Consider the following 63,881-nt stretch of genomic DNA (forward strand, 5'->3'; position numbering starts at 1 on the left):
CAAATGTACACATCATGACCTTTCATTTGATATACAACAACCCTATCTTAACGAAAATTTATTTTTTGCACTCAATGACCCCATCCAACCCATTTTTGGGAGACGTCAATTTGAAATTTCAAATGTACGCTTTATGTTCTTTCATTTGTTATGCGACAACCTTACCATCTTGAGAAATTTGAATGTTTGCACTAAATGACCCCACCTGTTCCCCTGGGATGAAAAGGGGGTTTAAATTTTTCAGTTTTAAGTAGAGTTTATTAAGACCTTCAATTTGATATATCAGATGACCCCATTTGACAAAGTGCAAATAATGATGCAATATCAACTATATAAATAGAAGTTATAAAACTTACTAAGTCAATGCAAAACTTGAAAATTTCAAATTGATATTTTTGTGTTATTTTTCCATGGAATGTTTTTGGTATTTGGTCAAACATATAAATATGTTAACCTCTTCAATTTCTTAAACATTTTAAGTGGTAAGCTGTTGTTGATTCAGAAATACATGCCGCCGCTCGCAAAATTTCAAACTGCATTATCTCTAAAACGACAATAGATATCTCAAATCTGTTAAATGGTAAATGATCTACAGTTTAAGGACAACATTATAGAAAAAAAATTGGGACAATTTCAAAGTTCACCAAGGTCACAATTAATTATCAAATATATAATGCAATATCAAACTTGAGAACCGGAAGTCGTGGAGACATGGGACTATCACCATTCAACTCAGGACCACTTGACCTTTCAAATATCACAAGGTCAAGGTCATAGTATAATGTAAAGGTCAAGGTGAACTTTCATTGAAGGTCTTGAATTACTGATCATCTTTGCAGTTTATAGTAGGTTGATATCTGTTACCTTTAAAAAGATATACACACAATACTATACTTTTAAGAATCATCCCGTCGTAACTCTTGAACAGACAGTCGGACACTTTTGAGCTCAGTGTATAACATGTAGAGCTCATCGAGAGGAACATTTTATAAGCTGTAAGTTTGCAGCAAACTCTTATCGTTTTCTTAATATGCAAGCTTGAAATTGCAGTGTAATTTTTTTTTTGCACTTGGTGACCTTTGACTTTGGGTGCAAATTAAAGGTCACATGAACTTAAGATTATTGGTGTAGGTCCCAAGTCTTTACGACTTCCGGTTCTCGAGATACAATTTTAAAAAATTGTATATATTTTTTCAAGGGAAATAACTCCTTATAAGGGTTAACAACAAAATGATTATATATGTTTATTAACATTGCCATCTGGTCTTGTACATGTTGCCGTTTTCAAATCGATTCTATCTTGAATACTTTTTGAGAAAAATGTAAAAGAAAGAAATTGCTTCAAGGGGACATAACTCTCATAGGGAATGATGAAATCCTTAGCAGCCTCATATGGTAATACATCATGATCTAACTATTGTCCAAATAAGGTTATGATATCTTCAAAAACAACGAGGGGGGCATGTCTAAAAAAAAACAATAAAAGGGAGATAACTTCTAAAGGGGATGATGAAATCCTACACAGCCTCATCCGGTAATACTTCATGATGAGGTCTACCGATGGTCCATATTTGGTCTTGATAACTCCAATAGAAACGAGGGAAGGCCATGTCAAACAAATGCTGGATGAAAAAAAAAAAAAAACACATGAGAAAAACAATAAGTCTTTCCTCGCGGAGAGGAAAGACCTTAAATATGAACCAGAAATGATGTTACAGAGGTTTAAGTGAATCTTAATTAAATCATACTTTCGGGATTGTTTTCTCTGAATATTTGAACCTCAGTTACCACTAATGAGAAATAGCAGGTGCCTCATCATATACCAGTATATCGTTTCAACATTTTCGATGGCAACCAATGCATTCAAAAGCCAGTGTCTGTTTTGATTGACCATTTTTCATATTTCCCTTTCTAAGAAAAGTAGCAGCTTGCTTTTTTATTTTTACTGTTTGTAGGAATGCTAATTGGAGACTTCCGTTTGAAAAATGAATATACATTTTGATCGTAATTTGCAATTTTCGTGAGGGTATACTTTGTTTTGTTATTTCCAGATTTAAATGAGAATGAGAAAACATTCTTTCATGCAATCGTATATCTTATTTTATTTTAAAATATTACACATGAAATTAAACCCAGAGGACATGTTTGGAATATCAAATAGCGAAATAATAAGTACATTACGTAGTTCTAATTTCACTTCAAATGATTCAAATTTCGACAAATAGTATATACAATGATGATCAAGGCCAACTATACTTGTAAATCTAGCACATACTATATACAATGTAAAGATATGAAATAAAACCTCAAAACCAAATAATAGCTTAAACTGGAAGAAGGATTCAAAACGAAGTATTTATATATATTTTCAAAAGAGGGAAGACAAGTAAAGTGTTGCTTTTAAACATTATAAAATGAAGAACTGTGTACAAATGTATTAGCATCTAGATAGAATAAGAGGAGTTACAAGTCAATCTCAAGGGATCATGTATAACACATATGACTCACCTAAATTACAGACAAGCTTACATCTTCGAAATGAGTACCTGTAAAATATATTGACTAACAAAAACACATGAACAGTTAAGATGGAAATAGTTTGTTTTTAAACAGACTGATGGACAGAAATTATATGGAATCACAGGATGGCCAGTTTGAATGAGATGAGTTAAACAATGACTTAAGTTATACATGTTATAATTAGATGATATAAAAACAAATACATGAATAGACGAGTACGGCCCTATACACTTATTCTAATTTAAAATTCTACAACGCTACATTCGTGTTAATAATTTGGAAGATTTTAATACAAATTATATGTCAATTAACACGAAATAGAAAAACAAAGAATATGGGCTATCCATCCACGACACAAAATCAGTACATGCACAGCAAAAAATCACACACAAAGCAAAATGACTTTTATTGGTGTTTTTCATCTTTTTTTTTCATCTCAAAGTCAGAGTGAGGCATTTCAAAACAAAATTGCAATAATTTCATCGACATTTGAAACTAAAATCATTATATAAGATGTACCAATATTGCGACTCTTTTAAGTTATTTGAAACCAACTTGAAATACAAAAAATATAAAAATCTTACTTGTAATTTAATTTTATCAAGTACTTTTCAAAATGCCTTGTAATCCTGATTACTTTTTGATTACGTTCTGATTACAATGAAAAAAAATCCTAAATTGTAATCTTAAATGAACAATAATCAAATATAATGATGATCAATTGCCAATGTACTCATTGATTTAATCAGCTACTTTTAGAAATGATGTAATCATTAATTTAATTTAATCGTACAATTGAGAAAGTAATTGTAATTTAATAAAATACATTGAAAGTAATTTGACTCATTTCTGATATTCCATAATAAACATATCTCTACACTACAATCATTTTTACAAAATCATTCATTTTGCAGGACAAATGTTAAAGTACTTGTTTTTATCAAAACGTCGCATACCAGTTAAACAACAGATAATTGGAATAACAAAAAAGTGCTATGCCCCATACTAGGGCATTTTAGACCAAACAATCAATATTTGGGAGGTTGACATATTACGCTGATATACACGCAGTTTTAGAAAAACTTATAAATCCATACAAAGGTGATTTAAAGCAACGAATCAATGATTTGTTGTAGACGTGACTTACTGCCAAAATATAACCATGATAACAGATTAGTCAATAGAATTTTTTTTTCTTTTTTTATATCAAGATTTTCCACTTTTTTCCATGCAAAAATTTACAGCACAACAATATGTTTGCCTAATATTTCATATAATAATATTATTAATATTCCATTTTATGTATAGTTTTTATTTTCCAGTAACTTTGATCGACACTAAAGGTATCATGTCAAGTTGAAGAAACAGGATTCAATGACTACTGTTCACTATTTTTCAAAGATTGAACACATATTATTGTCCCAAATATATATCCTTTAAATAACTCAACCCTCCACTGTATACACGTTCCACTGCAAGCATCAATCTGTATATTGTAGGCTTTACTTTTCTTGAGGATTTCCATTTTCTCAGGATGTCTTCTATCTGAAGGTACATATCTCTAGGATGTCGTGTCATTGTCTCATCTATAGAAGTGATAGTTATTCCTAGTTCGATCCCCAAAAGTATTGCGCAATTACCAAGGTGCTTGGACAAACCATTTAAAACATCATCATGTGGAATTTCTTGTAGTCGAACATCTGCAATATCTAACAGAACATATGTACATTATTTAGTATAATAAATGTTCTGAATATAGTTGGTAAGAATTTCAAAGATATATGTTTGTTGTTAAAACAAACCTGGGGGTAAAACAAACATTAAAACATTTATCAACAACAACTGTTTCAGCAACACAAACCCAGTAAAAACTCAGATGTTCATAACGGGTAGGCATTTCCACCATAAAATGAAAGCCTTCAATGTTTTAACAATGGGAATAAATATACTCCAATTGCACCTGCTTTGCTTCATAAATGTTGTATGTTATAAAGGAAAAATGAAATTATCGCCTTCATTGTTAAGTGAATAAATAAATATTTCTCATCGTCATTTTAACATGTCAATGAAATGCATATTGCTGTAATGTCTATTATACAATCCATCCTTAGTCAACAAATGTACTGATTTATGATATGGCTATTTAATTTTCATACTAAAGTGCAAATAAGTTCACATTTGGTTGATGCGGTGAAATAATTTGTGTATATGAGCCAGATTGAGGTTTCAATCTTTACAGACTTAGTTGAAATGACTCAAATGTTGAATAAAAAGAGAACATGCTGGTACTCTAAATTGATGCAGACAAAATTTTGTAGTCATTGTGTTCTAATATAGATGGCATTTGTATGATGTAAATACCTGTATGGACATTAAAGCTTTAGTTTAAAGCCTATATTGGTCTCACTGGGTAAAGGTATATTAGAGATTTCCAATAAAATGACTTAACTCGACATAACCGACCTAACTCAACGTATGTCGTCCTATTGCATTGAAGTATGACGGAGGGGAGCATACACTGCATGCATGTTTTGCTGTTTGAACACGCATTGTTTTCTGGAATATACATTAGGTAAAAATCAACCCCAACATTGTTTTTTTTTTTTTTAATCATTAAATATTTTGTCATTAAACTTGAACGATTTTATTGACACAAATATTATAATGGAATAAGTAAGTTAGAAACTTGTAATCAAATACACCCAACATTTCTTTTCATTTTACTTAACCCATATTTTAGATTTTCTCAAATTATGAATTCTAAAAAAAAACTTCCAAGACAAAATTTAGCATGAAAATATTAAAATAATGAATTTCGAAGCGATAAAGTTGCCTTTTCAGTGTTTTTACAAGTGTTAACGTTTAAAATAGATTCCAACACATCCCAATGTAAAAGGTGTACTCGACTATTTTTTTTTATATATATTTGTATAATTTAATTGAAGATAATTTGATGTGGGCAGCAATTCATATAATTGATATATTCATCAAACAGTACTTTTTTGTCTTTACCTGTACTAATGTATGGGACGAGGTTTTTGTCCATGTATACCTAAACATGCATTTGAGGATACAGGGGTAGAGGGCGTACTCCCCCTTTGCGATCGCTAAATGTTGTTTTTTTTAAATATCATGTGTTCCACAATATTTATACAAATTTTTAGTTTTTTAATAGTCCAAAATAATTTTTTTATTTTTTTTATAAAAAAAAAAAGAAAACACAACAAACGATAAGCACTGAATTACAGGCTCCCAACTTGGGACAGGCACATCCATACTAGGTCAATGGTGCAACAGTTCGACATAATTGATCAATATTAAAAACTGGATAATTATTCTTTATTTATTAGTTGTAGTAGTTTTTAAGATAGTGTACAACAGCTGTTGATACTGTCAAATCGGTACATGGAGTTTATTTGGAAATACTAAAAAATGCTGATTTTATGCTTCGTTTCAGTCTCACGAGTCGATCCCTTTCTTACTATTTTAATTGTGACATGATCATTTGATAAACATACTTCTATGATCTCTATTGGCTTTAACTTTGATATTTATAAAAACTACGTTGTATAGAGATGCATGCGTAAAATAAGTTCTCGACATAAATTGGCTAAAATATCAGATTAGAATTAAGCCTCAAGTTATAATACCTACGACGAAAAAGCCTCAAGCTATATATAATACATGTACTTACGAAGGAGATTTAGCCTCAAGCTATAGTTCGTATGATGATGATGAAACTGTTGTATGTCTTATATCCATCGACAAATATAACATACTTGTATATATTAAGGATGATGAAATGATAATGATAAACGCATATACCTTTTTATCATACATGCTTAATACTTAGAGTCATATGCTAGGTAACAAGAGAGCGTAACCATTATAAAGACACACTTGTCTATCTACAAGTAAACCAATACCTGCTCTTTCTCGTGAATGCATCATGCTTGGTGGAGAAGCCGAACAATACAGTCTCAAAGTCATTCGATCAGGGGGTCCAACAAAATAATGGAACCCGTATTGGAGGCTACCCTGCTACCAGTAAATCCCATATACAAGTATATAATTATGAATATAAAATGTTTGTTTTTCCAGTCGTGTAACACCTTCACTGGTGATCCTGTCCATGGATCTGTCGCATAGTTGTCACTTATATATATATACATATATAACCCCAAACTGAGACAAAATTTAGAAATGAAAAATTCCGCTAAATCAATCAAAATATGTGACAGCTTCAGAATCTACTTCTCATCGGATAAGTAAGAGTTAAAAAAAAATCCCGTAAAGACTGAAATGACATTATAGTGGTCTCCAAATGTAACAACTATGTCATGTATGTAAATTGTCATTTGCATTCACTTTTAATAAGAGATACTTGGGTACATAATATTTTTAGCCAATTACTATGTACTATAAATTGTTAGTTTACTATCCACAGTGGTCAATGTTTATATGCAGTTTATAAGTCATCAGTTGCTTATCAAGTACACCTTCCCAATTACAATCTATATAACGAATTATGGTACACATTTATTTACATACATTATTATCAATTACAATGTTCCTTTTTTTAATGTTCGTTGACATTAATTTGAAAGAAAAGTGTATGTCAACTATTAAAGTTAAAAGAAATACAAGTCCCGTATTATTATTTTTTAACATACACTTCCCGTTGACGCACGTTTTCCCTGTTGAAAAAAATCGGAGATTGTAAATTATGCAGACGAAGAGAACGTTTGAAATGATGCTTAATAAAGTATGATACAATCGCAGTTATCAACTTTAAATGTCTGAGACACATTCCGATTAACACTTTGAGTTCATTTTTTCTGGAGTTGCTAAAAAAGATCTATCTAATAAAAAATACCCACGGAAATTAGATATTATAAAACATTAAAAAACGAAAAGAAGAAGAGACATTAATCTGATAACGACAAACAATTTGAAAAGCAATACAAATATCAAATAAACGGTTCATTAAATTTTGCATAAAGTATATCTGAAAACCAAAGTCATGGTCAAAACCACGAAAGAAAACTCAAATGAATCGTGTGCTAGGTAAAGATACGTATTCATATACGTGGTCTTATGACAGTGAAGTTTAAGCGGGAATCGCAATAATCACGTGATATATAAAAATCCTGATTTCTTTCGTTTTTCATCATCTTAGAAATATTTGATATTGATAAAATTTAATATGAATGGGTTTCATAGTTTAGGAATACTTAGTTAAAACTTAAGTAACGCATTTAACAAAATTAAATTGTTAGGGTTAACCGGTCCCGTTACGTGCGTACGTCGAGTTAGGTACGTATGTCATTTTATTGGAAATCTCTATTAAACAATGCATACTGATTACGTTATCATCTTAATTTATTTGGAAAATGTATTCATATTAATTTTCATACCTCGAGTAACTCTGTTTATGATAAACTAATGTGTTTTTGGAAACCTAGATAATGATTAAGACTTTTTTTTAATGATGACAACCTTATGTGTATTAACTTGCAAAACTTGATAATAATAACGTTGGTGTTTGAAAAGCAAATGACCTTTGTTTTATTGTTGATCTCCAATAATTAATATAAAACACAGTTACTTATTATTAAATGAGAGATAACTGATTTGTTTTAATTGACAATAGAAATCATATATTATTCTCGAGGAAATATAAATTAGATTCAATGATTATTGGCATTTTTGTTTGGTCACATTTATATTTTACTTGTACCTTTACATACTAATTGAGATGGAGTTAATAAAAAGGAAAATATCACATTGATTACGACACTAATTTTATGCTTTAATGTAAATGCGTTATACAGTAGGTATATGGGTCAGAACAACCAGATCACAAACATATGAATAACAATCGTGGCAAAAAAGACTTGATGGGATACCTTATTCCCAGTGATAAAGAAAACCAATAAGAACAAAACATTTGGGTGTATTTTTAAGCAGTTACTGTCTTTAAATGAAGTTATGTGAATGAATATAAAAAAGAAGATGCGGTATGAATGTTTTGATTTTGTCAATTATCTCGACAATATATGATAGATTGGTATAAACTGTACACATAAGACATAAATTAGTACAATGTAGTAATGCAAGACCTATACAAAAGTATATAATTGAACACTAAGTTGCTGACTTAAGTTAGTTAAATTACACTATATAACATATTTTCATATTTTTTTCAATAACTTGAAAATTAATTATTGATTGGTCAAAATTATAACAAGGATAATTATGAGCCATGCAACATCTACATCAATGAAACATATGACCAGACAATTGAATGACCCTTCCTTAAATGATCTTTTTTCATCCATTGTTTGCGTCTTAAAAAAATCAAAAGCAGCCAGAGAGAATTTCCAGATAGACTTTTGGAATTATAAAATTGAGAATAAAAATGACGAATGTGTCAAAGAGACGTTAACAACCCGATCAAAGAGCAGAAAACAGCTCAAGGCAACCGATTGGTATTTAACACAGCGAGAAAAATCCGGCACCTTGTAGCGGAATTTTGATGGCCCCTAAACAAAAACGTGAACTAGTTCAGTAACACCATAAGATGTTTATCACTTTAAAATCTTAGAGATCGTCTGCATTCAATTGGGCTTTAAAAAAAATCTATGTTGCTTAGTTTTAAAAAAAAAAATATTGTCTCTATACCGAAATATCGATTGTCGAACGCCTGACCTTTGAAAACTTGTACGCATGGACTAAAGTCACCAAACTATGTGTCATTATATAAATAAGATTACAAAGTAAGTGACTTATGCTTATCATTAAAGCACCAAGTCAGCGAAATGAAAACGCTGTACCTCTTTTATATGTATACAATCTGACTTAAGAGTTCTAACACTTATGGTTAAAATATGTAAAACGTAACCAGTACTGAGTTGTATGTAACTTATAGTAATGTAGGTCTTACCAACTAAACCTGTGTCTTCTCTGAACACCTGTAAGGACATTAATTATTTTGATTTTGATTATACATTATTTTACTAACAAATAAATTATTGCACTAACATTTCATTTTGCATTATTTGGATAAACCATAAGAGGTAAAGCAAGGAAGGTCTATAAGGTGAAACATAATGACCTTCATAATATCATACGTAAACAGTCTTTGCGTCGAACAGTTAAATGATCTACATTTTTGAAATGTTTACATATGTACAGTCTGAGGGACGAAATGAACTTCAAAAGGAGCGATAATGACTGTATTGATAAGGCAATTCCCTCCTGCTCACCATGCTTCAGCAGCCGTGCAAATCCACTCGTAATGTTACAATCGGTAATATGTCACAAACGGTAACAATACTTGTATAAACAGATCTAAGACGGCTGAAACGAGCCAATATTGAGTTTCGGTGGGCATACAACTTTTAACGAAATCAGTATAGTGTGAACATGTACGACCTTTGGTAACGTCAAACAGCGAAGCAGACAGTAATTTACCACTGAGAAATGGGAAGTTGCATTTTGAAAGTTGAAACCCTTATGATTGCCATATAATCTAGTTTGAAGTAGTCCAATTGTGTCAATACCGAGGACAATATTACAAAATAAAAAACACCTTCTATTATATTAGACGAAACCTTGTCACGATATGTTATGTTTGGTTGAAAAAGTTTTTGCCCTATCAAATAAAAAATGGCCAATGCATTTGACCAATGTCGTCACAAACAAAACATGTTGTGCCACAATATAGTAAACAATATTTCAATACTCAGAGTGCAATATTATAAATTCACTCTGGTATCCTTACTAATAACATGAATAGTGTTTCGCTATGTTGATGCTGCATATGTCGGATTTTGTAATTATATTGCTTTTCAGTAAACATGGTAAAGTCAAACGTTACTTCAGACTATTGACGTAGTTTGTTATTAAACTTTAGGGCCAATATTGACCATTTATAAACCTATAGCATAGTTACAAACTTATTATTCTTATCAACTAATTCAGAAAGTTTAATAATTGAGTACAATATGAGATGAAAATAACAGTTGGTAAAAGTAGGGTGTCCAAAATCTTTATCTTGATTTATCGTTATTGAAACGATCAAACTGAAAATAATTATGCTCCGAGCGATTACTGAACGACGTGTGTAAATATGGATTATTTATCACAAATGTAACTAAAGGCTCTAAAGAGCCTGTGTCGCCCACCTTTGTCTATGTGAATAATCAACAAAGAACACAGATGGATTCACATCAAAATTGTGTTTTTGTGATGGTGATGTGTTTGTAGATCTTACTTTAACGAACATTCTTGCTGCTTACAATTATCTTTATCTATAATGATTGGCCCAGTAGTTTCAGTGGAAAATGTAAGTAAACATTTACAAATTTTATGAAAATTGTTAAAAATTGACTACAAACATTGATAAAGGGCAATAACTCCTTAGGGGGTCAATTGACCATTTTGGTCATGTTGACTTATTTTTAGGTCTTACTTTGCTGTAAATAATTGCTGTTTACAGTTTATCTCTATCTATAATAATATTCAAGATAATAACAAAATACGACAAAATTTCCTTAAAATTACCAATTCAGGGCAGCAACCTAACAACCAGTTGTCCAATTCATCTGAAAATTTAAGAGCAGATAGATCTTGACATGAGAAACAATTTCACCTCCCTGTCAGATTTGCTCTAAATGCTTTGGTTTCCAAGTTATAAGCCAAAAACTGCATTTTTACCCCTAAGTTCTATGTTTGACCATGGCAGCCATCTTGGTTGGTTGGCCGGGTCACCGGACAGAAAATTTAAACTATATACCCTAATAATGATTGTGGCCATGTTTGGTTAAATTTGGCTCAGTAGTTTCAGAGGAGACGATTTTTGTAACGACGACGAACGACAGACGACGGACGACGGACGACGACGGACGACGGACGACGGACGACGACGGACGACGGACGACGGACGCCAAGTGATGAGAAAAGCTCTATCCATATATTTTTGTTTTGCTTGAGATATATTGTGTAGTTGCAAGCGTGTTTTCTTTTTATAATTTCTAAATTATCAAGGGATGATAACCTTATATCAGTACCGAACTGATAACATCGGGAACACTTAGAGTCGACCAGCAGTGTTTTCGACTCTACGATTGAATATCAAAATAACGTTTTAAATATTTGGTGCTTCAGAATATATAACTAAATAAAAAAAATTGCAATATAATAAGTGTAAGTTAAAATCATATTTCATCTCTCCGCGTGAAATACTGAAAGTAGGCATTAAGTAACTGCGAGCTTTAAAAACAAAGACAATTATAATATTGCGTACACTGTTTTGTTTTCTCATTTGCAAGTTTTTTGTGTGATTTATCATGCACTTTCTTTAAATTGATATTTGTGTTGACTGCTTTGTCCTGTATATGCTGTAAGCCCAGTGATTGAAACTTAACATGAAAAGTTTAGATCTGGTGTATTACTTTAACCGCGTCATATCTTGATATTTTATATCAAGACAAAAAAAAAACTTGTTTTGTTAAGTACTAGGTTAATGGGTTGTTGTCACTTATAGGATTTTGTTGTTTTGGCAGACGTTTAGATGTTTTTCAAAAGCTATATGTTTCTTCACTTAGGCTAAAGGAGGGCTCGATATACCATACTGTGTTACGCCGGTTTTTTTTGTGTGCAAGCAAATGTCGTTTCGGATAAAGTTCTTAAAACAAAACCTATAAAATCAAACCTTGCAAAGTAAATGCCTTCCATCTTTAATGTCTTCTTGTGCTTTAAGCAAATCATTAAATGATTTGGAAGGCTGTTCCTTCAATGCCATGAATTTCATAATCAGAGGCTGCTTTTGGTAGACATATTCAATTTCTTCCCACTCTGTCTCTTCTATACCAAGATATAACACTAATTCTTTACATTTGATGATACTTAGCTGCTTGGCAAGTCTGGCAAGGTGTTTGTCTGTTGGTGACTTTGTCAAAACAGTTTTATCGAGACCTAAATACATTGAGATACTTAACAATTTGATGATTTATGTGAATACACGTTGCTTAGAAGCAAAGACAAATGATTTATTCATTACATCCTAAAAGGTAATGTTTCAGCAATACGAACATAAACAATATATATCATATATATCATATATTGAGGTTTAGTCTTAATACCATTAAGGGTAAACTCTCCTGCACCAGATGTGCATTTTGACAATTGGTTTTAGTGATGCTCCAGGCCGACATATTTGGAAATAAAAGTCGAACAAAGCAACTTAAACAGTGATGGTAATATCCAATCATATAAATTCATTTTTTCCCCAATGAGGTAGTAAACCTTTTTTACCACATTCGATTTATATCTGCACGTATAAACATATATACAAGTGACAATTTTACGACAGATCCATTCACTGGATCACCAGTGAAGGCGATACATGGCTTAAAACACATATTATATTCGTAAGTACTCTAAATATCAACACAACAGTGTTAAATATGCAAACTTGCGGAAGCGAATTTGTGTTCTTCTCTCGCCTGGATTCGATCATATGCTATTGGGATATCGAGACAACACCGCCTGCACTGTGTCCAACACTCGAGATTACTCGGCCACCTGGACTGAACAAAACATTCAGCTTTCGGAGTCCTAGTGTTACCTTTCCTTGTCATTAGAATCTAGAGTTGTAACACAGTATCTGTAGATGGACTTGATTGCAGATTTTACATTGTTGTGCTGATATTTAGAGCAATTATAAATATAATATGTGTTTTAAGCCGTGTATCACCTTCACTGGTGATCCAATGAACGGATCTGTCGTAAAGTTCAGACGTATTTCTTAGATAACTAATTCTGTGACTGCATCTTACGATCCTTTACGATAGATAAATAGCCAACAGCTTTGATTCGAGTTCAAATGATGAGTTTCATGAAGAGGAAACAGGACCGGGTCACGCGCACTATTCACTTGTAAGTCTTATCTCGCCCAGAATATGCTTAAAATAAACTCTTTACATAGCGAAGTCAGTTAAAACAAGTATATAACACCGCAACAGCTACTAAGTATAGAAATCTGATATCCTTCAGTAGCGCATAAGATTTAATTTCGATTTTATGCACTGTTTCCTCTGTGTAGGCCTCTGATATTTAACATATATTTTTTTTTTGTAACTTATGCATGTTATGGCTACTGTCGTTTTCAACTTATGATGTTTAAGTTGTTGTCGTCTTTCTTGTAACTAATAACAAATTAACAACTTTGCTTCTTAAATGTATGTACGATTTGAAATAACAGTAAGTTCATTTTTCGAATAATGTTCATATATAGTCAAATTTACTCCAGGTGCTTTTAAAGTCTTAAAAGTAGAGATACCTAAATGTTCGTCTGATATGTTCATCAATTAGATTGGAAAATATGTTAACTATGTAGCTAGCGTTGTATTTATTTAAATTATTCACCTGTGCAATTTGATTTACATTCTTTCTGTGCCTGAAAAAAAAATGCACTCAAAATGGTTTGGTATCATATTTCGCATATCATTAACATGTAAATAACCCATCACAGCTCAAACAATATCCTAAAGCGTTACTATCAGTTGCTTCAAGAACATTTTAATTGCTCAAGTTTTTTTTCTTTTCATTCAAGTTTTGTTATGGGGGTTTGTGGTAAAAAGGTAGGACTGTACTATATTCAAGAACTTGTCTTAGGAAATGCACTGTTGCTATTTTAGAAAGGTATCTCAAACTCAATCGTATTCAACCTCCTTCTATTGATTTTTTTTAGCTTTTTGTATTACTACTGATGCTCATATATTCAAATCACCAGCCCGGTATCATATTCAACTCCATAGAAATTATTCTTAAATGTTTAAAAAATATTTTTAGAGAAGGTACACCATTTGTTCTGTATATATACTATTCGCTTAAAAGACGGCTATGTATCGGGAGTAGAGTCCGATAAGGTTAACATTATCAGCACCATTTGTCATAAGAATTTACATTTATTCATATATAAAGGAAGTTACTATTATCAACATATACATATATATCAATAATCTGAACTGGTAGGAAGACGTCTATACAACAGAACCAAACGATATAGTTAGAAATATATTTGTATTAAATTACACCGAAGATGTAACTCACCTTGTCGAAGAACCATAGCCGAGAACATTTGGTATCATGATTAATTCCTTTGTCACAGACCCAGTTCAAAGCTTTAACTGCCTTTGAAATGGACACTACACATGGAGATCGATCACAAATCTCTCCAATTTCAATCTGAAAGAGGTTTGATACATTCATTTTTCGGTAGCTCTTTCCAACACTGCTAAGATAGAATGTTAAAACAGCCTCTAAAGTCAATGTCAAACATTCTTGGATACTCGCGGCAATATTTGGAGAGATGAAATGCTTTGATGATTCGTGTGTTAGGTAGATGATGACTCTCTTATCCTCTACTATTATTCGTAATTCGGTTTGTCCATCAACACATAAGACGGCTGAGCAGTGGTACAATAATGGACAGTCGTTCAATTCCTTGATGGGCCAGATACCACTTATCGCACCAATAAGTTTAAAGGACAATGCTGAGGGTATGGACGACTGCTGTAATCGATAGACCAAAGCTATTGTCCTGTTTGAAAACGATTTGTCATCCAGAAATGACATCTGCATCTTCTCTTTGACTGTGCATGGAACCAAATAATAATCTAAGTGTACATCACTCTTGCCTGTGTATCGTTTTGGAAGAACCAACACATCGAGATGTATGAGAACTTGAATTACGAACTCTTTGAAGTCGTCATCTGGTATGTGAGTATGGAAACTTTTTTGCTGCCACAGTTTCAGGAGATCTTCTTTGTATATCTTTCCAGTATCAGTCATATTTCTAAGGATTTTTCTAAGAGTTTCCTCCTCGGGCCAAAATATTTCATCCGTGACAAATGACCGCAGGATGTTGACCAATGCAGGAGGATAAAGAATGATGAAATTGTTAAGTTCCGGTTGATTAAAATACATGATTTTTCCCAACGCGTGTTGTGTTAAGAGGAAATCGTCAAGTTGTTTGTCAGACAACGCTAGATCTCCATTCATTTTGTTTGCCTCAGCTAAATGTGATTTAAATATAATATTGACATTATCTTTTTTCATATTAGAGATCAAAAGCTCTAGCACTACTGGACGAAAAAACAACTGCCCATACCAGTAACAGTCGTTGTACGACTGTCTTAGTCTGTGAAAGACAAGTAACGACTGTCAAATCTGTCATATTTCGTTGCAACAGTTCATTTATGTCGGTCCCAACTTTTTTACGGGTTGTGAAAGTCAAAAAATGCTACCATCAGTCATTTCAGAACTGTCGCAGTGGTTTACGGTGTTGTCACAGTCAAACTCTATTTATTACAGTCTTTCTAATAGTTGTGACAGTTGCATAATGTCCGTCCCAACCTTTTAATAGTTGGGACAGTTAAAATTTGTTTGTGTCAACTTTTCAGACGTTGATGCAGTCAAAAAATGTTTGTCACAACGATTTTAGAGTTGGGACAATCGTTAAATGTTTGTTACAACTTTCAAAAGGTTGACACAGTCATTAAATGTTCATTACAACTTATTAAAGGTTGACACAGTCGTTAAATGTTTAAAACAAACACTTTGTAGGTTGATACAGTCGGTAAATGTTTTTAATGCAAATATTTTAGCGTAACGGTAGTCGATCAGTGTAAAAAAAAAATCACGTCTCACCCGGCTCTCAAGATTTAATTTTGTTGTGAAATAGTCCATTACTTATACTATTATCGTCTATCGTGCGATTGTAAACTTGTTTTGCTGTTTATTCATTTATTTTGCGATCGTTGTTTGTCTTTTGTCGTTTTCCATTTATTGCCGTAGCATTGTCCGTTCATTTTTGACAGTCATGTGCGTTTGACTTTAAATAATCCTTACTTTTTATTTTATAATTTCTGTTTTATAACATTTTCGTTCATAACTGGTTTTAAAAACCAGAAGCTTTCGTTTAAAATAGAGTTTTAATATTATTGCAGAAGAATGAGAAGATGATAATGGATTCATTCAAATTCATATTTGATAAATTCGCGCAATAGAAAAATGTACAAGGGTGTACCTGAAATAAATTTAAAGATTATGACTAAGTTACCAATATTGTACAGCATAATAAAACAGTTTTAATTCGAATTACACCAAGAGGGACATTTCCGATGATTAAAAAAATAATAAGGAAAATCTGTCAAGTTTCATTAAAAACGGAAAACAATTCTTCACCGTAAACGATTTATCCTCTTTAATTTTTTGTCGGCAAAAAAACAAAAAAACCTGGACCTCAGGTCGGCAAACTTTACACAGGTAAATACAGATGTTAGACCACATGTTCAATAATCTGATCATAATCTGAGCTGGAAAATACAATCGGTGAGTAGAAATTATCAATATTTTAAAGCATGTCTATCGAATAATCATGGATTCATAATTTTGAAGGGAAAATGTGCACATTTGTCGGCTTACAGACCTTACAATGTGTTCTCATTGGCGGATCCAAGGAGGGGGGAGGGGGTCCCAAGGGTTCGAACCTCCTTTGTTTTGGCCGCTCAATGCATTTAAATGGGGACATATAGTTGGACCCCCCCCCTTTTTAGAATGGCTTGATCCGCCACTGATCCTACGGAATCTATATTGAGATACTCCGATAGGCTATATATAGCTATGAATTGACGTTCTATATTACCACACTCGTGCATAGTTGCATGTTCCAGGGAAAATATAAGCTTTGAGCCACCTTTAATTGAGCTTCAATGTTAAAGTTGTGCATCATAATAAATCATTGAAAGTCATTAAGGACACCGTTCCCCTCCCCCTATTATCATGTGTATGTCATTTATTCCCTTAATTATTTTGCATACATCACCCTGAGTGGAATACATAAAAGGTTACTCTATATCTTCCCCTTTAAGACTTTTTTGTGGGAATAATTTGGTCGATTATATAGGGAATCACTCAAGCATGACTGGATCCGTGTCCCTAAGGGCAGTCAGGGGTCCTGTCCCTTATGAAAAGTTCTGGATCTGCCACTGACCTATACATCATGTAGTGTACATATTGTATGTTAATGTATTGCCAACTCGGGTCATAAATTTGCATGAAATACTTGTCACTGGACATTTTATAACCAACAACCAACCGATCTTTACATTCATGTATCCATATAAATGTGTTTCTTATCATGCTTATGCTGGATTACTAGTATTTCCCTGGTTTTGCTTTATCAGCTGATAGTTTTTGTTCTATTAAGAATGCATTGTGACGTCACGATTTCCATAAAAAAAACATGCATAGTACAAACACATATGATCACATATGATTTGATCATAAAATGTTAAGAAAATTATTAACTTTAAGATTAAATAGTGACTTATTTAGCAAGTGTCCACTTTCATTTAGATTTTAAATAATTCTCAAATCATGGACAACAAAACATTAATATATTTGATAATACATGTAATAGCAGGCATTGAAAGTGAATAAATATTTTAAAAATGGTTTAAAATAGCATTAATCATCAAAATAAAACAATATTATTAAATTAATGTTCCTGAAACAAGGCACAGAGTCATAAACAGTTGCCATTTAAACACAGTTGATTAAACAAATTGTGCTAATTCAAATAGTAATTGTTTTATCATGTACTACATTGTTTAAAAAACACATATTAAAAGAGCAAAGCTAGCATCATAATTTTATTCTTTTTAGATTTAACATAGAATTTATATTAAATCACTATAATTTGTTAATACTTTGAACCCAAACTATATATTTTCATGTGAAATTTTTATATAAATTGTGCCCTGTTAGCATTATTTTTCAAAATTCTTTTGTGCCATACATGTTATCTAACTTACAAGTAGTAACATTCAATGGTCATTATATTTATTCTGCAATGATTAAGGACCTTTTAATCATAAGTCATATATATTTTTCGACACGCATTCAATTGTGTTTTCGTTACTTTATTGTTGCCTAACTGTTGGGTTGATGCATCATTGATATATCCCACATCTCCTTTGATCATGTGCATTCACATACGACTGCAGATTTTTTGCATTTTTTACATAATCATGATAATTATTTTATGTTTATAACATTCAATATGTCAGGAAAACATAACAAAAAAATCTATCTGTATGCATATTTTTTTATGTTAACATGGTATAAACTTTTTTAAAGTATTTTATGAAGCTCAAAATATTTTTTTATAGATATAGTATTATCCAGTAAGTTCTCATAAAATTTACTGTGTTAACTGCATTGTATGTGTTGTATCTACTAATTTAGTCTAAAACAAATTTTTTTAATTCAAATTCAAAATTAACAATTAAAATATTTGTATTTACTGAATATGACCATGCAAATGTGACATTAAAATAGGTAATAATCAGGATGTTAACACTGGATATGGGATAGGTAATAATCAGAAATTCTTATATACATGATGTAGCTAATATACAAATTAACACACAATAGTTTATTGCCATGGGGGATGATATTTAATCTGTCATTGGTTTAATGATACGATTTTATAATAATGTTCACAAATTAATATCATGATTAAAATTGTCCTCTTCAAAATTTTGATAACTTTTTTCAAAACAAATTATAATTTAAGAAAAATGTGAAACAGCAGGATATATATTATTTTGGATATTAAAATGCAAATTTTTAAAGTAATCTGAATATTGATTTATTAAAATAAAATTGGGTAAATAACTAAATTAAATAAAAAAAGTGAGCTGCAAAGCATTATTTATTGCAAGCTGTTATAACAAATGAATAAGTAAAAAGTATTCAGGGTAACACAAAAGATGTAAAAATTATTAAACTCAAGGATTTAAAACATTAACTGGGATGGTTAAGTCTTGGACCAATATTTTTACATCAAAAAGGTTTATTCATTGTATGCACTGGACAAAGGTAAAGTCAATATCATCTACATGTACATGTATATAGTAACAGGGCATTTATTTATTTTATTTTTTCGTTCCTTAAACTTTACTTTGTCATGTCATGCATGTTTGTAGTATCAATATATTTCATATTAAATGATAAACATAATTAAAATGAACAAAAGAAATAACCTGTTGTGTTTTAGAGAGGAATAACTATGTCAATGATGTCTGACTTTAAAGAATTGATGAAATAAAGTATGGTGTGAGCCTCAATGAGACAGTAACCCTTTAATGAAAGTACACAATCACACTTAACAAATCATTAATGCAGGAAAAAAGACAACACTATATAGAATTTAGACCCCCTTAAAAGATTTATTTTTCTTGTTAATAGGCACTTGAAAATAGAATTGTATAAGTGCTAGAATTTTTTGGTCAATTAAATGAGAAGTGCTAGTTTTATCTAGGTAAATACAGTTATTGTAATTGACTTTCTCATTATTGCACAATGTATATACATGTAGTATTATATATTTATTATTAGTTAAAAATTTACTGTACTCGAGTCTAAATGTATATTTTATTTTGTAGAATCATACTGAATATGCATTGGTTTGACCATGATTCCCACTTAGAATATATATGACGCCTGCTAGTACATGTGCACTTTAATGCATAGGAAATATAGATGTCACTGAGTCGCTCTTATAGCTGCAAATTGTGAAACAATGGATTAATTCATTATTTTATGCTAGTTATCTATTGTTTTTGGAAATAATGAATACGGTGTGCAACATTATTCCATGATGATGATCTGATGTTCTGATTAAATTGGACAAGAAGAAAATTGTGCCTTGTACAAATAGGAAACTTACAAATTGTATTAAAGGAGGACCACATTACTGGAGGACTAGTGATACCTTGGATTATCATTATAATTATTAATTTGCTATATATATCAATCATGATCAATTGTGAATTTGGAATAACAAAATTTCATAGTTGCAGTGCATATTAATAGTGCAATCATACATGTACATTGTTTCTGTATTCCATGAATACCCAGGATAATTATTCACTTGAAATAGTAATTTGGAATAATGAAAATTCATAGTTTCAGTGAATACTACTAATAATAGTGCATCATATCTGAATTCATGAATACTTTTGATTAGTGGATAATCAGTCATTTTAATATAATAACAATATGGATAATGTGAATTTCTAGTTTCAGTGAAATTTACAAAACAGTACAAGTATATCACATCTGAAGTTTATGTTGGCATTGCAATTGTTAACTACCGCCAGCATGTCCAGGGTGTGTAAAAAGATCTTAACCAACTATGAGGGTCTCGTGCAGTCCGTGTCAATTGTTTAGTGTCAAATGACTGCTTGCTGTACTTAAATTATTAAAGTCTGAATTAGAATTAAATAAAAATCTTAATTAGCATGATTAGTGGCCAAGTATTTGAAACAAATAAATCATGCATGTACTTTAAAGTATAATTTTATTATCCCTCCTGCAACAAAAGTTGAAGTACATGCATGCAAGAAATAGGTATTACAATCTGGCAGTGGCTACAGCGTACCGTTTTGTATTTAAGCTTCACCAGATACATTTTAGAACCTGAAAGGCCTGGATATTTCCTTATGTTATGAAGTTCCTGTTATAAGTAATAGGATAATTATATTTGGTATGTGCGTACCTTGCAAGGTCCTCATGCCTGTCAGACAGTTTTCACTTGACCTCGACCTCATTCATGGATCAGTGAACAAGGTTAAGTTTTGGTGGTCAAGTCCATATCTCCGATACTATAAGCAATAGGACTAGTATATTCGGTATATGGAAGGACTGTAAGGTGTACATGTCCAACTGGCAGATGTCATCTGACATTGACCTCATTTTCATGGTTCAGTGGTTATAGTTAAGTTTTTGTGTTTTCATGGTTTTGGTCTGTTTTTCTCATGTTTCTCATACTTTATGCAATAGATCTACTATATCATGTATATTTGTTGTATGAAATGATTGTAAGGTGTACATGTCTAGCGGGCAGATGTCTTCTGACCTTGACCTCATTTTCATGGTTGAATGGTCAAAGTTAAGTTTTTGAGTTTTGGTCTTTTTATCTAATACTATATATGCTATAGGTCAACTATATTTGGTGTATGGAAATATTTTATGATCTATATGTCAGTCGCGCAGGTTTTATTTGACCTCGACCTCATTTTCACGGTTCATTGCTCAGTGTTAAGTTTTTGTGTTTTGGTCTATTTTTCTGAAACTATAAGTAATAGGTCAACTATATTTGCTGTATGGAAGCATTGTTAGCTGTACATGTCTGCTTGGCATGGTTCATCTGACCTTGACCTCATTGTCATGGTTCATTGGTCTTTGTTTAGTTATCTTGGTTAATGTAAAGTTTATGTGACAGTTTTTAATAAAGATTTATACTTAGACATGTTAGAACTATCAACATAAGACCAATGATAAGCATGATAAGTAAAGAAGGCGAGACATTTCAGTGTATGCACTCTTGTTGTGGTTTGATCTATTTCCAAATGTTTCTCAGATACTACTACAGTATAAATTACATGTACATGCGTGATCACTATTTTTTGTGTCCGCTCCATATCTAGAGAACCATTATGATTTCATACTTTATACTTTACATGTTTATTAACCACCACCAGAGGGCGTGTCATGATGTATGTTCCACTTCCTAGGTCAAAGGTCAAGGTAAAAAAACTTTGGTTTCAGTTGACAACCCTGTGTCCTGTGGTGAAGATCGTGTCCGCTCTATATCTTGAGAACCGTTATGATTTCAAAGTTTATACTTGACATCCATTTTAACCACCACCAGAGGGCGTGTCATGATGTATGTACAACTTCCTAGGTCAAAGGTCAAGGTAAAAAAACTTTGGTTTCAGTTGACAACCCTGTGTCCTGTGGTGAAGATCGTGTCCGCTCTATATCTTGAGAACCGTTATGATTTCAAAGTTTATACTTGACATCCATTTTAACCACCACCAGAGGGCGTGTCATGATGTATGTACAACTTCCTAGGTCAAAGGTCAAGGTAAAAAAAACTGGTTTCAGTTGACAACCCCGTGTCCTGTGGTGAAGATCGTGTTCGCTCTATATCTTGAGAACCGTTATGATTTCAAAGTTTATACTTGACATCCATTTTAACCACCACCAGAGGGCGTGTCATGATGTATGTACAACTTCCTAGGTCAAAGGTCAAGGTAAAAAAAACTGGTTTCAGTTGACAACCCCGTGTCCTGTGGTGAAGATCATGTCCGCTCTATACGTTATTGACAGCGGGGCCCACAGAGATGGCTCCCATATCAATGGTATCTAGTTCATTTGATAATTCTAGGTATTGTAGTCTTGTATAACATGTATACTGTATGATAACCAGAATAAGGAGATGTGGTATGAATTTCAATAAGACGAACATCAACCGTAAACCAAGTGATGTAATTGTTAGTTCATGTAACTGTACATCCTTCAACAATGAGCAAAATCAGTTCCGCATAAGTGTGATAATGAAAAACCTATAACCGGCCTAGCCATATTGGATGATGTAACACAATGTAAGCAAGTTTAGAGGAGAAACCAAAGTTTGATTTTTATACCATGTATACAAAAGCAGCATTGATACATCAGTGATGACAAATATATTGTGGTTAACCAAAGACTTGTACTATAATAGGTGATCATCTGCCCTTATTTGTGTTTTTTCTACAAATCCATTCTATCTGCTTTTGAATAAATGCCTTCTAAAATATATATCCCAAGATGTTAAGCAACATTTTCCCATTGTTTTCCATAAACACAATAAGCATTACAAAGTCAAACATGTATATAAATGGCCTATTAGTGAGCTGTTTGTTATAATTTAATTATAATATTTATGTTTGGAAGCATATTTTTGGGGTTTTAATTTGCCATTGTTTTAAAAACTTCTAGCAAAAGAAAATACTTATCTTGTGAAATTGAGTAAAGTGCAGTGTTATTTGAAAGAGACATCAACACATTGTATATATATACGTCCATTATACCGACACACCGTTAGTCCGACACCCCTATGGACTGACGCCCCATTAGTTCGACACCCCAATAGTCATGATAGTCCGGCACGAAATAATTGAACAATATTTTAAATAAATAGTCTGTATTTCAAGAGGTTAATTAAATTATTTTGAATTGATCTTCATGAGAGTCTCAAAATAACATTCATTAATTACTAACAATATTATAATGTTGCTTATTGTCCAGTAGCAAATATTACATGCACGTTCAGGACAAGAACAATCTAACAATAAATACACTTGGTAGGTTCTTTAATAGTTGTCATCCGGAATGAAACGAGTCACTGAATCTTTGACTGAGAATGGACAATGAAAGTAACTACTATATTGAATACGGTCAGAATTTTGCCATTCAGCAGGCTTAGACAAGAGGTTACAGACGGCCCCGCAAAGAGTTGTTTCAATGGTTCTTAACCTGCAAATAACCAGGATATAATGTCACCACTCTGATATTTGTGAAAAAGTATACATCCCGCGCAACCAGATGCATGTCCAACTTTGGCAAGGGTTTACTGGAAGTCGGAAGAAGACCAAAATGACCACCTTTCTATTAACATTTGCATTTTATATTAAAAACCAAAACTAACTGCATCTTGTCCATCAAATGACTAAAGAACAGGTAATGCAATCGATCAAGGTTGGTTTTCAGTCCATCCTTCTTTTAAAGTGAGTCCAACAATTTTTTATGATTTAATTTTTTTTCTAAGGTGTATATATTCAGAATATCGGACCCATTTGCCTAATTTATAAATGTGACAATTTTTTAAATTTCCAGTACTATACTGTCATAGATATAGGAAGATGGGGTGTGTGTGCCAATGAGACAACTCTCCATTCAAATAACAATTTATAAAAGTAAACCATTATAGGTCAATGTACGGCCTTCAACACGGAGCCTCGCCTCACACCTAACAAAATTTTTTAAAGGGACCCAAAATATTGTCTGTACATCTAGCTATATATATATAGTAAAATTGTTAGTTTTCTTTACTGATTGAATAATATGTCATTATTGTACAAGCATATAAGATTAAATAATTTGAATTTGAACAATTGAAATGGGAAAATATTTTGGATAAACGTTAGTACGACATCTGATCAACTGAAACCACATAAGAGAATCCGATGTCAGTCTTTAGAATTTAATAAGACCGGAGTCTAAAGAATACATCAAGTTCTAAACCGTGATGTGAAAAATATAAAAAAAAGATTTGATTTCCCTGTCTGAAATAATGCGAGTTTTCTTGTTTTGAACATTTGAACTTTCACTGGCGCTAGTTATTTTTGTCGGATCTTGTACATGTACAGTACGTCCATCTACTAGTATTTACAAACTTAATGTACAACATATGTATGGTAAATTGTTTGCGAAAAATCCGGTGAAAATATTAATTTTTCTTGCGAGTGATAATAATTTTTTACCTCAATCATGAATGCTGACGTGCTATTTACATGTATCATGTGTATCAATTACAATTGAACATCTTCAAATAGACCATTCCGTACAATATACAATACAAAGTCGAGTTAATATTGAACTATTCAAAAATAAAATACGGTAAAATAAAATAAATTAAATTTAGATAGATTTAAGATTTGTTTTCCATAGCTGCAAAAGATGTGTTAAATGTCTGATTATTTTTTTTTACATGTATAGAAATCAAAATGGTTAATACGGCAATATTTATAATTTTACAAGAAAAAAATGTAGCCCCAAATAAAAGCTCAGAATAAGTGTGTGAAATAAGCCCTCAAGAAAATATAAAGCAGTTTTATATGGGGATAAGTTTGACAAGTGTGTGTATTAGGAGTTCCCCGCTAGGTTTAGAGTATATCATGTATATTGAGCGCGTTATTATAAAGTAATGTGATTCGTAAAACTACGGATATTGAAAACAACCGTGTATGCATGAATGATTTCACACCTAACTAATTTAATAAAAAATATTTAAATTTGTTATTTAGATAATATTAAAAATTGTCAACTTTTAATTCAGTTATAAAGATACATTTGGTTACAAATATATTGGGTAACGTTTTCGATTTTTCTGTTAGTAGTTATCTTTTATCTAGTGAAATTGCAGGTATCTAGTGCTGGTTCTGATTTTATTTGTTCGAAGAGATAAGGGCGATGAAGTGTTAAATAAAATATATAAATTCATCACATTCACTAAATAAACGAGGAATTAAAAAATGTGTTCAGCGGCAAATATTTCAAAATACTATTTTTTTTAAATCAATATCTATCTGAAAGTAATGTATTAAATGAGAGTGATAGTTGTTTCTCTTTGTCACAAATTATATTTCACACGGTAAAATTGTTTTACAAATAATTGAACCTATATTCCTGACTGTTAGACATTTTGTATCCGTGACTTTTAAATGTACATGAAGATCAATGTTTGGAAGTTGCTACGCTTATAAATTAGCTATGCCTATACAATGGTTGTAGCTATCATATTTTAACTGTTACAACTTTTTCTGCGTTTAAACAGTTTATTTATGACTGTTTCAACGTTTTCCGTGTTGGGACAGTAATTAAAAAACTGTTACAACTTTCAAATGGTTGCATCAGTTTTATTACGACTGTGACAACCCTTTAGGCGTTTAATCAGTTTATTTATGACTGTTGCAACGTTTTTCGAGTTGGGACAGTTGTAAATCAACTGTTACAACTTTGAGATAGTTGTATCAGTCCTTTAATGACTTTGACAGTTATTTCTTGCGTTGTTGCAGTCGATTTATGTTGTAGACAAACACTTTTAAAGTTGGGACAGTTACAAAATAACTGCAGCAGTGAAATTTAACAACTGTTACAACTTTAACAAACATTAACAGTCTTAGAACGACTGTTACTGGTATGGACAGACGTTTTTTCGTCCAGTAGTGTAGAGGAACCCAAATCATAGGCCGTGGTAGTCCCCAAGATGGCTGGTTCTGGGCAATACTGACAAGTTGGTTTTTCAAATTCTGAATTTCCTGGTCGTTTTTGTCTGTACCGTTGATGAAGAAAACTGGATCGAAGACAAAGTGTTTCTTCCTTTCATGGGTACCAAACATGTCTGTGACTTTCTTTACAAACTCTATTTTCATTTTCTCCTGTAAATCCTGGAAGTAATATATAATACTCAAGGGAAACGTGAAGTGATAACGTTAACTTAATTGTACTGAGAAAGATGTTGGCGGATGCATGTTAAGAAGGAATTTATCAATTATCAATTTTCAAATCGTTTATAAGTAATAGAATATAATACAGAAGCTGCGACAGACCAGCCAACATTTACATTCATCTGAGGACTTTCAAAATGCTGCTATAAATAGTAAATGAAGACTGTTTACTTTTCTATTATCAACAAGATTGCATCCAGTGTCGTACATGTACTTAGCATACAAACGATTGCATTTCAAAGTATCGACAAACCAACTTACAGACCTGAATAATTTAAGTAGAATTCATCACTACAAACTTGTGGACTAGATATTAAGTCATTCTGTTAATTAGAAATAGCTGAGAAAATTGTCATGACAAATTTTAAATTAATTCAACAATTTGAAACCTTCCAATATCGGCAAACAGGAATAAGGTGACCTACGAATACAAAATACACTCGCGTTACTTCTCACCACTAAAAAGCAGCTGACTTAATACGAGGTATGATCTATAGTACCTCAGGAAGGCATTATAGAAATATTAGTTGGACGAACGGATGAACAAAAAACTAACAAGGTGAATGTGATATACTTAATTCTAATTTATAAAGAGCACATCGTATAACGTTTGAGCAACGACATGAATAATGCAAAACATGAAACGTAATCATCAGCAGTTTTTTTAACCACCAATTATGTACTGCTTTTATGATGATGCTTTTAGAAAATACATAAAGGTATTTGTGAGTGTATCTTTTTTCTTTGTAAAAAAATATTTCGATAACAACACTGATTACTACATGTTCACAACCAATGCTTACCTCCGGAAGCAGGTCGCTATGGGTTGCAACGAACAAGATCATAGGCATAACATCACTATCATCAACACAGTAGGTGAGTATTGAATTGACCCAATGCCTCACAATAGCTAGAACAAAAACATGAACATTAAAATTAATATAATAGATATAGGAAGATGTGGTATGAGTGCCAATGAGACAACTCTCCATCCAAGTCACAATTTATAAAAATAAACAATTATAAGTCAAGGTACGGTCTTCAACTAGGAGCCTAGGCTCACACCGAAGAGCAAGCTATAATGGGCCCCAAAAATTACTAGTGTAAAACCATTCAAACGGGAAACCCAACGGTCTAATCTGTATAAAAAAACGAGAAACGAGAAACACTTATGAACCACACAACAAACGACAACCACTGAACATCATATTCCTGACTTAGCACAGGTTCAAACATTTGACGCGGGATTAAACGTTCTAATAGTACCAAACCTTCTCGCTTTTTCTGAAACAGTAGTATAACATCACAACATAGAAAGACACACTATAAAATATCAATTAAAATGACTTAACTCAATCAAAAAACGAAGTGACACAAATAAACACGCAATGAACAAATAAATTTGATATGTGATACAATTTAAATACAGAGTTAATAAAAACTAAGGGATGAAATTTTAAGTAAAAGTATAAACCCGATGTGAAATGTTACATAATTTTAGAAAAACATCAAATTCAAAAAACAAATTATGTCATATAATATACAGGTAAATGAAAATAATTTTGTTGTTAAGTATACTTCTTCTTCTGTCTAAATAATCGTCCGTTTAGGAATACCAAGAAATTTCTTGTATGTAAATAAAACTAATCTAAAACTTGGTAAATGTGGGGTGAATATAAACAATAAAACTATATAATTGATGCTCGATAAAACTTGGTGTTCATCATGCACAGGTGTCGGAACATTTTTTAAGGAGAAAGGAAATTTACATTTGTTTTCATTATTAAAACGATATTATGAGGTCAATTACCACGTGTTTTCGTAACATCTTTACGAACAGCAAGGTTATTGCCACATCTTAAAGCATGTATGTACGATTTATGAAACAAAACAACGAAACAACAAGATTGGATTTTTTCTGCATGTTATTATGTCTGGTATTCTTTATAGTTTACTATACGGATTGTTCATCGCATTGTTAAAGTTCGTCCTACATAGTATGACCTATGTTGCTTATATTGACGTCATCTTGAGCGTTGGTGATAATTGGCAAATATACAACACCTTATTATTTTAAATTTTGTATTTTCAATGCCAACTTCATGCGTCATAAATATGACAATGATCTTAAATGAGCCCAGATGAGAAAATACATTATTTTAGCTGTTTGCATTTGTGGAGCCCAACTATCATGAATAACATTCTGTGAACATTTCAAGAAGATAGTATGAGCACTTTCTGAGAAAAAAACCCATGTCATGAATCACAAGTTTGATGTTCATATGATGAAGACATAATCTTTCACACAGTTTAATTGAGGTCTGGAGCTAGCATGTCAGTAAGTGCTTGTAGTCCTTTGTTACTTTATGTATCTGTCATTTTGCTTTACTTATTTTGTACCCTACTCTGACATGGGACTCGAACTTAATTTAAACTAAGTTTGTCTGTGCGTATTGATGTATGTTTGTTTATTCTACATCGGTTAAAGGTAAAGCGAGAGGGTTGATATCCCACAAAATATGTTTAACCCCACCGCATTTGTGCGCCTCTGTTAGTGTTGTATGTTTTCTAATTTTAGTTCATATATATGTTTTGGAGTTTAATGTGATTTTTAATGGACTAGTACATATTTTTGTTTAGGAGCCAGCTGTAGCCCGCATCCAGGTGGGGGATTTTATTGTAGTGGTGAAGACCAATTGATGGCTTCGGCTGTTCTCTGCTCTTTGTTTGGGTTGTTGCCTCTTTGACACAGTTCCCATTTTCATTCTGAATTTTATCTTGGAAATAAATTGACAAATTAAAGATAACGTGTATTCCTCCAACATGTTCATTATACAATTAGACATCTGAAATTTATATGCAATGGCTATCTAGTATTTTCATATTCCATGAAGTAATTTAATTCATTTATATTTTTGCACCTTTTAATCTGTTACCAAAACAACCAATATATATTTTTTTTATTACCAGAGTTTGGTGTGTTGATTTGTAACTCCGGTAAACTTTTAATTGCAATGTATATAAAAGCAGTCTAAATTCTTTTTGGTATATTTTTCAGTCACACATAAATACCGTCTTTCAAAAACATCAAAGAAACGTTTTCAATACATATGAACCAATAGTGGTATTAGTCTGCCCAATCAATTTAGGGTTTATTCCAAGAAAAAGTATAATATCAAGTTTGAGTCATTGATATTTATTACAGGCTTTGCATAAATGGTCAGTATTTGTAAAGATGATACTTTGAAAAGGCACATTTTAGTGAAGAGAAAAAAACAGTTATCGGAATAGTCATACATTGATATACAAGAAGCTCATGTAATGTAATTTTTCTTTAAGAAAATGATAAAAAAAAAAACATGTCTTGCTTCATAACAAAATGGGAAGGCTACACTAATATGATGTATAGTTCTTCAAACAAATGCTTCCAAAAATATGGGGTGGGCTTGGCAATTTTTTTTGTCTTTATTTGTTTTCTTTAAAAAGAGTTTTTTAGTCGAATGTACTACAAGTGAAGTTGTACAATTTATGTATATAGTAACACTACAAACCAGTGAAAGTCTGAAATGGCCTATATGGGTACTCGACTGTAATGATTTTTACTCGACCAGTCTGAATTGATCTGAATATTACTCGACATTACTCGACCCCAGTCTTAACCATACTCGACTGTACTGATTTGTACCCATAACTTTGCCATTGCAAATAGTCTGAACTATCACTCGACCAGTCTGAAATAGTCTTAACCCGTTCTCGACCTGTACTTGACCTATATTTTTCAGTCTTAACCAAAGTCGACCAAAAGTCTGAAAAATAGTCGACCAGTGTGAACCATACTTGACTAAAACAATCTCAACTTTTTTTTAAATTTTAACTGTTTAAATAAATTTCTTTTTAACTGACATGAAAACAGTCACACTACAATAAAGATGCATATATATATATGATAAAGATTTTAACATCCTTACATGAGTCTCAGATTTATCAATTAGAAAAAGTAAAATAAAAATTATCTGATAGAAAAATTTAGTTATATTAGTTTTAAAATTTAAGAGTTCTATTAAAAAAAAACACACCTATACTGAGGGGGGTGAAACCTCAAGGTGCTTCCTGTTTGGCATGTGTGTGATTTTATTTAATTCGATTTTCCTAAATTCCTAAATAAAATTCCTAAAATAAATTCCTAGGTTTCATGGTTACATACAATAGTTATATAATTATCTTTTAATGAGACAACAACAGCAAGCAAAATCACTTAAATTGTTTTACCTTATATTAGAAATATGTCTATTATTATAGTTTGGGATATAGTATATATAATATATATCAAATTGAAAGAAGAATAGAAATTTAAAGAAATTAATAAAATATTCTTCTGATTAGTGGTGAAGTATAAATTAATACCTCCTGTTTGGGGCAAATTCATTAAACAGATCACACCTGATCAAAGAGTATTAAATTCTAAATAAAATTCATCCAAAATTGAAACATCCTGTTAAACTTAAATCGCAAGGCTTTTTGAATACACTTGATAGGTAATACACGAGTTTAAGAAAAATAGGGCTTTATTGTACCTGTAAAACACACTTGTACTGAGGTAATGCCATGTCTTTAATTTTGACAAAAAATATTTAAATTTAATTGAAATAAATAAATTTTAACTGCAATTTTTCAACACATTTCCTTTTTTAAAAGGTTATCAAGGATTGCTATGGAAGTTCTATTATCATAATTATATTAGATTCTTGGTTTTAATAAAGAAAAAAGGTGTCATGTTTTAAATTCATTAAGTTAATTTATATACTATTTTATATATTATATCTTATTAAAAAAAAGTCTACTCCATTATTAACTAAATTCAACTGATAGTATACATCTATACTAGGTTTTCATGGTTTTAAGTTTAAATGATGATAATTGTCCAGTAACCATAAAACATATCTGAAATATTACAAAACACAAAAAAAAATTGAAAATATTAGTTCGATTCACTTTTGAGATAATTTGATCAGCTTGTTTTGATTTTAATAAAAATGTGATTGATATGTAAGTCATGTAAGTGTTGATAAATTTGGTGTTGAAATTATATTTATGTTTACTGTGAAAATTTGGTTTAAATGCTATATTGAATACATTTTTAATTTCAAATTATTGTTAAAATTTCTAAACACGAGGACAAACTGTGAAAACAGTTCCTATATTGATGAAATACAATAGATAGATACAAAATATAGTTCTAGCATGGTTACGACTTTGTCGAGAATGGTTTAGGCTAGGTAGAGTAAGGTTCAGACTTTGTTGAGTAAGGTTCAGACTTTGTTGAGTATGGTTTAGACTAGGTCGAGTATGGTTCAGACTAAGTCGAGTCTGGTTCAGACTAGGTCGAGTATGGTTCAAACTTTGTCGAGTATGGTTTAGACTAGGTCGAGTATGGTTCAGACTAGGTCGAGTATGGTTCAGACTAGGTCGAGTATGGTTTAGACTAGGTCGAGTATGGTTCAGACTAGGTCGAGTATGGTTCAGACTAGGTCGAGCATGGTTCAGACTAGATCGAGCACTGGCCAAGTACAAGTTTATACTATTAAGTATGGTTCAGACTACAGTCAAGTATTATCAAGTAAATTTCAGACTAATTCAAACTGGTCGAGTAAAAATCAGTACAGTCGAGTACAGATAAAGGTCATTTCAGACTTTTACTGGTTTGGAGTGTAATAACTAGGTAACTTCTTCGAAATAAAAGACATGATAAGCTATAGTGCATATTGTTTGATTTATTGGTGGTTTACCATATCAGACTTTCTTGTCTGAATGCGGTTTAGTTTAATTTTTCGTTTAGCTTTGTCTGCAAACTCTTTTTGTTTGAATCTTAATATCTATATTTCGGAAGCATAGCAACCACTGCCATCTTCATTTTGTAGTTTATGAAACATGTTTGTCATGCATATCACATATCTGTTTATGACACTCATCTATAGTTACGCTTGATATTCTAGGGTTTTACAAGAGGAATTATGTAAGTTAGGTTAATGAAAATTAAAACATTTGTATGTATCCAAACAAATATTCATGAAAGATCAATAGAAGTAGTTTTCATTATATGGTATTGAATGTTCATTTGCTACTTGACATCCAGTTAGAACTATTCATCCATATCTAGAATCAAAATAATAAGTTATGTGTCCATTATTTGCTTTGTACAAAAACAACATCTTGAGCAACATAGTTATATTGCTGTACATGCAGATCCCCAGAACAATATAAGACTGATGAATATGTATCAAATCTAATCGATATTTTGCGTATGTGTCAAGCTAGGGGACAGCACTTTTAAATCGTATATATTGTTCTGACTGAACAAAACACTTTTATTCATTAAGGCAACGATGCATTTAAAATATTGGAAAATCTGTCGCATGATTGGGAGTCGTTGAATCATATACATACTCATTATTATGATGAAAATGCCAATCTAAATACCGTTATCTTGGTCTCGTTGGTACTCTTTCAATTTCCTTTAAATAACGAAGAGTTCTGCTTGCTTGTCAAACGACTAACAGGGAGACATGAGGATTTATAATAATCAAATAAAATATTTCCTTGATGATTTTTAAAAGTTCATGGGAATTTACAATTCATTTCATCAACTAAAGATAGGTCTATGTCTATCAATATAAGAATAAAGGTTGAAGGTAGTTGTTGTCATCTAATTTTTTTTAACTTTTAAATCCCAGAAAAGGTCTTCAATTGTAAAACGAGAAGCATATTAGATAACTGTGTATTTCATGACTACTTGTCTACGGCAATAAGCTAACACAACTGCATATTGTCATCTCGATAATTAACCTTTTATTTACCACATGTTCGTTTGCTCTAGATGTGACCATTATATGCAGTAGTAAAGCGTCTATGTGAGAAAAAAAAAGTAGAAACTTATTTTTAGGGCGGCATGCGTTCGTTTCTCTATATGTTGAAAGGTCAATGTTTCCATGACCGGAACGGGAAAATCCTTAAAATTAAATTCAAATTGGTGTAGTTTAATTATCATTTGTAGATTAATCTCCCAAAATATAGCTGTTTTTACATTTTGAATCAATGAAAATATATATCTGATTTGTGAAGAAACTGCTAGTTTGAGTAAAAATAATAGTTTGAGTCCTAAAAGTTTGAAAGTTGTTTACGGAACTTGACAAACCTGATGCAATAAAGAATGGAACTCTGTTATTTTTAGATAACTGTCTAGTGAATAAATATAAATATTCTCTACCAACAAAAAGCTAAAAGTCAAGTCGTTTTTTTTAATTCATTTTGTCTGGTTTTACGAAGATATGATGCGTTTAATATGTTTAATGTGCAGATAACAACGTTTTTTGAAAATAAGGAAAGAAGGGCTTTATTTATGAACTACTATATTTGTGATCCGTGTAAACTCATCGAACCTTTAAATTATTAGTGAAGGTTATCTTATTAATTTTGTAATAAGATCTTCTGCATGTTGTTTTCAATGGCACAAATATCGATTATGTCATCCTCAAATTAATACATAACTAACTTTGTATTCTTTTCGAATGGTTATTTGAATGCATAAATATACATACACGTTCTGTAACAGCTTGCGTTCGTGTTTATTCGACCAGGTACACAATTTGTAATGCAATTTTGTTATTCCATGTTTACTTATTTTATGTTATTTTTCGTTTCAATATTTTTAATATGTACCACCTTTGATAAGAATTTAGTATGACGATAAATTTTCACGGCTGTTTTTACATACTATGAACAACAAATTTATATATTTGTAAAATATATATTTGTATTTCTGTCAACAAACTTATTATATTCAGACCTGTGTACGTTATTATATGTAATGCCATTTTTTCGAAGGTTATAGTTCAAAGGAGTATGTTCGATAAGGTCCTAAAATGGCCCCCATTTTTAGCGTAAATTTCAAATTCGGATTTATTTACCAATATCACGATAAATTATTGCTAATACATTGACTAGATAGGATACAAGCCGTTTTATTGAAAATTTCACGTTTCTGCGTTTCATTATGACGTCACAAGTTCTACTCATATTGATTTTTGACGAAAAAATCAATAAAAATGGGTAAATTTCCATAGATTATTGGACAGGAAACATAGAGCGCATACGTCGACAACAAAGATCTTTTAAAATAATGTTTGTGAAGACATTTCACATGTCTTATTTGAATATTAAGCTTGTCGACGCCTGCGCTCTATGTTTCCTGGTCCTTTATTTGGTTAAAATCCAGCTGATTTTGTCAAATTTCACAAAAATCCCTTATCTTGACCTTTTTGGGATGTAAAAATCAACGTGTTAGAATTAAACTTTGACAAAAACAGTTGTTTAACTTTCTCACATGTCTTTAAGGCAACTTAAAGCATTTATTGTCTTGTAACTATGAACTTTATAATTGGGGCCAAATATGACCCTTACCGAACTTACTCCTTTATTCGTTCATGGTATGTTTACTAGTTTTTCTGAATATATTTTGTTTTAAAGTGAAGCTAGATTATGGTGATGGTTAGCGCCGGTTTAAATCGTAGAAACCCGCTGTATTTATTTTTGCACCTATCCGAAGTCAGGAACCTGGGTCAGTGATTGTTTTTTTGATGACGGGGTTCTTATGTGTTTCTCATTCTCATTTTCCTGTTTAAATTGTTTTACACTAGTCAGTTTCGGGCACTTCATAGCTGGATGTACGGTGTGAGGCTTAATGATGAAGGTCGTACGTTGACCTATAATTGTTTTCTTTTTACATATTCTGATTTTGAAAGAAAGGTGTCTCGTTTTCACTCATACCATATCTTTATATTTCTAATGAATCATTATGCTAGAAAAGTAGTAAATATAAGTTAAAATATTTAGCCAAACAATGAAAGCAACAAGCAATTTAGAAGTAAAAAGGGGTGCACGGTCAAGGCATGTAATCTTGATTTTTCTTGTTAACCGTTTAATGAGATTGAAACATCAGTTTACTAATAATGTATTTTGTTTCTAACCAAAGTTTTGTAAACATTGTGTGCCGTTTGTTATAGTTTGTTTCACGTTACAGAAGTAGAAAAAAAATGCATCGTTTAATCAGTGTTTACTGACACTGTTTGAACTGTCAAAACATTAACAAACTTATTACGCGGGAAAATAGCTTCTGTAGAAAATGTTTTAGACAAACAGGTTTGTACTTTCAAACTTCCGGGAACCAGTATGCTCTTATATGCAATTAAAGGTATGTTGATTTTTTCAACACAAGTCAGGACAAGGTAATGTTTTGACATGAAATAACTACTACTTCATTTGAACTTACGACTAGAAGCCATTCATGCTTGACATTGCAGAATTTTACAGAGAAAGCAAAGGGCTATGCATTAGTGGTTTTATACCTTCTGTCTGTCACGGTTATACAAAAAGAGACCACAGCTCATACCTTTCCTACTATTCAAATGTTAACGGATACTGGTTGTATTGTAAATAGGGAATGGTGCATGCTGTAGTGGCATATGAAATACATGTAATGAAATATGGGAGACCGTGCTTCGAGTGAGTGCGAAGTTAAATTTTTTTAATATCTAAAATCTATTGTTTGTTTAATGATTAGTATATTCTTTATACATCGCTTGGTTTACGTGTATGATCTCTCTAATTGTTCGTTGATCTCAAGGCATTTCAGAGGATTTTACATAATTATGTTGATAAATGCCATACATATTAGGGTGCATGTTTTTGATTATTGTATGTTATGGTAAATTTGAATATTTTACATTGGCATTATCATGATTATGCTATACTTACAATCATTAGAAATATCTCCCGTAGGATATTCCTTCAGTGGTTCATGAAAATCTCTACTACCGTCAAACATAATGACAAATGTCCCACCGTGCTGAACAAATAACTGATGGGTCATATCATACGACCGTTGACCACCAAAGTCAACCAGATCTGAAGGGGCAATCTTGATTTTGTATTGACCACTCTTAACTTCTTTCAAAATGTCTTCATGAACAGCGTATGCTTCAATTTTCTTCATTTTTGGCATCCTAATCGATGGCGTATTTTTTATTTTAGATCTGACGGTATTTGTACTCGATAAATCTTGAGATTTTGTTAAACAAGCATCGGATAGTTGAGAAATTTTGGAACTGTAACTGGCTTCGTTCCTTATATCCATTAAATTTATTTCCAGATTATCAGTTCCAATTGGTGATGGCGCAATGTGCTGGTCTAGGTGGGTATCAGAACTTTGACATGTGCTAGTTTCACGAGATGGCTTACCGATTATAACTTTCGTCAGTACATTTTGACCTCTGTCTTCTACAAAACAGTTACTTTCTAATATAAAAAATTAGTAAACAAATTTGAACATGTATCTGAGAAAACCACATGTATAACGTGTAAAAAAAATAAATAAATACACAGGCAGACTAAATACAAAGGACCTGTCAAGGACTTCAACAGATGTAGGTAAGCAACACTTATCACGCCTTTTATGTATCATATGTTTTAAGTTTTTATAGTCTTCAACCCACATAATACAATAAGCAAATTATTTTTAATAGAAACCCGTTTTCAGCATTCATTAGGTCTTGGAGAAGACAATTGTTTTAGTAAAAAAATAGTAAATAAATTGAGTGAACTCAAAATTGTTTCCTTTATATACAGACTGAAAAAGTACTTTACCGCAAGATTTTGGTTTACATATGGACCATCCCCTAGACAGGAAAACATCATGTGAGACAAAATCACAGTCTCATCATATAATTGTATTGAACACCTCTTCATTTGCTTTTTAATTCACCACTTTTTAGGGGGATTCATTTACCAAAGCATGGATTTCGCCAGTGCTTTATTTAAGTATACCAATTGTATTACCAACACCTCCTTAAACCCTTTTTAAATTGATTGAATCTATCTTCAAAATCCTAACCATAGTATGCAATTGTGCACTTTTAATTTTAGTATAATTATATTCGAGGTTTCCTTTCGCATACCATATGCTTGTTTATATTTACATTTATATCTGCCTCCTTAACACCTAATAAGAATGTAACGAAATGTCCTCAGAATCTTCATACAATAAACTCATCATAGATAACAGGACTTAATTTAGTATATACGCCAGACGAGCGTTTCGTCTACAAAAGACTCATCAGTGACGCTCGAACCAAAAAAGTAAAAAAGGCCAAATAAAGTACGATGTTGAAGAGCATTAAGGACAATGCCAAAGTGCGCAATTGGGTTTGTTTTTTTTGCCGTGTTTCCGTACCAAAACATGAATTTTCCGAAGTGCAAGTTTCAAAAGTCACAGTTCCTCTTGTTATAGATGTGGTTGTTTATACGATACAATTAGTTTATTAACTTTTCAACAGAGTTCTGATTATTTGAACGATGAGTACAGCATGATAAGCAGGAACTGCTTCACCTCTCGAAGCGCTAAAATTTAACCCGGTTTTTAGTCTAGTTAATTGTGAAATGTTTTGCTATTATTTGTCGTTTTTTTCAATTTGGGTTGCCCACATTGTGGTCGACATCATTACTTCAACTGTTTAATTGCCTTTTTGTTACGATGTATATTCATTCAATCATTATCAGTTTGATAAATTGTACAACTAATTTTTTAATCGACAATTATTATACAGTTGTTAAATTAATGTTTGATAAGACAGTTTGAATACAGTCCAACTACGTAATGTTTTCATTAAGTATGACACATGCTTGCGATATAATTATTTGTATGAATCGTCAATAATTACGGTTTACAATTTTCAAACTAATTTACCTCCTTGTAAGGGAACCATCTCAAACGTTTCCAAGTTGATACCGTTACGCCCAAAGTGTATGACTAATCCATCTGTCGATTTCCATGTAAGTGGTATTGAGCTACCAATAAGAACACTGGCTAGGGTGGACTTTCCACATGCACAACTTCCACAAAGGAATACCCTATTTTCAAACGACTCATATGTGCCAGTGGATAGCAGTTTTTGAAATTCTTCAGAGGTGCCAGCAAAGTGAAATACATTATCAGGGTTTGCTGAAAGGATAAATTTAGAGTCAATATCAGTTCAATGTTTTTTTATTTAGCTATATGCTGCATAATATGTGAATATTTCATTCATTAATCTTGGGCATTATATTCGTCATTTACTACCAATGTTTTGATTTTTAAAACGAAGGGATTAACTGCAATGTTTGATGTCATAAAGCAAGATCATTGTTTATCAGCCAGTAGAAATATAGTGCTTATGATTATGTTATCTAATGATGCGAGATGGATGTTGGTGAAAAACTACATCAAAAAATATATTGGTTGAATACTTCAGCTCTTATCGTTTAATATAACAACGACTACACAGACTGTGCCCAATTAATCAGCTGATTTTAAGCTTAGATAATATTATATTCGTCTTATCTTTAATTTTCTGGATGTGTCCTTTTCCCAATTGAGTAATTTCGACTAAATGTGGATTCGCATGATGAGTGATAACTGTTTAATAGAAGACATCAACACTGTCTGGGCTCAAGTCTCGCTCCCTTGCAATTCATTGAATTCTCAAAGATTTAGTTTGTCAACTTGGTAGAATATTTATTGGGGCGGGGTCAATTTACCGTTATTTACACATTAGACTGTACTGTTTATCGGAACTTCGGAAACACTAAACCCAGTACTTTATATCGTAGAAGAGGGCAATATATCCCCTCAAGGCCTCACTTTGACTTTGAGATGAAGAACAGCAATAGAAGCGATGCTCTGTTATTTTCAGTAATTTTTGTTATTGCAATGCGCATACTGATTGTGTGCCATAGATGGATACCCGATATTCTCTTTTTTTTCTTTGACACATCAACATTTAAATGTCCATTCGTGTCAATTTTCCTTTAATACATTGTACAAAAGGAATATACCATACTGTATGGGCAGAAGGATATTTGTAATTTTATCTAATAAAAAAACGCTGAATATGGGAGAACTTAAAAAAAACATACATGTCTGAACAGTGGTAACTATAACAACTAATTGAGGATAGTATAAAAAAAGGCAAATCGTGTACTAAAATTAAGAACCGAAATTTCCGATCAAAAATGGAAACGATAATAAATTGATTCTATTGTGTTTCAAACATGGCTCGAAATTTCAGAAATTATTTAACTGCATGTGTTGAATTGTCCAATTAACCAATCAAAGTGACAAAATGAAAAACAAATGAGGTACAAGGAAAACAAATAATATTCAGTCGAATCAATCAGACAAATCAAAAGACACACCTGACAAGGGTCACATTTGAAGATTGATAATGCTGATTTTTAGTGAAAGTATTCTTTGATACTAGATGTAATGTATGTTCAAACGAATATAGTTTTTCAGAAACAAAAAGTATAAAACGTTTCTTAAATGGGACATATTTCATAAAATCAAATGTTATATGTATAGAAACATGTTGTAAGGCATTTACTTTCATAAACAACATTACTTCCCTGAATTTCCAAAACAGTATATAGGTTAGATATATAACAATATTTGTGAACGGGTGTGTGTCAACAAGAACACTTAAAAAAATCCATAATATCGTAAAATTCCACTAAGGTTTAGAAAGATACATACAAATATTAAATGATACCGTATTCCTGTTTTTTTTTTGCGATTCTATGTTACATATGACGTTGCTCTGTGCTAAGCCATCCCGTCATTGTGTGGTTGTGCTATGGCAGTTTTTTTTTTATTCTTGTATTTCGTGTTTGCTAGTGTGTTTTGTATACAGACATGTTTGTACTTCTTTGTTACATATTTGTTTGTTTTGTGGTGATAAGGATTGTGGCACCATGTTGACTGATGTACCCTATTTTTGACATGTTTACCTATTATATCTGTTTGTTTTGATGTTAATATAATGGAATTTTGTGCGACTGTCATACATGTTTTTAAACTGGATGTAATCCACCATTTTCTACATAGTAAAATACCTGTATCAAGTCAGAAATATGACAGTTGTTATCAATTCGCTTGATGTGTCTGAGCTTTCGATTATGCCATTTGATTAGGGACTCTCCGTTTTGAAGTTTTGTTTTATTTCCCTTTTTAAATGAATAAGAGAAAGCAGTGCAAAACTGTGTGAAATTGATCACTACTTTAAATAAGAAGTTATTCCGATGAGCAATGCCTTCCTCAAGTACAACATAATCAATAACATAACGTAATCAAACCACATCAACAGCGTTCCCAACAATAGCCTCGTAACAGCTTTGACAAGTCCTTTCGGTTGTGTAAAAGTGCTATTACCTTAGCCATATTTGGCACAACTTTTAGGAATTTTTGATCCTCAATGCTCTTCAACTTTGTATTTATTTGGCTTTTTAACTATTTTGATCTGAGCGTCACTGATGAGTCTTATGTAGACGAAACGCGCGTCTGGCGTATAAAATTATAATCCTGGTACTTTTGATAACTATTTACACCACTGGGTCGATGCCACTGCTGGTGGACGTTTCGTCCCCGAGGGTATCACCAGCCCAGTAGTCAGCACTTCGGTGTTGACATGAATATCAATTATATGGTCATTTTTATAAATTTTCTGTTTACAAAACTTTGAATTTTTCGAAAAACTAAGGATTTTCTTACCCCAGGAGTAGATTACCTTAGCCATATTTGGCACAACTTTTAGGAATTTTTGATCCTCAATGCTCTTCAACTTTGTATTTATTTGGCTTTTTAACTATTTTGATCTGAGCGTCACTGATGAGTCTTATGTAGACGAAACGCGCGTCTGGCGTATAAAATTATAATCCTGGTACTTTTGATAACTATACACTAAATAACAGTTTCGCAAATTTACCTTTTTGTCATAAATGTTATTTCCGTGAAAGCTCTAATTTTAGCAAAAGTATCTGCCAGTGCAAGCATAGAAAGGCAGTAATGACCATAATGCCAATGAACAATTAAGATTAGTTAATTTCTGGAAAGACGAAAATATGATCGCGCAAAAAACGGGAGTATTGCCTTAACTACCCTGTTCGATTAATTGGTTGATTGTCCAACGACCAGTGGAAAGTATTTCATGCATATTAAAGATAAGATCGAATAACCTTTCATATGTTAGGTGGTCAACCCGGATAGTGGACGCACAATTTGGAATTAATTACAACTCGATCACAACGAACATAACATAAAGTAGTCCATAGTAAAGAATATATAGTTCCTACGCACAAGTGAAACTTTCAAAACATGTAGAATATATTAGTTATATGGATACGAAGTGACTTTTGAAGCACTTGCAATCACTGCCACATGAGCAATCGATACCTGTTTGACTATTTATTTTAAATGAAAAAAAATGAATATGAGAGATTATCTAACCTGTGTTGTTTGGTACTTCTTAAGTTTACGGAACCAGTTCGTTTTTTAATACAGTAGATGCAATAAGGTGTTGTTACGACAAGACTTGACTTTCACTTTATCTGAACTTCCGAAAAGCCGGTTTGAATTCAAATAATAATAACTTAGAAAGTGGTTTCCCCGCTAATACATGTATAATATATAATAATAAAAAAGAAGTTATACCTATTCCCGCCACGGTTTATCAAAGTTAATGTTTGGTATCAGGTTACATTTAATTGTCGCTGCAATTTTCTGTTAGTGTCAAATTGCAGTCTTCTAACTTGCAAAAATAATATTTCGGTCTGTTTTGATTATACAGTAAAACAGAAGTTTCAATGTTGGCGTTATTGTTGATTTAAATCAATAACAACATGAGTTTTTGATTTGTCAATAGTTAAATGATAGCTTTGGTCCAAATTAAAATTAGGATTCTAATTGTTTTTTTTTTCAGTGTAACAATGTATTACTTCACAATTTATTACATCATAAGCCACAATAAGGTCTTGCTATTAATACTTCAAATTGAACAATTTTTGGAAAGAAAGCCAGAGGGTCATGCACAAGTTGAAATTTTCCTTTTAAGCTAATGCTTTTCCGAAACCCAAATGCATTCTTTGTTTTAAACTTACATATCTCAACTGAGAACCTGACTTTCAATAATATGATTATATTATTATACCAAATGACAGTATTTTAAAAACTGCACATATCTCCATGTTTTTACATTGTTGACCAATTATGTTTTTCGCTTACGAGGAGCATAGACAAAACATTTCTCAACGAACAAATAGCTTAACTTTTTAACAAAAAATACGATGCACAAATCATCTATAAAAAGGTTAATGTGGAAACATTTTACCTCCATCACTTTCAGACGTCTCTTGTAGTGTTTTGTTTTGTTGCATAACTGTAGCAGTGTCTTTATGGTCACTCTTGTTTTTGATCATAGAAGACTGAAATGTAATAATAATACGTATACATATCAAACATTTGTCAAAACAACCTTAAGCAAGTATGATTGAAATGTAGAAAAAGTAATTCATTGGATTGAAAATGTTTAAAAAAAATAGAAACAAATGATTGGAGGTATTATAGACGTTTTTGGTACCTATTATAAGCAATAGGTTAAGCAAAATACGCCCATATTCTTGGTATACGTCTCTTTGAGATATGTCCTTTTAAATACTTTATTATACTATTACTAGCGGTTTTCCTCTAAATGGTTCCAGGACCATGAAAGACACATTATTTTTCAGAATATGCATATGTTATTTTGAACTAAATCAAAACTTTATGTTCACATTATGTCCGCTGTTCGATGAAGGTCTGGAGCAAAAATATAACCAGTACAGAAAATTTAAGTTATAACGACATGATGTCATTTTCGATAAGGACACTCAAGACATTTATAATCAGACGATAGAAAACGAATGTGTATATTCTAAGGTTTTCTTTTATGTTGGTCTGTAGTTGGGTTTGCTGTCAATTGTCGACAAAATTGTTCTTTCAACTACTAAGGGAAAACATCCATTGTATACAACTCAGACAAGGTCACGTTTGTGTTATACATTAATTGGTTATTCCTCTACAGTCTCAATAGATTTGTTAAAAAAATTACAGGTATGACCAAAAGACTTGCATCTATAAACACAGTTCGCCAAGGTAAAAAAGAAAATGAAAATATACAAAAAAAAAACCACCTAAAATGGTGTTTGACAAGTAACATACACATACACATTCCAAATCTCATGTCATGAACTGCAGCTTCTGCTTTCGTAAATAGCGATATCGACAATTGACTATATTTACCATTATCTAGTATTACATTACATTTTCAATAACCAATCTACCCAACTGTTTTAGAGAGACATGTTACAGGACACACCTAACCCAAAACTGTGCGACAACGTGTTTAACGATGCAGTCGTCGACACTACATATGATTTACAACAACCATCACGACTTAATTGATCGATACGGATACGCTTACATATAATAGATGCAAGATCAGACTTTAAAAAAGCCTTCATTTCATACGATATTAGCAAAAATGAGAACCCATTAACAGATTTTCCCCGTAAGAACGTAAAGCGTATGACCAATTAGACCGAGTCTACAGTGGCCCGGTAATTAAAACGTCTAGTGCGTTACAGAAAATGAGTATTCAAAAACAGGTTTGTCTTCATATCAATGATATATCATGGTGTCAAATGAGGAATTCTTAAAAAATTACATTTGTCATTGGATTTTTACCTAAGACAGTATAGTTTCGTCTTGTGATAGCAATATTTAGATAATATACATTCAGACGACTTTATTGATACTTTGTTTCACATTTAAAGATTCCTTTAACACGCTTAACTTTTGAGTTCAAAATGTAATAAACGACCTTTAGTGACTAACTCTTTAATATTTCATTCAACGCAATCTGTTTTCCTTGATTTTTTGCCATTGTTAATTATATGCGCGTCGATAAAACACGCATTTTCACGTATTTGCCTGGAAAAGGTGTCTTATTTACTGCGTTACTTTTGTTTTAGACTTTTGCCCAACAACATCATTTTTCATGTTATATTTGTTATTCTCGTGGTGTTTTGTCTGATGCTTGGTCCGTTTCTGTGTGTGTTACGTTTCGGTGTTATGTCGTTATGTCGTTGTTCTCCTCTTATATTTAATGCGTTTCCCTCGGTTTTAGTTTGTTACCCCCATTTTGTTTTTTGTTCCTAGATTTATGAGTTTTGAACAGCGGTATACTACTGTTGCCTTTATTTAACTATATGTTAACATACTCAGTTATGATACAAGAGATACTTAAAGTAAAATAAAAGAAGATAATTCTAGCACCTAAAAGAAAGTAATGATACATTTGGGTTAATAGTATATATATAGTTAATGCTATTAAAGAGAATTATTTTACCTTACGTAACTACGTAAATTCATTTGTCACTGATATCACTGATTTCTCCGTTCGTCGACGCATTCATGCATTTTTTTTTAGTATCTTTATTTCTCTAATGTAAAAATGGACTTCTACACCAACAGTAGGCCTTACCTTGAGTAGTTTTTGAAATTCTTCCTCTTCCGACATAATCGGATTTATGACTTTTCTATTGTAACAGTCAATCGGTCTTTCGTTTGCCTTAAAAACAAGACAAATAATTAGCAAAAAGATATTTAAACGGTATGCATTTATCAGTTTGGAATACAGGGACAAACATAACTCATCAAAGATACAAGACTTATAATTCTGTACAACAGACGCGCGTTTCGTCTATGAAAGCCTAATCAGTCATAATGGAATAAAATGAAGTCAGATCAAGTAAGAAAGTTGACGAACATAGGGACTTTTATAGGAAAACTGAATTGAATCACTGAAAACTATTCGATAGATATTCATGTTAAAATGCACTGAGGAGGTTCACTTTTGGCTTACTAAACACGATAAAAAAAAACTCATTGGCAACTAATAAGACATACTACTTAATAACTGCCAATTAGTAAGACAAGTGTTTCAAAATTGATATCTGATGAGAAACAATGCCGGATATTTGATAGAACAAAACGACACAACGATCGATTAGACATAAATCAAGATATACATTGAACATACGCCACAGCACATAATTATAAAGAAAAAAACATTTAACACTGTGGCGAATCATAATTTAAACAAAGACATACTACCGAATCATAAATTAAACATAAACGTCAAACAATCAATAAAAACCTAAGACACAGCTAGATCATCAACAAAAACATAAGACACACAGCCAAATCATAAATAAACCATACCAAGATCATCAATAAAAACACTAGACACACAGCTAAATCATAAATAAAAACATAAAACATGCAGCCAATTCATCAATAAAGATATAAGATACACAGCCAAATCAATAATAAAAACATAAGACACACAGTTCCAAAGCAGCAATAAAACATAAGGACCACCGCCATATCACCAAAAACAGCATAAGACACACAGCATATGCATGAATGAAACATATGACTCCCCAGCCAAATCCTCAATGAAAAAAAAAGACACCGCCAAATCATAAATAAAACAGAAACACCAAACCAAATCATAAATAAAAACATAAGACATACAGCAAAAGTATAAATAAAACATAAGACACACAGCTAAATCATAAATGAAAACATAAATAAAAACATAAGGTTCACAGCAATTTCACCAATAACAGCATAAGACACACAGCTAAAGTATAAATAAAACATAAGACACACAGACAAATTATCAACGAAACATAAAACATATAGCTAAATCATTGATAGAATAGATGCACTGTGCAATATCCTGTTTAATCGATAAGCTACAGTTTCAACTCAAAAATAATGTGTAAGAGACACACTTAAATAATATATAATTGTTACGAAATAAAAGAACTGCATGACCTCTTTGTACAGAACGTGTGGTTTTTATTTTTTTATATGATAAGTTTTACAATTTATATTCATAACACATACTTGCTCAACTTTAATTCAATGAGGTATTAGCTTGTTGAACAAACGATGCATAATTGTCTTCTATTTCATTTTTAAATAAACTGTTTGAATTCTCCCCATTTTTTCGCGTACTGCATAAAAAATGAGTATGTCATTTGATTACGACACTTTTGTGAATGACACACAGTAATACAAAAGAAATAAAAACCTATAACTTTGCTGGTCAACTTTAACCCTTCTTAATGTTATGTTCATTTGTTCTAAACACATTTTAATATGACCTCGCTGTGAAATGGTATCTATGTAAGTTGTACATACTTAATATAATACGAAATGAAAAGTAAAATAACAGAAATACCGAACTCCAAGTAAAATTCAAATCGGAAAGTCCATAACCAAAGGACAAAATCAAAAGCTTAAAAACATCAAACGAATGAGAACAGCTGTCATATTTGTGAAGAAAATGGCGGGTTAAATATAGATTTATAGCTAGCTAACCCTCTCATTTGTATGACAGTCACATGTAATTCCATTATGTTGACAACAATTAGTGGGCAAAACAAACAGACGTAATAGGTAAAAATGTAAAAAAAGAGGTCTGGCAGTCAGCATTTTATGTCGTCTAGGTAGCAGCTGTAAGCTCTTGGATACCGAATGAGTTGGGAAATGTATTTTCCATTTTCAGGTAAAGATGGTATATTGCTAATTAAGTGAGGGGAAATTGATAATTTCAAAATTAAATCGTCTTGTTTGTCATAGTATCTGGTACTATGATGTGTATGTCATTTTCGAGGTATACGTTTAGATATAAGTTATAGTATCTTTCTCTTTATATTGTTTTAATTTCAAATAATAAAAAAACTTGCTAAGTGGCATTTAAAATAATTGATTGCACAAACAGTAATGCATTATTTTTTATAAAAAGGAGAAACTTTATCATTTTTAACAAAATCTGAACAACATTTTAGTATCTTATATCATGTTTATCTTATATATGTCAGGGTAAACAGATGAAATTAGGAATTACACGTAATTACTAAAATTTAGGAATAACATTGTTAATACATGTAATAACTAAAACTGCCCAGTTATCACCAGTAATTACTAATTTTTGATTGAATTTTCACACCTATTGACATACTGATAAAACAATATTGCATTATATGATCAGCTGATCAAAAGTAAGGGCAATAATGATTTAAAAATCAGTCAGTACTATTACAAAGTGATCATCCTAAAAAAAAAATGTAAATGTTAAACTGTCTGACACATATTGGCTGAAATGAACGATGAGAAAAAATAAATATTGACTAAGACGTTGTTCAAATTGTACAATGAATATATTTAATAGATTATTAATGCCAAAAATACCATAATCATTAGATTGAACATGAAAAAAACACACAAAACAACAAGTTACAATCACAATCTTTTCTCAAGCATAAAAAAAGATGTTATAGGATTGCCAATGAGATAATTCTCTCAAAGAGACCAAATGACTCAGACATTTACAGCTTAAGGTCACCGTATCGCCTTTTACAATTAGCATAGCCCTTACCGCATAGTCAGCTATTAATAACCCGAAATCACAAATGTAAAACAATTACGAGAAAAACAGCGGCCTAATTAATGTTCCCAAAAACGAACGGAAAGAAATATATCACACAACAACAAACGACAATCACTGTAATGGTTTTCAAGACATTTTTGTTTTATTTCATATATTTCAACATATAAAAGCTATTTTAATAGTCCCAGTTACTTAATTAATGGCTGCAATAAAGAGCGAGGTGTTAATAGAACAGGTTCATGTTATATGCGGCGGGGTTAAACTAGTTTGGTCATGCCCATATATGGAAAGCCTCATCTGTCATATATTAAAGATTTATATAACGTTATGCTGATACTTCCAAAGTAAAGTTAATACAGCGTGATGATGAATTAAATCATCAAAATGCTAAGTTGAATCTGCTTTGTGTTGACTTGCAACTTCAAGTGTTGATGTTGTGAAAGCATCGTGGTAAGCCACGGCGTTATGATTATATGCTTATAACAGGTAACGTTGAGTTGAAACTACATATTGTTAAGTTGACATTACAAGATGTTTACTTGATACTGGATAATGCTTAGACGTACTCTTCGATTGATAGGATAACAAATGAAACGAAAAGCTGAACTTCATGATGTTGAGTTATTATTAATAAATGTAAAGCTTAGCTAGCTATCACAACGTTATGTCATTATAATGTCACGATATGTTTGTAATACTGTATGTAGACTTTAAACAACACGATGTAAGGCTAAACAAGCACAGTGTTATATTACTAAAATGTCACGATAAGCTAACCATACAATATGCTCACTAGAAATAACACGACGTAAAGTTGAAAGTACGTGTTGTTTAGCTAGGATTGCACAATGTTATATCATTATTATGTCATAATAAGCTTACCATACAATATGCTCACTGGAAATTACACGATGTAAAGTTGAAAGTACGTGTTGTTGAGCTATAGGACTGCACAATGCTATATCATAAGTATGTCATGATAAACTTACCATTCAATATGCTCTCTAGAAATTACACGATTTAAAGTTGAAAGTACGTGTTGTTGAGCTATAGGACTGCACAATGCTATATCATAAGTATGTCATGATAAACTTACCATTCAATATGCTCTCTAGAAATTACACGATTTAAAGTTGAAAGTACGTGTTGTTGAGCTAGGATTGCACAATGTTTTATCATTATTATGTCACGATAAGCTTACCATACAATATGCTCACTGGAAATTACACGACGTAAATTTGAAAATACGTGTTGTTGAGCTAAGTTTGTACGATGGTATTTCATTATAATGTCATGATAAGGTTAACATACAATATGCTCCCTAGAAATAACACGACGTAAAGTTGAAAGTACGTGTTGTTAAGCGAGGATTGCACAATGGTATATCTGTATAATGTCCCGATAGGCATACCGTACAATATGCTCAATAGAAAAAAGGCGACGTAAAGTTGAAAGAACGTGTTGTTGAGCTAAGATTGCACGATGGCATATTATTATAATGTCCCGTTTTAATATGGTCACCTGGAATTACAAGACTTACTGTTTACACTACATGTTGTTATGTCTGAATAGCACGATGTTATGTCACCATATTGTTATGGAGAGATAACCATATTGGGATGACATAAAACGACAGGGAGTACAATTGAAATTATTGAACGTTAAGTCTAGAAAGCACGATCTCATATCATTAAAATGTATCGATAGGCTTTTTATACAATGCGTTGACTTAAAAGGACAGAATATACAGTTGAAAGTAGACGATTCTAAGCTTAGATATGACGATGTTATATCATTTTTATGTCATAATATTTATATATCAAATGTTATTTTGACACGAAACGACACGAAGGTGGAAAAAGGGGCCGCTCATGTAGGAAATGAGGTATCTGGCGAATTGTACCCCATATGCGTAGTAATAATATGATCTGAAAAGAAAAGAAACTGAAAATACATTATTCTAGTTTCTATTTACACTGTAACAGTACGGTCCATGTAATATTCTGAGATTTTCACCAAATAATTAAAATCATAATATCGTTTTTAGATTTGATAGATTAGATATTTGATCAAACTTTAAAAGTACTCTTAACGTGCAGATTTTATTATTTCGCTTTTTTAAAGTTTGATTTTTTAAAGTTTGCGATGAAGATATCAAAATTAGAAAAGGGTCGAAAACGGAATAAAAGCGGAACGAAATGAAACAAAATGAATTGCACAACTAAGGTTACTTTAAAGTTAATATACCAAATAAGTCAAAAGGAAGGCAGTTATAAGCGGTGAAAAGTTGGATAACAAAATAGATATTTCTCAAAAGCGGATAATTCGTGTTAAAACAAGAAGCACGGCGCTGATTATGATCATTTTTAATAAGGAATAAAACGCACGAAATATATCAAATAATTTTCAATTGCAAAATAAATTATTTAAAGAAGAAGTGTTTTTTTAAACAAATTGGACACATGAGATAACAGTATACTGAAAATTTTTAAGGTTTTGCATCTATGGATTTTTTTTTATTTAAACCGTTATCAAACAAGTAGATCTACTTTTTTTTTCAAATCTCTTATATAAGCTGAGCGTTTAAAATAATAGTTCAAAATTATTATGTTTCCCCAGCGCCCAACATTTAGGAGTAACAGTGAAAATTCGAAGTAGGCCAAACAGCTAAGGTTAATTATGTTTATATTTTCTTCTGCACTTTAGACATATTTAAAGAAAATTCCCTCAAGTTTGATTTCATTTTTTTTGCTCTACGACTTCTTAAACTGTAGTCGCTTTACCGGATAGCACGGACAGACGCTTAACGGATGGAAAAAAGTTTCACGTTGACCAAATTGTTATCAGTTTATTTACATATATTATAACATTTTCCTGGCTCCAAGCTACTAATATTTGATCTGACTCTCAGCGACTAGCAGTGTAAAACAGATATCAACAACCTACAAAATTCGCGGCTAGCACAACGTTCATAGCGACACCATAAATTAACATTTTCTTCCGTATCAATACTTTGAACTGAAACCAAAGATAAAAGGCAATATATTATTAATATGCAATCTATTAAAATTGAAAACAAAACGTTGAACATTACACGAGACCGAAGCGCTTTTTTCTGGATCTATCTTCTTCAGGAACGTCCAAAGTCGAATATGTGAAAGTGAACAGTTTATTAAGAACCAAAATAGTTGATTTAAGTTAATCGTTCCAAATGTTCTTCAATTTAGATAATTTAATAATATCAAGTCTAGAGCAATTTTATTGGCTAAAGTTCAGTTGAAAATATATATACATACTCAACCCTACCGTACTACTCGGTCTTATGAGAGTTGTACATTTCCACAGTTTTTCCTAAATGATGAGCGAATAGTTCTGAATTATTGATCTGAAACGCTAAGCTTATAGAGATGTTTTAAAACGTAAATACACTTTTTCAATGCAGGTTTAATAAGCGTACAACTGCCTGCCTTTGGTCTCATTCTAAACATAAACTCTTAAGTAACAGTAATTGTTCATTTCATTTTGTTTCGTTTTGTTCCGCTTGTATTCCGTTTCGCAGTTAACAGTTAGTCAAAATCTAAACTTTAAAATCTAAATACGATATTCATAATTTTAAAATTTTAATTATTTGGTGAAAAATTTTAAAAATCTAAACTTTTTAAATATTCAAAATAACCGTACGGCCTTCAACAATGAGCAAAGTCCATACAGCATAGTCAGCTATAATAGGCCCCGATAAGACAAAGCTTACCAACACGTACTTTCAACTTAACGTCGTGTAATTTCTAGTGAGCATATTGTATTAAAAGCTAATCATGACATAAAAATGATATACCATTGTCCAATCCTAGCTCAACAACACGTACTTTCAACTTAATGTCCTGTAATGGTAAGCTTATTAGACATTATAATGATAACACATTGTGCAATCCTAGCTCAACAACACTTTTTACTGTACGTCGTGTTATTTCTAGTGAGCATATCAAATGGTAAGCCTATCGGGACATTGTAATGATATAACATCGTGGTATCCTAGCTCAACAACACGTACTTTCAACTTTACATTGTGTTATTTCTAGTGAGCATGTTGTATTGTTAGCTTATCGTGACATTATAGTAATATAACATTGTGCTTGTTTAGCTTTACATCGTGTGGTTCAAAGTCTACATACAGTATGATAAACCTATCGTGACATTATAATGATATAACGTTGTGATATCAAACATTTACACTTATTAATAATAAGGCAACATCATGAAGTTCAACTTTTCGTTTCATTTGTTATTCTATCAATCGAAGAGTACGTCTAAGCATTATCCAGTATCATGTAAACATCTTGTAATGTCAACTTAACAATATCAAGTTTCAAATCAACGTTACGTGTCATAAGCATATCACCATAAGGCCGTGCCTTACCACGACGATTTTAATCCTGGTACCTTTGATAACTAATTACAACATCAACACTTGAGGTTGCAAGTCAACACAACGAAGATTTAACTTAGCATTGTATTATTTATAGTTTACATTTTGATGATTTAATTCATCATCACGCTGTATTAACTTTACATTGGAAGCTTCAGCATAACGTTATGTAAATCTTTAATATATGACAGCTGAGGCTTTCCATACCCATACCCTATCCCATCTATATTTGTGATAAATGATGTAAATATTTAATACAGTCGTAGGCTCATTGTAACTATATATTTTTGAATCAAACATTTCTGTTCTAAGATGTAAAATAATAATAGGGTTACCAACTTCGTTTACGGTATCCATTAATCAAAGAGGGACGAAAGATACCAAAGGGACAGTCAAACTCATAAATCTAAAACAAACTGACAACGTTGCTGTTTAAGAAGGTTTATGTTTCGGTAAGTGTGAATATAAGATTTTAAATTATCATTAATGTATGTTTATTTGCACTTTAAATAAAAAAGTACGGTTATAGACTTATAGACTAAACCGGGATGAAATCTCGATTTTTTACCACTCCGTGGGACCGGGTCAATAAGAAAAGTGTCCATAACTTATATTTCAGATAAACATCTTTCGGATAATTGAAATGCAAGCCTTTGTAATAAGCCGTTGTATATATGTGAAATTTGTAATTTTATGAAATACCATTTTTTCTATGTCGGTGTGACAATTCCGATGAAGAACTGAGAATAACACGTGAAAAGGTGCATACACAACATGAGGTCTGATACTGAATGATAGGTTCATTTATATTGTTAGTTTAAGAAATTCAGACTTATATTTCGTTCGGTTGATAATATATAAGCAGTCTTTAGAAAAATAATTTTAATCAATGAAGGTGTGTAGCCCTGTCTGCATAAAGCGTTTATATAGACATATTTTTTTTAGATACTACACACAAGCATAATATTCTAACATGCATCTTGGTCTGCTTTATCAGTATAAATGTTTTGATAGGTACTTACATGAGTGTTCAATAACTGCTGAGCCTTTAATTATCTAAGATAACTGCCTTATAAGATCTTATAATGATAAAGGTTATTTTTTCATTCATATTATATTCTTTATTGTAGGATTATCCCAGAAAGAAATCACGCATTGGAAGAATGTTGATTCATGAAATAAAAAAGAAGATGAAGTATGATTGCCAATGAGACAACTCTCCACAAGAGACCAGAATGACACAGAAATTAACAAATATAGGTTACCGTATAGCCTTCAACAATGAGTAAACCCCATACTGCATAGTCAGTTATAAAAGGCCCCGAAATGACAATGTAAAACGAGAAAACTAACGTCCTTATTTATGTACAACAAATGAACGAACAACAAATATGTAACACATAAACAAACAACAACCAATGAGTTACAGGCTCCTGACTTAAGACAGGCACATACATACATAGTGTGGCGGGGTTAAACATATAAGCGGGATCCCAACCCTTCCCCTAACATGGGACAGTGGTATAACAGTAAAACATAAGAAGACCTAACTATGAAAATCAGTTGAAAAAGATTTAGCTCATCAGATGTACATCCCAACAACAAAAAGACTGTAGGAACAGATCTGAAGTGTACTGGACAAAGTGAAAAAATAATTATTATTTTAGAATTTCATATATATTTTGATAATGATCACAAATTAGACAACTATTGAAGTTAAATGAAGTTCAATGATGTGGATGTAATCCACCGTAATTACCTTCAACGAGAAAAATTCTTCTGTGCTTCAAAAGTCCCTCACATAAAAAATATATAGCAATTCAGTATAGAAAACGAAGACGTCTACACTAACAAGGCAATTAACCAAAAAGAAATCAAATATTACACACATGAACCACACCCAACCACTGAAATACGTTATCCTGACTTGCACTTATGTACTTTTGAAAAGCATCTGGATTATTGTTTCTTCCATTAAGTAAAATAATACTTCATTTGAACTCCAGACTCTGATCTATTTCTGATAAAAGATAATATAAAATTTGTTAAATTCTAAATTTTATTTTGTGTACATCAATCATCGTAATCCAGCTTTTTGATTGGTTATTAATAACATTCTTGTGTGCCTTAATGTATTACTGAATATTCATGATGCTGATGATGCTGCTCTATCTTAAAATTCTGTAAATATGGTTTTAACCTTTGATGTAGTAGCAATTCGCCTCGCATCTGTCTGTCGACCTAACAACATTCTAAAGTGTGCTATATAACCTATTAACTAAGATTCTTGACTTGTACTTTTAGCTTGATCTTGTATCTTATATAATGTATGTTACTCTAACTTGTGAATCATGAACTCTTTTTTTTGTATTTTCTTATGCCAATGAATTATTTGACTTGTATCCTCTTTTTACTTTTAATTGACTTAGTAAATTATAAATATATAATTTTTGTTTTAATGAGCTCTATTTTATTTCTATTTCTAATTATTTCTAAAAGTGTCCTAAATCCTTTCATAACACAGGCACATGAAAAAACCATCATGGGACATAGAGGTAACGACACAACATCAAAATTAATTTAAAAAAAAGTTGTAACGTGTTCATTTCAGTAAAATCAGACTGACTATACATGAAATATTTGTCATTGACAGTAGTTGTGAATCGCATTTAAATTGACAGAAAGGGTGACATCATCATATATGCTATCATATTTATCATTCTTGTTTAGATCTGACATTGCTACATCTTCATACGTTCTGCAATGTTTTAACATAGAAAACTGTCAGCAGATTGCTTCTTGTTTTGGGTTTAAAAAAGAGTGTTTATATTTCTGGTGTTTAAAAAAATGTTGTAGCTTACACTCATGTAAACATAGAGATAATTTGTTGTATATTTTGATTATTTAGTCATGCAACTTGGAAGCTTTCTTCTTTCAGAATATCTTATGTCATAAAACATGGAACCGCACTATATATTTTATTGCATTTAACTAAATTTGGTTCACCAAGAAATACACTTCACAAAAATTATGAACTTCAGTTGAGGCGTTGTTATATTTGGAAATTGTCAACTAAAAACAACATGTGACATTACAAATTAAATTGAGGTTTAGATACTTAGTATAGCTTCAATCACTAGGGTAAACAGAATAGTGTACGTCATAAAGATTCTGTAAAACCGCAATGAACCCCATCATTTTCAAGAACTATTTGCCACTGACGCTCTCATGTAGCTTAGAAATTGAAAAGACTAATTCTTCACCATACTTTTCATTGATCAAACATGTCAAATTGAAAAAGGATTTTAATTTTTAATTTAAAATAGTTGCTTTTGTTCCAGATAATAACTCCTGTTGAAGCATTTCGTTGTAAATGTTGCCAACACAACATTTGGAATCAACAATTAATATACTATATTTATTTTGTTTATATATGCCTACTATATGGTATGGTTTTGGTCATTGGTCAAGGCCGTACGATCTCCTTAAGTTTACTTCTGTGTCTCTAAGTCCCTTGGGAGAGTCTTATCACTTACCTTTTATCTTGACTAGGCTGTGCTTTGTTCTTAAATGGCCAAGGAAACCAGAAATGGAAGAATATGTATTGTCACACTCGTGACAAATATATAGAGCTTGAAGTTTTGATTGACAAACACTTGCGGTTGCTGTTTGTTTTGTAGATTTTGCAGTCTCTGCAGCAGAGTCGTAGTCATCGTTAGATTCAGTATCTGATTCAGTATAATCACCCAGTCGAAGATCATTATCATCCCAAGATAACAAAATCATTGTGTGAATTGAAAAATGAAAATTTCGGTGATTTTTTTTGGAGAACATTTATGTATAATTCATATGGCTTATGTGAAGTTATAACCTCTTTGCTGATCTGTAACGTAAGGAAATTAATCAATTAACTTTTAAAATGGTATTTTTTGTCTCTTCTGTAATTGACGCTAATAGTGCGGTAACTGAAGGCAGATTTTTTGGAATTTAATCTCCCCACCGAACACACACCCACATAATATATCATTGGAAAGAGGAAATCGTGTACTATAATAATATGCCTGTCGTCAGGACTTGATATGGTCACATTTTTTTAAAATTGAGGTCAAAGGTCATATGTAAAATTCTGTGAAAGTTTGGGAGGGTTTCAATTTTGACATTTTTTTCTATTTCTAAACTCTACCTATATACAAATGATACTGTTTTGGCTTTAGCAATGTTTGTTTTTATACATAAACCTTAATCATTGAAATTTTTTTATCAAAAAAAATCCTAAAACGACGTTTTATAAACAAAACTTCAAAAATCAAGTTTTCAACCTATAAAATGTTTAGAGCACTTTAACCTTATGAAAGATATCAATATCAGGTAAAAATCAAGTGTCATGCAGGACAATATTTTAAAATTATTTTTTAAATTATCATAGTGGGTGAGTCATCAAACCAAAGCCATAAAACACTACAGTCAAATATGACCTCAAATTGAATTTGCGGATACTTCAGTTTTTTTTATAGACTACTCGTTGCTTTTGGGTTTTTTTCACAATTATTACTGGTACCATAGTATTATCTTTTGTTGTGTATTTAACTCTGGTTAATATCTATTACATTATAGGTTTTGTAACTATATCCCCCCTTTTATCCCTTGCAACGTACCCCAAACTTCAAAAGTATTATATAAAAAAAGAAGATGTGATATGATTGCAAATGAGACAACTCTCCAAATGAGACCAAACCCGTACGGGCTTCAACAATGAGTAAAATTCATACTGCATAGTCTTCAATTCCCGAAATGAATAATGTAAAACAAACAAAAAATCTAACGACCTGATTAATGTACAAAATAAATAAGAAAGAAACAAATATACTATATAGAAACAAACGACAAACACTGCCTTGTGACTTGAAACAGACAAATATAGATATTGGCGGGGTTTAATTTTTTTAAGGGCACGCCAACACTCCCCTAACCTCGGGACTGGAACCGTGTGTACCAGTGCAACAAGCTTTATACCAAATCAACCGTTCTCTCCATCATCTTCATTTTCATCAACCGTCACAAGACCTGTTTTAATATTTCTACACATTTCACTCATGGCCACAGGTCTGCACATGAAAGGTTCTGGTCAAAGCAAACACGTTATTTTGAGTTTTTCTTTACAAGTACAGACAAGGTATTGTAGGAAGTCCGAAGACATTTGTTCCTAAAAAAAATATCAGCTTCAAACCATCCCTATCAATTCAACCAAGATTTTAAAAGAGATCTAAAAGGGGGTTTAGGAAGGTGTGATGACATCCATATGCTTGTCTGCAAAGATGCTGGGGAAACATTATACGAGACGTACACACTATCTTGCATTCACTCAATTCATGGTTGGCAACACATTAGATACATAAAATCCATTGGCATTAAATGTTTCAACAAGGTGTTTGGAACCAAACTCATGGTTCATTTGTAAAGCCAATCCTAAATGAAAAGAAGTAAAACAAAAACGATTGTCTCAACAATTGTTTAGCATTTCCACAATTTCTCTGATGCCATTTCCTGAGAATAGTCTTGGCTGTATGCATTTTCATTGAGTAAACATAGAATGAATTGCAATAAATACGAAGGCATTGGCTGAATTAAGAAGGAAGAGACAATTAATCCGAAGTTGGGTAGTCTTCTCTAGAGTTTCGATGTCTTTTCTAAGTAAACTTGCAGCGGAATGAAATATCTGTCCGTTATTTGTGTCTATTACAGTTGACATTGAGATTTTGAGGTCAGTTTTCAATTGACTAGAAGCTTATATGGCATCTTAAATAGTTATTTTGCTACTAAATATTATGTTATATTTGCCTTGAACTTGTTGAAGTTGTTTGACAACTGAATTTCTATAGAAATAAATTAGTTTAGACTGCATTTTACATGTAGAATATTTCAAGTAAATTAGAATCAGCCGGAAGAAATGATCTATATTTATCGAGTAACGGTGTCATGAGGAATGACCATTAAATCGTTGTCAATAGCCAAAATAAAATTACTAAAAGCAGTATCGTGTTTGTAGATATCTGCTTCCACGGGTTTGGATATTTTTTTTAACGTTTTTAGCAAATAATTTGTAATGCAACCAAAATGACAGAGTGATTGAAGTTTAAAAGATGGACGGGAAACTATTTCAACTTTAACTTTATCTGACACGGATAAAACATTTTTAATACGCTCATCTGATTCAAAATTGAGTATTTTTTTTTTATCTTTCTAAAATGTTTTGTTGCAACAAAATATACAAGCGCTCCAGTTTAACGACTGCATTCTAGAACGTTTACAAATACCCGAAACTGAGGGACAACAGTCAGGTAATTGTATGTCGTCATTAAATATTCGACTAGAAGCTTACTCGCTCTAAAAGAGGGAAGAAATATGTTTACTTGTGTAAGTTTTGTAGCATTAACGATGATAAACTGCCTGCACGGAGTTCTTTAAATTAACAGCTATTGCATGAAACAGCTTGATGTTCACCTCATCCAATCTTCTATGCAATGCAGATACAAAAATCGACTTCCCTAAACTGGTAAATTGAATCAAAATTTCAATCGAGGTTTTTTTTTTTGCATATTATGCACTGCATAAAATGTAACGACTTTTGTCTTTTCTTTGAACTTAATGGAGCAAGTTGCAAAGGACTTGACATATCACGGAATATTTACTGAAACTATCCGTCAATTATTTTGATTTTACAATAAGACTTTTCTAACAAAGTATATTTGATGTTTTATAACGAAAAAACATAGAATATAAACATATACAAACAAAGTAGGTGGCGTATATCAGTGCACTATAATTGAAAATATGTGTATATAATAGCGAAAAAGGTAGTAATTTCATATATCATTTGAGAGCAAATTATTGACTAATACACAAAATGTGACGAAAGGCAAGTGATTGAGTTCCGTGTTGAAATTGAAGATATTTACTCCATTCTTTTTCCATTGATTTCTTAAGGTTTTTTTCATATTTTGGTTCCGAAATTTTTATCACTAATTAGTTTTATTAAATATTATATGCTTAAAATATTATGGGATAATTTTTATTACTACTATGAAGAGAAAACTAAAGTTTGAGTCTGAATTTGCAATTAAAATTACCTCAATTTTAAATAGTCTAAACTTCGCAAATTTTATAGATTAGAAGAAAATAAAATACTGAATGGAATATTTTGACATATAAAAATAACTTCCGGAAAAACTATTTCAATTAAATGTAAGCAAACATACACATTTTTTCATTTTGAAAAAGGGGGGTTGAAACTCTCCAATATACTACCAGTCATTAAAACGACTTTTTAGAAAAAAGTGACCGTACGAAATTCTGACGACAGGGCAAAAACTAAAGAAGACATATTTGTCTTTAAGTTAAGACCATTTTTAGCCGTGTGTTATTTGGGGAGATTAAACTCGCTATCTAGACGACTTTTTACACTTCTGTCACCGCACTATAATTACATTGTCTGCAAAATCTTGATCTAAATTGAATAATCAAACCTTTTAATTCTGATGTATTACTAACAAAGGCATTCTTATTAGCTGATTCGTTAGAAAGCATGTGATTATGAAAAAAACGCGCTACCTAATTATCACACTGGAAATTTATAAAAAGAAGAGTAAAGAGAGATGGAGTTGAAACTGAAAAAATATGATTTGATTTTTTTTACGTTGGATGAGGTTCTGGGTGGGGGTTTCTTAATTTATTATAATTTCTATACCATTTTTCTCTATTCTGTCAATTTTTAACACTTTATTTTATTCTCTTCTCTATTCTTTATTTGTCGTTTCATTTTTTTCCGTTCTTTAAATTTTTGTGCCCTTGTAAAACCCTATCTACACCCTCGTGAATCCTACCTGAAGTGTACAGAGGATAATTGACAAGGTTTACTGCAATAAACATGTATCTTGGGTACTCAGCTGTGAAAATACCTTAAAGGTTTATTGCAATAAACAGAGCCTCATGTATCTTGGCCACCCAGCTGTGAAACAAATTCATTGCCCTGACCCATGCTATTGAGACTACCTGTCTTTAGAGGTAACATATTTGTATATTAGATACAATTAACGGACCTGTAGCAAAACAATGTACCTACTGGTTAACTGTAAAATGGATAAGATTAATCACACTTACATTTCCAAGAGTCGCAGCGTTATTAAAAAAAATATTAACGAACTATGAACTGATTAAAAATAAAATCTAGATATGAATAGTGATAACAAAGATACAAATAAATTATTTTCCTTTTTTCACTAATTCAATTTTGTTTTTAATTTATTTTTAATTATACCTGGGAACAGTATACTAATATATATGTTCCTGATAATATCCGATACTGTTAAAGTAGTCTCACTGATTAGGTGATGATATGTCGTCTGCTACTGTTAAATACGAAACTACGTTAAAATAACGTAGCTAAATATGTGGAGACACACATTACACGATAAATCGGTAGTGACCTATCTCTGTGTTATAGTAGTCTCAGATATAACAGAGCATACATTGGAATTATAATTGTTGGAATTCTTTTATAAATATAGATGTTTTGTGGTTCCAAATTCCAACACGATATCAAATAGCATATGCCATCCTTTGGATTGTGATGTTTTTAACAACAGAGATGTGTCGGACATGTACACGATAACCACAGTCGGTAAGGTTGTCCTGCGAGAGAACGTTCTGTGCTCGTGATTCAGTCCTGACTGGTGCTGGTGGGTCCTGATCCTGATTCTGTGCTGGTGGGTTTGTTTTCAGTATACCAGAACGGCTATAAAGCAACCGTTCTGTTGCTTAACTTTTTTTCTGATACGTCCTAAGTAACAATTGAGGACTATTACAACAATTCTTTACTGCAAAAGTGGTGTAAATTCTCAAAACGAAATTGTCCTGACGACATGCTGGGGATGAGGTTAAACGGTCCTGGTTCTGTGAATTTATATTTCAGTTAAAAGTGGAAAATATTCAAGATTTATGAAATTGATAGAAAATATATCTAGCATATATTTGGAGGATATTTCATATGAACAAAGTTGAATCTAGATTGTTTTAATTTGATTTTAAGAGGGTGTGCAAGATCTTTTTTGTTGAGGTGTTCTTTGTATTTTTAAAAGTTAAACTTGTTTAGTGTTATTTAAAAAAAAAATGTGCCGTTAACTGTTGTTGACTAATTAGCTTTAACTAAATTCTTTAAATTGACATTGTTGTGAACTCTTATTATTAAGAAAAACTGTTATCCCTGCTTACTTTTTTTATATTATTTTTGAATTCACTGTTTTCTGTTTTATCATTTTTTAGGTTTATGACCTCTTCTGTAGCCATGTGAATTACAAAATTTTCAAACTTCAATAGTATCAAAACAGCAAAGATAATGAATAATAGAGATTGACAATTTTGTTCATATAATAAGGAGAAACTTCATGAAAATCATTATTATTTGTAATTGCATTGCATTTAATAGAAAAACGAGCTTTTGTGGCAAATAAAACATAGATTTTTGTAGAAAATTCACAAACTTTAATACAGAGATTTTTGTTATGAAATTTAAAAAATATATTACTCACTTGATTTTCTATGATGTGCTAGTGTTTATCGTTTACAAAAAGTCCGAAACAATCTTTAAGTTCCAAATAACTCTTGATGAGTCACTTGAGTCAAGAGCATTCTAGAAGGTGTACTTGAATTGGTCCATATTTATATTTTTTTTTAACCAATATCTAAATTTATAATTTTGTTTTAAGGAAAGATTTTGCCCTTTTATGTTATATAAGTTATGATTACTAAATATTTGAAAACGCTTATCTCATAGCCAAATGGATGCACAAAGATGAAAAATAGGATTCACAAATCCGATTGAATAGAATTATCTGCCCAATATCATTGATTCTGTAACATTTGTTTTAAAAACGAACAACTCTTTACCAAAAAGCATGAGTACCACATCAGGACCACCCAACACAGAATTAGGACATGTCTAATAAATTGCGCAGGTATTTCACAAAATTATTTTTTTCTTGTGGATTTGGATAAAGGAAACGGATTCTAGGGGCATTTTTGTTCTATTTTTTCAATTATAGATTTCTAACAGTGAGCACTTTTATGTTACGCTTACTGAAACAGTTTAGAGGGTCACAATTTACATTGTCTGCTTATTAACCCATAAGAACATGAAGAAACCAGATTTAAAAATCTCTACGGTTTCCTTCCATTTTTTAAGCAAGAAAACATAAAAAATCAGTATATTCGTCTTTGTTTACATATTGTCAATGATCACCAGCACGCGTCGGGACCAAATCACCAGCACAGAACGTTTTCTCTCAGTAAAAACTTACCCACCGTGATAACACTCGTCACAGCTCATCTTGTCACCTATCATTTTAATTCTACTTGAATTTATGTTTTAATCATTATTGTGTGTTTTACGTTAAGAGACACATTGATGTAAAATGTATGATTTTGTAGAGCTAAATGTGGTTAATTAAAATATCTAGAAATACATAAGAAATGAGGAAAACCCAACATTACATTTGTGCATGACGTGGGCTACTCCATTTTGAAAAAATGAAAACAACGTATGGGAAAAGGTTTTATCGAATATTTCTCTTTGTTTTTAACTCATCATGTTTTTTGTCACTTTTTTCTAAGTTTAATGCATCATAGATTGATTTCTGTTTGATTTATGTCCAGATACAAATCAACTATAAATATTTTGTTGACAGATTAAATATAGATGTAAAGTTCTACTTGTTAAAATTAATTAAGTTTTGTTGGTACTTCATCAGATTTTACTCACGAAACCTTAATTATCAGTCAATTTTATGCACGTAGAAAATATTCATAAATCAGGATGTTGTGTTTCCATTATCAAAATTTGCAAGTTCAGTGTAAATGAAGTGCGAATCCAGAAATACTATTTCTACTGTAACTGTCATGTATTTTAATATAGATTGATAAACCAAAACAGTCGACAAATTTATGATTTGGGATTATCGCGACTACATACATCCAGTTGTCAAACTGAACACACATATTTAAATATTACGAAAAGTTCACAAACAGAGCGTGCGGGAGATTTAAAAGCAGGCCTTAAGTTTTATTTTCAGAAAAAAACCATTTTAACATAATTATTAATGTTGTATAACTTATATACGGATGCATCTTTGATAATAAAGTGCGTTCACACAATCACTTCACGCATGAGTGACTTGTAACGTTTTCAGTTTTGGTTTATATCTAAGGTGCATTACAACAACTTCCGATGTAACTTTATCAGTGCGTATATCTTGGATAGAAAAG

The 63,881-nt window shown here is 31.7% G+C and overlaps 2 protein-coding genes and 1 long non-coding RNA gene across 3 annotated transcripts; 1 reads left to right on the forward strand and 2 right to left on the reverse strand.

The window, feature by feature from the left end:
- Positions 1 to 2,587: 2,587 nt before the first annotated feature.
- On the reverse strand, positions 2,588 to 15,663 carry LOC143076342 (uncharacterized). Its single transcript, XM_076252067.1, has 5 exons — positions 14,641 to 15,663; positions 13,954 to 13,984; positions 12,239 to 12,501; positions 9,467 to 9,494; positions 2,588 to 4,229 (listed from the first exon to the last, which is right to left on the reverse strand). Exons 1-5 carry the CDS (start codon positions 15,646 to 15,648, stop codon positions 3,934 to 3,936), a joined length of 1,626 nt encoding a protein of 541 aa, XP_076108182.1. The 5' UTR covers positions 15,649 to 15,663; the 3' UTR covers positions 2,588 to 3,933.
- LOC143076343 (uncharacterized) lies at positions 14,186 to 20,899 on the forward strand. Its single transcript, XR_012978621.1, has 3 exons — positions 14,186 to 14,195; positions 16,747 to 16,923; positions 20,043 to 20,899. It is a non-coding gene; the product is annotated as an uncharacterized LOC143076343 (long non-coding RNA).
- Positions 20,900 to 20,962: 63 nt separating this feature from the next.
- Positions 20,963 to 38,762, reverse strand: LOC143074131 (uncharacterized). The gene is made up of 5 exons (XM_076249677.1): positions 38,512 to 38,762; positions 36,525 to 37,046; positions 27,518 to 27,624; positions 26,364 to 26,654; positions 20,963 to 20,971 (listed from the first exon to the last, which is right to left on the reverse strand). The coding sequence occupies exons 1-5, from the start codon at positions 38,528 to 38,530 to the stop codon at positions 20,963 to 20,965; spliced, it is 948 nt and encodes a 315-aa protein (XP_076105792.1). The 5' UTR covers positions 38,531 to 38,762.
- Between the last annotated feature and the right edge of the window lie 25,119 nt (positions 38,763 to 63,881).

The sequence above is a fragment of the Mytilus galloprovincialis genome, chromosome 5 (assembly GCF_965363235.1).
Source record: "Mytilus galloprovincialis chromosome 5, xbMytGall1.hap1.1, whole genome shotgun sequence".
Classification (NCBI taxonomy): Eukaryota; Metazoa; Mollusca; class Bivalvia; order Mytilida; family Mytilidae; genus Mytilus; species Mytilus galloprovincialis.

Excerpts from the sequence above, each read along its gene's own strand:
- LOC143076342 (XM_076252067.1), bottom strand. The coding sequence starts at position 15,648 with ATGAAAAAAGATAATGTCAATATTATATTTAAATCACATTTAGCTGAG. Across the intron at positions 13,985-14,640 it reads GGCTATGGTTCTTCGACAAG|GCACAGAAAGAATGTAAATC; the intron begins GTGAGTTACATC and ends TTTTTTTTTCAG. Across the intron at positions 9,495-12,238 it reads GAAGGCATTTACTTTGCAAG|GTGTTCAGAGAAGACACAGG; the intron begins GTTTGATTTTAT and ends ATGTCCTTACAG.
- LOC143074131 (XM_076249677.1), bottom strand. Across the intron at positions 27,625-36,524 it reads GGGAGATATTTCTAATGATT|CTATTGTGAGGCATTGGGTC; the intron begins GTAAGTATAGCA and ends TTTTTGTTCTAG. Across the intron at positions 26,655-27,517 it reads ATAGCGACCTGCTTCCGGAG|GATTTACAGGAGAAAATGAA; the intron begins GTAAGCATTGGT and ends TATTACTTCCAG.